Source organism: Chrysemys picta, chromosome 9 (assembly GCF_011386835.1).
Source record: "Chrysemys picta bellii isolate R12L10 chromosome 9, ASM1138683v2, whole genome shotgun sequence".
In the NCBI taxonomy this organism is placed as follows: Eukaryota; Metazoa; Chordata; order Testudines; family Emydidae; genus Chrysemys; species Chrysemys picta.
The window spans coordinates 66,191,732-66,252,679 of NC_088799.1; the positions used below are offsets into that span (position 1 = coordinate 66,191,732).

At 50.5% G+C, this 60,948-nt stretch overlaps 3 protein-coding genes across 13 annotated transcripts; 2 read left to right on the forward strand and 1 right to left on the reverse strand.

The window, feature by feature from the left end:
* Nucleotides 1–6,716: 6,716 nt before the first annotated feature.
* SYTL4 (synaptotagmin like 4) lies at nucleotides 6,717–29,676 on the forward strand. Of its 6 annotated transcripts, none has more exons than XM_005288332.5 (18): nucleotides 6,717–6,921; nucleotides 7,336–7,590; nucleotides 12,785–12,948; nucleotides 13,236–13,451; nucleotides 14,214–14,323; nucleotides 14,610–14,724; nucleotides 17,225–17,338; nucleotides 18,143–18,272; nucleotides 18,390–18,480; nucleotides 18,778–18,881; nucleotides 19,608–19,694; nucleotides 20,383–20,561; nucleotides 20,865–20,967; nucleotides 22,725–22,886; nucleotides 24,075–24,180; nucleotides 25,319–25,418; nucleotides 28,170–28,378; nucleotides 28,465–29,676. In XM_005288332.5, exons 3-18 carry the CDS (start codon nucleotides 12,839–12,841, stop codon nucleotides 28,605–28,607), a joined length of 2,079 nt encoding a protein of 692 aa, XP_005288389.1. In that variant the 5' UTR covers nucleotides 6,717–6,921; nucleotides 7,336–7,590; nucleotides 12,785–12,838; the 3' UTR covers nucleotides 28,608–29,676. The 6 variants fall into 6 exon arrangements, 5 of the variants coding, with proteins under 5 accessions (XP_005288389.1, XP_005288390.1, XP_065412530.1 ...); XM_005288333.4 differs by having other exon boundaries at nucleotides 6,787–6,921; nucleotides 7,336–7,480; XM_065556458.1 differs by having other exon boundaries at nucleotides 6,882–7,060.
* On the reverse strand, nucleotides 29,426–50,389 carry SRPX2 (sushi repeat containing protein X-linked 2). Of its 3 annotated transcripts, none has more exons than XM_065556462.1 (12): nucleotides 50,262–50,389; nucleotides 48,894–48,989; nucleotides 43,879–44,067; nucleotides 40,373–40,456; nucleotides 39,944–40,135; nucleotides 36,885–37,061; nucleotides 36,178–36,304; nucleotides 35,910–36,031; nucleotides 35,264–35,443; nucleotides 32,467–32,600; nucleotides 32,269–32,390; nucleotides 29,426–31,687 (listed from the first exon to the last, which is right to left on the reverse strand). In XM_065556462.1, exons 3-12 carry the CDS (start codon nucleotides 43,946–43,948, stop codon nucleotides 31,507–31,509), a joined length of 1,389 nt encoding a protein of 462 aa, XP_065412534.1. In that variant the 5' UTR covers nucleotides 43,949–44,067; nucleotides 48,894–48,989; nucleotides 50,262–50,389; the 3' UTR covers nucleotides 29,426–31,506. The 3 variants fall into 3 exon arrangements, with proteins under 3 accessions (XP_065412534.1, XP_023959494.2, XP_023959493.2); XM_024103726.3 differs by lacking the exon at nucleotides 50,262–50,389 and adding an exon at nucleotides 49,943–50,082; XM_024103725.3 differs by lacking the exons at nucleotides 48,894–48,989; nucleotides 50,262–50,389 and adding an exon at nucleotides 46,418–46,565.
* A 158-nt stretch (nucleotides 50,390–50,547) lies between these two features.
* TSPAN6 (tetraspanin 6) lies at nucleotides 50,548–60,505 on the forward strand. 4 transcript variants are annotated; one of them, XM_008166498.4, is made up of 8 exons: nucleotides 50,548–50,769; nucleotides 51,909–52,097; nucleotides 52,481–52,555; nucleotides 54,005–54,103; nucleotides 54,822–54,974; nucleotides 55,835–55,918; nucleotides 58,739–58,827; nucleotides 59,666–60,505. In XM_008166498.4, the coding sequence occupies exons 1-7, from the start codon at nucleotides 50,683–50,685 to the stop codon at nucleotides 58,805–58,807; spliced, it is 756 nt and encodes a 251-aa protein (XP_008164720.1). In that variant the 5' UTR covers nucleotides 50,548–50,682; the 3' UTR covers nucleotides 58,808–58,827; nucleotides 59,666–60,505. The 4 variants fall into 4 exon arrangements, with proteins under 4 accessions (XP_008164720.1, XP_065412538.1, XP_065412537.1 ...); XM_065556465.1 differs by lacking the exon at nucleotides 51,909–52,097 and having other exon boundaries at nucleotides 50,586–50,769; XM_042853330.2 differs by lacking the exon at nucleotides 58,739–58,827 and having other exon boundaries at nucleotides 50,587–50,769.
* Nucleotides 60,506–60,948: the final 443 nt, after the last annotated feature.

The window sequence follows — 60,948 nt, forward strand, 5'->3', positions numbered from 1 at the left end:
TGCCCTGCCTCCAGTCCTGCACCCCCTGTCCTGCCCGCACCAGCCCCCCCTGCCCAGACTCCAGCCAACCCCTGCCGTACCCCCCTGCCTGAAGCCTGCCAGTCCCGCACTCCTCAGTCTACAGCCCTGCCAACCCCTGCCACACACCCCTGCGACCCTGCCTGAAGCCAGTGAGCCCGCCCGCCCCACACCCCGCTGTCTCCAGCCAGCCCCACACCCATTGCCCTGCTTGCAGCCAGCCCCTACCTCCAGTCAGCCCCTGCCCTGCCTCCAACCAGCCCCATGTCCACTGGTGCCCTGCAGTTCCCAGGGCAGTAATCCTGCACACCTGCTTCAATGAGGGGGGCAGGGAGCAGCTGGGACCCACACATGTGCACACCAGCTAGGGTGACCAGATGGCAAGTGTGAAAAATCGGGACAGGGGGTGGGGGGTAATAGGATCCTATATAAGAAAAAGACCCAAAAATTGGGACATCTGGTCACCCTAGCATACCCCCAGGGAGTGGCGGGGACCACACACGTGACACGGAGCTCATTAATAACCAATCAACAGCATATATGACGTAATGTACATAATATATAATTTTATTATTTATATAGTTATGGAAAGTAAATAATACATGGAAGAAATGAAAGGCATTTTTTTTTACGTTTTTTTGTTGTTGTTGTTAGTCATCCCAGCCGGGGCCCCGCCAAAAATGTTCGAATTGGGCCCCGCACTTCCTAAAGCCGGCCTTGGCTGCAGGAACTATTTGGAGTTTAGAGCATTAAATTCACATGGGCCAAATAATCCAGCCCAACAGGTCACACCCAGCTTGCCTGTCTGTGAGTTGCTGCCTAGGAGATAGCATAATAGCTGCTGCAGTCTCCTCCTCTGTGTGTACACATGCTGCTGATACTGCAGTGAGCTGGGTTGCCCAGGTGTTACATACACACACACACACCAACCGCTGCCAGCCTCCAAAGCTCACTGTCCTCTTCGAAATGTGTCAATCTCTCTCTCTAAAAATAACTGGAGTAGTTATTCATGCTTTGTGAGTGAGGGGCTGATAGCACTGACTACAACCAGTTACAATATGGAGGACAGATGGGTGTGATGCCTGCTGCACAAAGCATCTGAATTCTGGTCTCAGAGCATCCCTATAACCACAGTCTTGGGCCCCAAATAGCTCTGCTAACACAGCTTGATCCTGAGATGCAGCAGTGCATGTAATGGTAAACTGCTGCCAGCGCAAATTCAGTTCTGGCCTACAGCACTTTGGGCTATTTCTGTCTTGGGAATGCACCTTGTCCCTCTGTTGTTCCTGTCTTAGGTCCTCACAGATCTCCCCCAGGCCTGCTGTGCTGTCCCTGCAACTCCAGCTCATGTCCCATTCACACTACCCTTACTGTACATCTGTGCTGGGGTGACCCTACAGCCCTGAGATCTGGCTGAGGGAGAAAGAGAGAGTGTGGAAAGAAGTCTCTTGTAGTGCTTTTAACTCTCGCTCATTCCAGATACAGCATTGCCTTTATGTGCTTCCCTCTGCCTCTGCTCTCTTTTCCCTGAAGGCCAATAGCAGAGAGGCTGTGAACTCCCAAGAGGGAGGTTTTATGTGCACACCTAGGGCTCTCCTTTAGAACACAGAGATAGAGCAGAGTGTAAATGATGTGACTCATGTGTATTCTATGAGCCACCTCCCCACCGCACAGATGTCACTGAATCTAGAGCAGGGCCTTGGATTCATTTTAGGGAGCTCTGGGGAGCAGCAGTGGGGACCAGTCAGGGTGAAGGAAGGAATTTACCCAGGTGATGCTGGCATGTTTTTTGAGGGCTCAGCCAAGAAGAAGTTCTGCGTGTTCCTGTCGTTTCCCTCTGCAGAGGGAGAGCTTTGCAAACCAGTCAGACCCCACCCAGATTAATTCCTACTGCAGCAGTTTCTGTGTGTGTGCTCTCTGGGCGGAGCTGGCTTCCCCAGCTCTCATGCTGCAGGAGCCTTCATGCAAATAAACCACAAGTAACTTTAGTAACCAGAGTGACCTGAGCCAAACCTTTGGGTCTAAGTGCCCCCACACTTTGTGGGGAAGGAGACTGGACCTGAACAGGATCTGTAGCTGAGTTTCACACTAGGTCCCCATTTCTGTAATGGGCTTAACCAACATTTTGGACCCAAACAACCCCAACTATTGAGGATTCCAAAAGCTAGAAATGAATTGTGCTGCTCAGGCCCTTTTCCAGTGCAAAACAACCTCCAAATCCAGCATGCAGGGCCCTTCTAGAAACCAATCCTGGGAATCCAGGATAAAGCACTTATGGGGCATATTTGAGTAGTTCAGAGAAAGGGGAAGGGGCCCAGTTAGCTCTGCATGTTCAGGAAACGCTGGTGACCGATGCAGATGTGTTCAGACAGGAGGGGATGGAGTCTCCTTGCCCTTTTCATTCCCATGCTTTTAGGGCAGCCTCTGAAGAGCCTTCCCATGAGCATCTGAGCACTGGGAAGCAACAAAACAATTGGAATTTTATTCTCCTCCTAAATAAAGAAAAGCAGTGATTGGTTCTTCTAAGACTGTCTGCTATGGCACTATAGCCTGAATTACTTTAGCCGGTAGCATAGCCTGGAATCACAGCAGGAAGATTAGTGACCACCACCTGTCAAAACTATATCAAGGAGTTGTACTATATCCTTAATATAGCTCACCTGTTATAATCAAAGCCTCAGCTTGTTTTATATCCTGTGCTCAAAATAAGCCTGTGTGGCTAAGGCCCCGTGACATGTCTGCATAAGGACATGCCACTCGGAAGAGTTTGAAATAGAAGAACAGATTCCATGTGTCCTTGGGTTGAAAAGCAACCTGCAAATGCAGATGATCGAAGAGGTGTTTAACCTGGCTACAGTATAGGAGGCAAAAGACATTCTTTAATGCTTTGATGAGGCATTCAGTGGGCTGAGATACATTAAGGACATAATACAACTCCTGGATATGGATCTCAGCATGCTGCCAAAAAATACACTTACCCCAGAATGACCGATGGGCACAGATAAAGTAAAACCTGAAATTGACTGGAGGGTAAAATGAGATCTTATTGAGCAAATACAGATGCCAGCTGACTGGGTTAACAGTATGGTCACTGGAATCAAAACAAACAAGGATTTGTATATTTCCCTCCCTTTGTACTGGTCAGAAGTATAAGGAAGTCTTAATGTGAGCATTGGCTTAATATCATGTTTTGTGTTTCTTCCCTACATCCTAGGGACTGATTCTGTTAGGGTTTGTCTTCTGTTTCTTTCCCCTTTGTGTTGCTTGGTGTTTTTATCTTTATTTATTGGCTGTGGTCATTTTGTTGTTAAATTTTACTAGTAAAAGAAGCAGCAGCAGAATTCATTAGCAATGCAGTGCAGTGGCTGAGAGCCAGTTTCATCTCAGCACATCTCACTTGCACGCATCATGTGAAAATCACAGAATCTGCCAGCCAAGAGCTAACCTGCATACTGATTGCTAATTCATTTGCACATGCAAATATTATCCGGCTCACACAGGGCTGCTCCTCTGAGCTGGACCAAATCCAGGAGTTCTACCCCTTCCCTCCCATAGATTTTAGGGTCAAAGGGACCAGTATGATCATCTAGTCTGACCTCCTGTACAGAGAATTTCATCCAGTAATTCCTCCATCTAGCTAAATAACTTGTGGTGCAAGTAGAGCAGATCTTTTAGACAGAGAATCTACCACATCCTTTGGGTAAACTGTTCCAGTGGCTAATTATCCTCTGTGTTAAAAATATCTGCCTTGTTTCTAGACTGAATGTTTCTAACGTCAATATTCAGCCATTAGATCTTGTTATACCTTTGTCTGCTACATTAAAGAGCCATGTAGTATTGTCTGTCTTCTTCCTCTGTGAGTACTTCTAAGACCATGATCAAGTAACCTCTCAACCTTCTCTTTGATAAACCAAATAAAATGAGCTTCTTAAGTCTCTCATTGAAAGGATGGTTTTCCCAGACCATGAATTGTTCTTGTAGCTCTTTTCTAGACCTTTTCAAATTTTTCAACATCCTTTTCAAAGGGTTGGTGATCAGACCTGAATACAGTATCATCTCCTTACTCCTACTTGATAATCCCCCATTCAAGGATTGCATTAGCCCTCTTACCCATGACATCACTTTGGGAGCTTCAGTTCCCTGCCATGATCGCTAAGTCCTTTAGTGTTCCCCTTTCACACCGCACATTTACAAGCACTAGCCAAGGGGATGCAGAGCAGAATTCAGGTGTATTCGATTGCAGGACTAGAATTGCAGGGGGTGCTGGTTTGTGCATGCACACGCTTGTATATGTAGGTGTCAACACTGGACTATCTGGGCTGCTGCATTTCAGAAGTGCCAGCAGAACTGTGTGTAGGCCCAGGACTGCAACTGCAGTGATGCTGTGAGAGCAGGATTCAAGTGCATTGTCAGAGGCATGCAGCTTGCATGGTCACCCACCTATCCTATGTACTGTAACTGTCTGTAGTGACTGCTATCAGCCCCTGACTTCATGAGCACTGAAAAGTTGCCTATGATTTTTCAAAGAGAGAGAGAGTGCAAAGCTTGAGGACTCGGCGGTGATGTCGCCTGTGATGTGGGGGTGGCACAGAGAGAAACACGGCCAGTGTGGGATTGATTAGTGCAGCCATTGTGCTGACTCTCAGGCAGCAGTCCCCAGATAAAGGAGCAGGCAGCTATCTACAGGGTGTGTGACCTGTTAGGCTGCAGTGGTTGGGCCCATGTAGATTTAATGCTCTGAATACTAGAAATGTCTCCTGGGTTAAACTTCTGCTTGTTTCAGCCACTTACTGTGTCTCGTTTAGGTTGGGCATAAACTTTCATGGGTAAAAAATCCACTTTTTCAGATCCTGTGCCCACGAAAGCTTATGCCCAAATAAATCTGTTAGTCTTTAAGGTGCCACCGGACTCCTTGTTGTTTTTGGAGGTTTCAGAGTAACAGCCGTGTTAGTCTGTATCCGCAAAAAGAAGAACAGGAGTACTTGTGGCACCTTAGAGACTAACAAATACTTGCTTAGGTTGCACACTGGTTCTGCACTTAACCTGAACTTCCTTTACAGAATAAACTGCATGTCCTTTCCTAAAAGGAAAATTCCTACATTTTGAAGATAGACATTCCTAAATCGGAACTAGAAGAGTGTAGTAAATATATTGGGTCAACATACTACCCTTTCACCTCCCAGGGTTAGAATTCACTGTGCAGATCACCAATGCATTGAGTTTGATGGTCTCAGACTAGGATGGTGGAAGCATTTGCTCACTTCACAACATGGAAAAATGTATCACTGCTAGCAGTATTGGCTTGTGTTTGTTATATTGGATTACCCAACTGTGACTCGAGGTGGGAGCACGCCACAGGTCAGGATTAAGATAGATTGAGAGAGCTGTGGGCGGACCCCAGTACTGGATTAACAGTGTGATTGGAGATCAGCAGCGAGGTGCATTGGTAATGTGTCAGAACTGACACCTGGCCTGCCTGATTTATGTTTGGCTCCAGACAAGTCCCGCCTGTCAAACTCCTTCAACATCACAAAGCCCTACAGCTCATCAGATCCAACCTCATGCAAGGCTGTCAGGCAGCTGCATCACAGCAGGGTGGGTCTTCAGGGGAACAGGTGTGAGAGGGAAGTTCTCCGTGCTACCTTAGCAAACATTTACTGAGCAGCCATGTTAGGGCCTGCTCCTGAGAAGTGCTGGGTACCTCCAAATTCTAGCAGATGCAGGTGCTCCACACCTCTCAGGATTGGGCCCTCAGCACAGTCCTTTTCATTACTGCTAGGATGAGGGAACATCGTGATAGGGGCTCAACATTCAAGTCTTTCTCAGTGTGACTGAGTTAGTTTCAGGTTGCGTAGTGTGTTAATATGGCAGCTCTTCATCTCTGGAGACTGGGGTCCAGCTCTGGCTCAGGGCAGACCATGAAGAAAAATTAGTTCCATGGTTCCTTGCGTGTGCTTAGAAACATTTGTCCATATTGCAAAACTCACCACACACAACCCTGGGCAATGCAAGAGTGGGGTCCATGTCGTCCAGTGGCCTCTCACCAACACTGGCCATCACCAGCTTCTTCAGGGCAAAGTGCAAGAAGCCCCAAAGTGCACAATTCTGGAATAGCCTTCCCAGAGGGAAAGTTTCTCACCAACAAAATGAGTTAATTGTTGGCTTATATCTTCAGAAATAAGAGTTTATATCCCCTAACTTATTTAATCCTTTCATCTCATTGGATACTCTCATTTTCCACATCCATATCTAGTCCTTTTTTAAACCCTGCTAAACTCTTTACTATCTTGTAGCAGTGAGTTCCACAGATTATTATACATCATGTAAAAATATATTTCCTTTCATAAATTTTAAATTTACTGCTTTTCAATTTTATTGACTGCTCCCTTGTTCTTACATTGGGGGGTATAGGGCACCTGAAAGGTCTCCTCTCCATGTAAAACCATGCCAAGTTGATGTCTGATGCCAAGTGATGCCACCCCTGGAATTCTCAGGGCATGCTGCATTGTCATGGCTGAGATGCATTGGCAGAGCTGGAGGTGGGATTGGAACAGCAGGTGTTGGTGGCGGGGCGGGGGCAGCTGGAACAGGGTAAGTGCTGGCTCAGGATGGGGGGCCATTACCAGGGCTAGGGGGCTGCAGGGCGGCATGGAGGTGCGGCGGCGGAGCTAGGAACGGGGGCAGGCTTCCCGCCCGTCACCGGAGGCCCCTGGGGGGGGAGGGTTGTGTCCTCCCTGTCCCCCTCCCCGGTGCTAAGGGCCCCGTGCGCTCGCCGGCTCTTCTCCGGCTGGGCACGGTCCCTTTAAGGGCGGGAGCAGGTGAGAGGGGGCGCGGCCCCTTTAAGGAGCCGGCCCCACCCACGCGGGGCGAAAGTTTCAGCCGCCGGGTCGGGAGACGCTGCAGGTATCGCTCCGGGCTCCGCCCAGCCCCCTCTTCCCTGCGGCTGCTGGGAGCGGGCAGTGCCGGCCGGCGGGTGCCGCTTGCGGAGCCGGGACCCCGCTGGGAGCCGGGGCGCAGCGGTGGATCGGGGCGGTGTCCGCAGGCAGGTCCTGGCGGGCGGGCCTGGGGCCGCGGTGCCGTGCAGGGGGCGGCCTGGGCACTCGCTGTCTCCGGTCCCCACACCCGGTCGTGGCAGTGCCAGGCGCTGGGGGTAGTGGGGACACGTGGGTGCCGGCCGGTCTGTGGCCGGAGCGGGATGTCCCCCAGCCCGGGGTGCGGACGGCGTGACCGGGGAATTGCTGGGGCGCTGCTGTTCAGGGGCTGCGGGAAAGAAGCTCCGGCTTTGGCCGTGGCCTGACTCTCTCCTTGCCTTGCCAGGGGCTTTCCAGGGCTGAGCGATCGCTGAGCTTGCGGCGGCGCCTGGACACCGCCGAGTTGTATGTTACTTGGGGTGCTGGCCCCAGGCCAGCTCGCTGGGACGGGCTGCTGGTTGTGATCCTGACTTCCTGGCATTCTTGAAGAGGTTTGTCTTTCGGATAGCAGAGCCTGGCTTATTACAGACGTGTTTCCTACACAGCAGCACAGCTGGGACAGCACAGGCAGAGTTTAGATGCCAGTTCTGGAACGTGTGTGGTAAGCAAGCTTGGGGATTGCTGTGCGGGTAGCAAACCCCTTGGTGCGGTGGTGGGTAGATTGGGGGTGTGCCACATAGTAGTGCATGGCTGGGGTTTGTCGTGGTGGGCATGAGGGGTTTGGTGTCTGGGTCAGGCTGACTGTGGCAGTTCACTGCTTAAGTTGGTCAGGAATTTGCTCCCACTCCCAAATCTTCAGTCTCTCCAGCTCTCAAGGCAGGTCAGTGAGGAGTGGAGAGAAAGGATTGCAGCTTGTGTTTGGTGGGGGGGAGAGTTTGTTTCCAGATCTGCTCGAGCCTTCCAGAACCTTGCACAGCAGTCCCAGGCTTCCTGCCACAGGAAAGGACCATGACTCTAATAACTCAGTTCCCTGCTTCATATGAGTGGTGGGAGGATGCATTCATTTGCACACATCCTGTCATAAAGGAATGGGGCTTATAAGTACGGAGGTAGAGACTGTATTTCTCTTATATGCTTAGACATTGCTTGGCATTCATGTGGAATAATAGCTATGGGACTGTTGTGTTGAAACCTTCTCCACTTGTTAGATCCTGCTAATCTTCATCTGTGAGTCACATTCCTAATTAAAACCTTTATCCAAATACTTTCTCTCCCATTTGCAGAGGTGCTCCTGTGTGTGTAGAGCACTGGAGACAGACCAATTTCAGATGTAAGATGATGCAATGTGGATTAGTCTACATGTACAGATGTCAGAGAGAGAGTGTGGTTGGTGTAACTTGTGTGGCCAGAAGGTGTAAATTAGAGAAGAGGGTGGTAGCTTCAGTTCACATCTGCAGTCACTTTCCATGCTAACTCCTTTCTTCTGACCTTTGGCATGGCAGCTTGAACTTGGGGGCCCAATCCAGAGATGGTGTGGAAGTGGGAATGCGGGGAGAAGGTGGAGGGATGGAACAGCTTCTATGTGAGGAGAGATTAAGACCGGGACTGTTCAGCTTAGAAAAGAGACTATCACATTCCCACTTAGTTGAGATCTATAAAATCATGACTGGGGTGGAGAAAGTGAATAAGGAAATGTTATGTACCCCTTCACATAACCCATGTACCAGGTGTCACCCAATGATATTAATAAGCAGCAGGTTTAAAACAAATGGAAGTACTGTGGAAGTCAACCTGTGGAACTCATTGCCAGGGGATGTTGTGAAGGCCAAAAGCATAACTGGGTTCAAAAAAGAATTAGACAAGTTCGTGAAAAATAGGTCCATCAATGGCTATTAGCCAAGATGGTTGGGGCACAACCCAATACTCTGGGTGGCCCTAAACCTCTGATTGTTAGAAGCTGGGACTGGATGATGGGATGGATCACTTGATTGTTTTATTTTGTTCATTCCCTCTGAAGCATCTGGCATTGGCTGCTGTTGCTGCTGCTACATGGCCATGCTGGGTCAGACCAATGGTCCATTCTTGTGTTCTTAGGGATATGGGTTACATGTTGGGAAATGAGAGTTTAGAGTCCAGCTAGTGTAATACAGAGTGGGTTAGAAGATGTAATCTAAAGAGGTTTGCACTCCCTCTGTATTAACCAGAGTTGGTCCAGAGCTTATGCACTTCTTAAATACAGGTAGGTGATAGCTAGGCGAGGGAGGGTTCTTGCAGGGTGTCCCCTGGCAGCCTTTCCTATGCAGTTCCACGTACAGGAAAGCCTGACAGTCCCAGACCTTGTGAGGAAGTCAGGTACTGCCAAATACCCCTGGGTTGGAGGGAAGCCAGCATGTAGCCCTGGGGCTCTGAAGCTCCAAGAGAATAAAAAGCAGTGGCCCTCCCAGGCTGGACTGGGATTGCACGGCTCTTGGCTCTTTGGAGGTGGAAGAGGGTGGGTACTTGCTGTTCTGAGTCTTGCTCTGACACTGTCCTGGAGGGTGCAGTGTTCCTAGGGAAGCATTGGCTCCCTTGTCCTCAGCCCCTTCCCACTTCACTAAAGAAGCAAAGCCTGGGGAGTTGGAAGTATAGTGATCAGAGAACATATGGCGAGATGAGGCTCCCTTGGGAGGCCAGTTCACTCTGTTAGAAACAAGAGGTTACTCAACCTGTTCAGCTTCATTCTTCCTCTTCATGGTCACTTGGGTACAAGAGGACATTGCACAGGGAGAGGGGAATAGGAGCTGACCTCCTTGCATGTAGCTGCTGGGCTAATATTTCTTGCATCTGCAAACAGCCTCCACTGTCCTGGGTCCTTCCCCTGGTCTGAGTGTGGACACTCCATCTTCAAGTGGTGACCCTTCCCTGCTCTAACCCCTGGGTTGCAGAGGCCCTCGCAATGACTGTCAGGGAGTGTACTGGAATGGCTGCTTTCAGGTGGGATCACAGGAACAAAAGTACCTTCTGGAGTGGCTGCACTAAAAAGAGAGCTTGTTGAACTTCTCAGAAGAAATTTCTCAACATTCATCTGTCTGGATGCATGACTGAACTTAAAAGTTAGTTTGAGAGAAGACCCATCCAGTCCATCTAAGTATTGAGTCCAAAATGGGTACTCCTGAATACAGAACTAAAAGGGAAGATGCTTGTCTCTCTGCAGACCTGCCTTATGATGCTTAAGCATTCATTTGGCTAGCAATTTAGAAAAGCCAATTCTAAACAAACAGAATCTCAGCAACTTCCATTCTTCTCTCAGCCGGATTGGTGTTCCAACTACCTTAGAACCTGCTCACTGTTGATTTTCTTCTTCAGGCCTAGAACTCTAGATACCTATCTAGACAGATCCCATTTGTGAGGAAAAGTGCTACAGTAGAGTTGAAAGGGGAGAGAATAAATGAGAGCATCACCAAAGCCTACTGATGGTGGGATGGTTGAGGATATTGTCTCTTCCAGATGTTCACCCAGTCCTAGTGAGCCCTTCTTTCCCAGAATATTATGCTACAGAAAATGTGGAAATGCCCAATACAGCTGTGATTCTAGAGAGGTCTCAAATCTGCATCCTGCTTCTTAGCTAAAATCCCTGTAGCTGATACAGACTTAGCGGAATGTGTCAGGAGCATGGAGCTCCAGAAATGGGGAGAGCTAGGAATAGCCCACCTTTAGTGATTACTCTTGTTAGTTAGTATGGCAACACCCATTTCTTCATTTTCTCCATGTGTATATATATCTTCCTACTGTGTTTTCCACTGCATGCATCCGACGAAGTGGGTTTTAGCCCACAAAAGCTTATGCTCAAATACATTTGTTAGTCTCTAAGATGCACAAGTACTCCTATTTCTACGGCTAAGAGTCTGAGGAATATATTCTGGGTAGGGCTTGATAATGGTGACTGAGTAGGAAGTGAATTGGCGTATATAAGCATGTTAACTGGGTGCTGGCAGATAGACTGTGTCATTACTTTGCTTGTTCCTGGATCGTCTATCAAAGTGCCAATCACTCTGGTATCCAGACAAGACTTTTAACCAACTTACTGCAAGTTGTGAAGTAAGAAATGCATCTTACTCCTTGACATGGGGCTGAGGGACTGTTTCAGAGTGGCTCTGAAAAAAGTACTGATAATAACTTCAATTAGCCCACTAATATTCCCCACTGCTTTTGTTCTTATTGCTGCTCCTTTTTCCATTCCTTTGGAACCCAGATTCTACCTTCTTGCATGTTTGTAGAACAAGGCCATTTAAGGGAACATGGGCAGTTTAAAATTCATGTTACAAACACAAAATCTCGCTTAAATAGACTGAAAATGGGACTAAGGAACCGGAAAAGTGAGTTGCCTAGTAGAGGTGGCTCTTTAACTAAAGGTCAAACAAAACCTGGAACCTAAGTACCCTAAAGAGGCGGTTTACAAGATGGGGTGATTTGTGCAGAGTTGATCTTTGGTGCAGGTTTTTTCTCTATATAAACAAGTACAGTAAATTCCAATATGCAACTTATTTTTGCTTAGGGTCTTCAGTTTGAAAATAGCACAGGGGTTAATATATTGCTCTGTCTTGATCTGTGCTCTCTTGAGTTAATTCATAGGCAAATCCTAAGGCAGGGTTGGCTTTCTTTTGTATTTAAAAAATAACACAACCAAAAAAAAAACCACCTCAACACATTTGAGCTGGAACTCAATGAGATTCTCAACCTCCTTCTGGGGGTCCTGGCCTCCTGCTGCTAGGCAATCCCTGATTCCCACTGTCCTGAGAAGTCACAGCACATCTGTAGCCATAACAATGGAGTGTGATGTCATCTAGGAGGCAGAAAGGTCACTCGGGCAGCATTAAGGGAGTGTGAACTTCCTGCTGGTGGTAGGGGAAAATGCATCACTGGAGATAGCTGGGGTCCAGACCAGGAAATGAACCTGCAAGGCTCTGGGTGAACAAGGCAGGGGGAGTGCTGCTCTTGATAGCAGCATATGCTGGCTGTTGTGTGCTTCAGAGCCCTGAGGAAACTGTTCCTGAGATGGGGGAGGGACACTTTTTTGAAGGCTCTTGCTTGGCGCTCTTGTGTGGTGTGTCTGACCCCGATGAGCTGAGCTGGGACAGGAAGTGACCTAGATATGGTCCAAGCTCTATAGAAATACTACAAGCAACTGCTCATGGCAGCTTTGAGAGGGGCCTGATCTTTTTTCTCTCCTACCTCTTCTGGGCTCTGAGGGAAGCCTCGTAGGCCAGATCCTACATCCTGTGCTTACAGGGTCCTTGCAGTAGCCTTGCTTCCTTGGGGTTGGAGAGGTCTGCAGCTCAGAAGGCCTTGCTGTGCTTGGACACTTGGGCCTTTGTCAGTAGGGGAGGCCCAGTGCTGTAACTCTGAACTCCAATCCATCCTGTTTTGTTCTTTTCACCACCATCCCTTTCCAGGCTGGGTCTGTCTGCAAGTGCTGGATGCAGGCAGGAAACTCCAAGTGTGTTGGTGGAACAACTCAGCCACTGGATGTTCCCGTGGAGGCTCATTAAGGCCACATGCAGGGGGCTAAGAGCTTCCAAAACACTGAACTCTCTAAACAGGGTGTGTAATTGGTGCTGGGAGGGCAGCAGAGGCAGCATGCTCTTAGGCCAGGCGCAGGGATGAAGCTGATCATGCTTTAGTGACTAATGCAGGGACTCCCCACAGCCTTGCTGTGAGGTGGGACCAACAAAGTGCAGTGAGGCAGAGTAGATACAGGGGCAATTGATGGCCACCTGGAGTTATCAATGAGTTATTGCTTCATGCAAATGCACAGGGGCTTAGAAGAACCCAGGAGTGTTGCACTTGGCTGTACTAACTTGCTAACTTGCCTCCAGCTCTGAGGAATCCAGCTGCTTTCAGGAAAAGGCAGGCGATTCCTGGGATAAGCCATGTCGGAGGCTGTGGACCTGTCTTTCCTGTCAGAGGCAGAGAGGGATGTGATCCTGCAAGTCCTGCAGCGAGATGAAGAGCTCCGCAAGGCTGAGGAGAGAAGGGTCAGGTGAGAGCCTGGATAGGGGAGAGTTTTTTTTCCTTCAAAGTCTTCTGCTGCAGTCTGTGCTTCCTTGATGGCTGGTAGGGTTTTGCCTGTAAATGGCAGGGTGGGGATGGACATGGGTCTTGTAGTTAGCTGCCCTACTGGTATTGTGCTCTGTTCCTCCTGGATGGGGAGGTAAATGGTGGTGGTTGCCCAGGCATCACTGCCCTGCCCTGACTTGCTCTAAGAGGCAGCATTGACTCAGGGCTAAGTGTGGGTTTTAACTGCTCATGGGTTTTGCATCTGAACAGGCGACTAAAGAATGAGCTGCTGGAGATCCGGCGCAAAGGGGCCAAGCGGGGCAGTCAGCGCTACAGCGAGCGGACGTGTGCCCGGTGCCAGCAGAGCTTGGGCCGCGTGAGCCCCAAGGCCAACACCTGCCGCGGCTGCAACCACCTGGTGTGTCGGGACTGCCGCTCCTACAGCATCAACAGCACTTGGCGTTGCAAAGTCTGCACCAAGGAAGCGTGAGTTTCCCTGGGGAGAGTTCAGGCTGAGTGTGTCTCTCTGCACAGACCATGGCTGCCTTCCTCATCCTGCCTGTCACCAGGCTTGCAACCTGGCTGCCATCCTGCTCTTCTCTTCCCCTGCTCCCACACACAGTAAGATCTTGCAAAGACCTCATGGCTTCCTCCAACATCTCTAAAACCCAGCCATCCTTCTCTATTGCTGCTGATTGTTGTCCTGGTTATCTCCTGCCGCAGCTGTTCCACTCTCCACCTACCCTGGGGTCCAGCCTTTCTTCTTCCCTCTCAGTCTGTTCCAAGCACTTCTGCTATGAGTCTTCCCCTCCAATGCCCCTCGTCCCATTCTCTTTGTGCACCAAGCTGGCAGTATGCAAGCTTTTGGTGGTGAAAAAACAGACCCTTCTCTCCTCTTCTGCCCTGCCTTACCTGAGTCCCTTGTCCCTCTCCCACTTGTAGCTCCGCAGTATCTCTCCTGCTGCTGCTCACGCCAGGAGAGCTTCCTGCTGCCTGTGCACCAGGCATCCTGTCTGTTCCTTGCTGACAGTGTATGCAGGCCTTTTTGGGACTGCATGCCCAGGGTTAGCCTGACAGCTCTTTGGGGCTGGGATCTTGTCTTTCTATACATCTGCATCCTAAAATTGCCATGTTCATCTACATTACTCCAACAGTGTTTCCTCCTGCAGGGTGGTAGAGTAAAGGAAGCAGAGAACACTGACCTTACACAGGGTGAGAATGGCCTCTCACTGCCTCTTTCCCCTGCAGAGAGCTGAAGAAGACAACCGGTGACTGGTTCTATGACCAAAGAATCAATCGCTTTGCAAACAGGCTGGGGAGTGACATAGTGAGAATGTCCCTTCGGCGCAAACCTCCAGGTAGGAACAGCCAAGCTCTGGGTGGGGAGGGGCCCTATTCCAGAAAACCACCTCTGGGATGTTGCCTAGTTGGCGGCCTCTGTACGGAGAGGCCATGGACACAGGCCCCATTTCACTCCAGGGGGCTCTCCAGGTTGGATAGAGGCACTTGTTTTCTTGCTCATGGCGATGCCAGTATTAGCACTTCGATGGGGAAATAAGATGCCTGAGGTCTCTGCAAGCTGCCCCTGCTGGGCTGCTCTCCTGCCATCTTGGTTGCCTTGGTATTGTTTTTATTTTCTTCCAGCCAACAAAAGAGAGACTGTGGGGCAAACCCTTCTCCAGCAGGCACAGCCAAACGATCCAAAAGACTCCCCCGTGGCAAAGCAGAAGAGTCCCCAGGAGCGACAGAAGGAGCCCAGGTGAGTCTTAAGTCCATCCTGCAGGTGTCCTCTGTTGAGCCTCCGCATTCACCTTCCCTGCATTCCCACCTTCCCTGCATTCACTTCAGATCTCTCAGGGAAGCAATGACCTTAAATCCATGTGCATGGGGCAGAGCAGTGGGCTTTGAGAAGATGTTGTCTCTTATGGGAAGAGGACTGGTAGTTGTAGAGGGCATAGACCAGCGTTTCTCAAATGCGGCCATGTCAGCCTCTAAACCATGGGTGGAGACGGGGGGGGGGCAAAGCAGCCACTCCTCCGTGCAGCGCCCAGCTGTTGCTCCTGAATAGCTGGTACCAAGGGCAGTGAGATGCGCTGCCTTGGTGTACGTGCTGGTGCCACCAGCAGGGATCAGTGCCCTGCACCGTGCAACTTCCTTGGGGGCTCTGGGCAGCACATCTGGAGACACATGAGGTCAGTGCGCGCGGTGCTGGAGGCGGCTGCAGCTTTTGGTCCCCGGGGCACTCCCTTAGGCAGCTCCCCCATTCCTGCCAGGCTGGGGCATGGAGAGCCTGGAACTCTGCAGGCAGCTGGTGAGTTCCTGACCCATCTGTCACGGAGTCCCCGGGCGATGCTCTGGAACTGCTCCCCACAAAGCCAGTCAGGACTTTGGGGAACCTCCTCTCCCTCGGAGCAGACCGTCTTCAGGGCAAGAAGCTCACATGGCTTCACCTTCCTGGGTCTGACCTTGGAGCATTCAGCATATGCCCCTCCGTGCGCTTCCCACCACCCAGGCAGGGTCCTGGGGAAGCCAGAGGTCCTGCATGCACCCCCACTTTGCAGTCAGACGTGACTCTTAGCCAGCCAGTAAAATGGAGGTTTATTAGATGACAGGAACACGGTCTAAAACAGAGCTTGTAGGTACAGCAGCGAACGGGACCCCTCGTCCGGGTTCATTATGGAGTTCAGAGAGTCAGACACCCCCGTCTGCCCTCCCTTCCCATCCCCAGCTAGCTTCAACTGAAATCCCCCTCCAGACCCTCCTCCTCTGGGCTTTGTCTCTTTCCTGGGCCAGGAGGTCACCTGACCTCTTTGTTCTCCCACACCTTTAGCATCCCTTGCAAGGGGGAAGGGCCTGGCCATTAGTTGCTAGGCGACAGAGGTTCGGCCAGAAACTGAGGCACCCACACAGTATTCAGAGGAAACGTTAAGAACAATCCCACTTCGTCACACCACCTTCCACGGGGCAGGCTCTCACTAAAGGGCTGTGGGAGGCAGGGACAGAAAAACCATGATGTCAGAGTGGCCATCAGCAAAAGTTGGTGGCTGCACTCTGAGGTCACCAAAAAAATTGTTGTGAGAACCCCTGGCACAGACTGAGTCTTGCTGGTGGATGCTACAGCAGATGACTGTGGATCTCTAAGCCTTGGCAAATACATTGGGGAAGATCCTTTCCTCAGTTGCCCTCCCAGCCCTGGGGCAGGGGACCAGGACTGTCTGTCGCTCCCAATTTCCCTTGCACAGTCAGTCAGATACTATGCATGATGGACGTATTAGAAAATCACTTCAAGGTGTGATGTAAGAATGGCCAAGAGCCACGAACTGCAGAAGGGCTAAACCGGTGCTGTTGCTCCTGCCCTGTTCCTTCAGCCAGAAGGCCCCCAGTCTGATACCCTCCCCTTGTTGGTGAGATGCTTTGGTGCTTGTCGGTTGCACCTGATCAGCTGGCTGTGCTTGTGTCCCATGGGCTTTGGGTGATATTCTGCCTCTTGTATTGTTTCATATGGTCAACTATGTCCTCCTGTTGCCTGCGGTGGGAATGATACCACCCCTCGGCCACGGGGCGCTGAGCTGGAATATGTTGTCCCAAAAGAGGAACCATGGAAGATGGGTGTTATCCCAACCCATTATGCTTTCTGGCACCAAAATAACTAACAAGGCAACCCCTCTGATATCTGGCACCGAAGTGGCTCATCTGGGTGATGGCATGAAAATGTAAATTATGGTGGCTGTCCGGTAATGCCACTCTGGCTTATGGAGACCATATACAGCTAAAATAGACCAGACCTTTTTAAAGCTCCCTTGTCTTGTTGATGCTCCTTTCCAGGCCCCTTCCTGATGATGTTAGATGAGGAGGATTTGCCGTTGTGTAACCCAACCCTCCAATGGAGTTTTCCAGAGAGCTTCAATAGGTCTCCAAGCCAATCCAGCTCTCCCATGATCAATGTGGTGGTCTGATGCAGGTCTAAACTGATCAAACCCTTCTTTTATTGACCTACAAATCCACCACGTGGCTCTGCTTATCTTAAACCCATCTTCTGCCCTTATAAATAAAATGGCTGTGTTCAGGGGCTGGTATCTTCCTCTAGGCGCTGTGTGGCAAAAATCAAAGTGCTGCCAGTTGCTCCAAAGGCCCATATTGCCATACAGCATAGTTGCTGACACCCTGGATCTCCCTGTCTCTCAGGAGGGGTTGGGCCTCCTGCACTGCAGTCTGGAACTGCCCTTCCTACCATAGGGACAGATTTGTTTTTTCCCCAGCATGCCTCCTGAAGCCTTGGACCCCCGAGATGGGAAGAGTGATACCGAGTCCATGGAGAACATGAGTCTGGATGGGTACAGACCCAACGCCACTGGCACAGGTGTCAGCTCCAGGTTAGAGACTGATTCCTGTGCCCAGAAACAGTCAATAGGAGTGGTCAGATTCTTGGCTCCTCCCACTTCCTGTGTTACTGTCTTCTCCCTGCCTCCCCCTCTCCCCCTGCCTTAAGTAAACGGTTCAAAGGGCAGGTGGAGAGGGTCCTTTAAAGATTTGGAGTAGGAGGAAAAGGGCACGCTTTAGGGATGCTTCTGAAGGTGAGCTGGGACCCCACTTCCCAGGAATGCTTAGCTGAGACACTAATGGGGAGATGACTCCCTAACCTGCTCTAGATGCTGCTCCCCTCCCCCTCCAACAGGTACAGCTGTCTCCCAAGCCCTGGTCCCTTTTGAGCCCATGGGTGCTCCGGTCCGTGTGCTGAACAGGCTGGTGCCCAGCTGCCTGTAAAGTCCTGATACACCCCAGGAGGCCTGGAGCCATGAGAGGAACTGGGAGCAGTGCTGCTGCTGCCTAAACAGTAGGTAACTCTGAGCTGGCTGTGATGCAGGCAGAGTGGCAAGTGCAGAATGCAGTGCTAGAGAAAGTGTGTGTTTTTTTTAAATCTTACACTGGGTAGGCAGGATTCCCCCACGTCTTCCCCTGCTCATTCCTTTAGCACATGGTGCTGGTAGACGGAGAAACTCTAATCTCCCTCAGAAGGCTGTTTCGATGCTTGTTGAGAAAGTCAAGATATTGGCTGATAGGCAAGCTAACTCTGGTTGCTAGGCAGTCTCCCCCCTCCCCCTGCCCGGCCCCCCCCAGCAAAGAGCTCTCATGCTGGATGGATACAGAGCTAGTCTGACTTTTCCCTCTGTCTGCAGGAGAAACTCCCTGGATAAAACTGTCACTTTCCAAGAGGGGAAGCAAAGGCCTGGTCCCGTGGGCTCCAACGTATCCACTTTGCCCATCCCCACCCGCTCCAGAGACACTACTCCCTCCGGTTCAGAAAGTGTATGTGTCCGCTACAAGTGCTGCAGAGATCGGGTTCTCCTGCCCTGTGGGCTCTGGGATCGGGGGTTATATACAGTCTAGTTCCCCCTCTCTGAACCTCCTGTTTTCCCTTCATAGGAGGCTCGTGTGGGGAGCCATGGTGCAGCTTCCGCAGATGAGAATGAAACCATATTCAAGAAGAATCCCAGGAGAACCCTGAGGCCTGCAGGTGAGTTGCCCTCTGGGGACCCTGGCAGCTGTGCTCTGGGAAACAAAGCGCAGGGCTGAGTCTGGATACCTTGGTTCTGTTCCCACCTCTGCTGCTGACCTGTTGGGTAACCTTGGGCAGGTCACTACACCCCATCTCAGTTCCTCTGCCCTCGAAAGGGGAATAGCGATGCTTCCCTGCTTCTGTAACACACCTTGACCAGTGGATGAGTGAGCACTAGATATGCTTGTAACAGCGTGCTAGCACTGCACTAATGACTGGGATTGGAGGCATCTCACCTTCCTGTCTCCGACACAGACTACACCAAGTCAGTGATTGATCTGCGCCCGGAGGAGCTGGGAAGTGAAAGTGGCTCCATGGGAGACAGAAGCAAGTCAGTCCCAGGTCTCAAAACTGAAGTGGTGAGAGCCTATTGAGCTGCGTTGAATCAATTTGTTTGCTTAAGAGGGAGGCTTCTCTTTCACCCCACCTTTCTCTGAGGCCTGTGGGATTGAAGGGGAGTTGCTCCCCACCCGGCCTCCTTCCATTTCAGTTCAGCTGCAGGCTACCATGCTGTTATCTAAACTCCCAATGAAGCACAGACCCTATTGCACATCTGTGGGTCTCCAGCGATAGCCTCACATCTTGTCTGAATGAACTCTCCGTGGCTGTGAGGGAGGAACTTAGTCAGGTCACTGTTCTCCTCTGTGCTGGCCTGCCTGCTCGGGGCATCTTGCCCCAGTCTGAGGTGAGTACACCTGACAGGACTGGGTGTTGGGCAAGGAGCCTTCGGGTACATCTACACAGCAAATAACCCCCCGCAGCAGCGAATCTCAGAGCCTGGGTTAACTGACTCAGGCTTGCAGTGTGGGGCTACAGATGGCCGTGTAGATATCAGGGATTGGTTCAGAGCCTGGGTGCTCAGACCCCCCCACTTGCCGGATTTCACCAGATCGAGCCCAAAAGTCTACGTGGCTATCTTTAGCCCTGCAGCGGGACCCTGAGTCAATTGACCCAGGCTCTGGGACTCACTGCCATGTAGCTGTACCCGTAGTGGCTGGGGCTGCTTCCCTGGCAGGGTTGCTGCTGGAGGGGTCTAGCTGCCTTGGTTTTCCGGCTGGTACGGATGGCCGTATCCCTTGTTGCAGGATGAGGAAGAGGAAGACATTGACAACCTGGTAGAGATCCATCGCCGGAGGACGGCCAGAAGCAGCATGCGCAGCGGTACCTCTTCGGTGAGTCATAGAATATTAGGGTTGGAAGAGACCTCAGCAGGTCTAGTCCAACCCCCTGCTCAAAGCAGGACCAACACCAACTAAATCATCCCAGTCAGGGCTTTGTCAAGCCTGATCTTAAAAACCACTAAGGATGGAGACCTTCCCTAGGTAACCCATTCCAGTGCTTCATCACCCTCCTAGTGAAATAGTGTTTCCTAATATCCAACCTAAACCTCCCCCACTGCAACTTGAGACCATTACTCCTTCTGTCATCTGCCACCACTGAGGACAGCCTAGCGCCATCCTCTTTGGAACCCCCCTTCAGGTAGTTGAAGACTACTATAAATCCCCCCTCTGGCTCTGCTGCCCCTCTCCTCCCCCCCCCTCCCCCCCGGATTGCAGGAAGAAATGCTTTAGTGAGGATTGGGGTTAGGAAGCTGGGAGGCAGCACTGTCTCGTGGTTAGAGCACAGGTTTAGCAGAGCTAGGTACTGTGTTGAGCTCTGCCTTGGACTTTCAGCTTGAGCTCTCTCTGATAGAGCTTGCAAGAGGGTGTGAAAGGTGCTGAGTACTTACCACGGCTAACTGGTTGGGGGAAGGTGACTCCAGTCCAGTGGTCAGGAGGGCAAACATGGGGGGAGGAATTGGAGATACACTAGTTCTCTGTGCACTAGGGGCGTAAATCTTACCGGGACCATGTCTTTCAGAGCACCCTGGGGAGCATGGTCAGCATTTACAGCGAGGCTGGTGACTTTGGCAACGTCTGTGTCACAGGAGAGATCGCCTTCTCTCTGAGCTACGAGCACAAGACTCAGACCCTGTTCATCCATGTGAAGGAGTGTCGCCAGCTAGCCTATGCCGATGAGGCCAAGAAGCGCTCCAACCCGTGAGTGCTGAGCAAGCTGCCTCTGGCACGGGATATGGGCCTGGGGCTGGGCGAATGGGGGGTCGCCTGCCACAGGTGCTGACCTTACTGCGGGGGGAGGGCGGGGGGGTTGGACCTGTCCTGTGCTATGTGCTGCCATGCTGATTAGGAAAGCTCCTGTGCTAGGAGTCTGAGATGGACAGCTGCCATCCAGGAACAGAGGTGTGGCTGGCAGTGGTGGGCGGGGGGCAAAGAGCAGGAGTATGTGCTAGGTCTGGGGAGATGCCCGTGAAATGGGTGACATTGCCTGCTTGCCTCCTCCAGATACGTGAAGACGTACCTCCTGCCTGATAAATCCCGGCAAGGCAAACGCAAGACAACCATCAAACGCAACAGTGTCAACCCGCTGTACAATGAGCTGCTCAAGGTGAGCTCTGGGGCAGGGGTTATTGGCTGTCTCCAATCTAGCCTAGAGAGTTCCATCACAAACTCAGTTGGGGAGGCAGATGCTTGGCCCAAATCATAAGACCTAGGGCAGGGAGGCTTCACCACCAGATGCACCTCGCTTCATCCTTTTGCTTCACTGATGGAGTGAAAACAGCCCCTTCCTTCTTGGACATCAGCTGGGGCTGCTGGGAGGGAGAGGAACGCTGATTTCCCATGTAGACCAGAATCAGAGCTCTGAAAATCCTGCACAAGGCTCCGAGCACTGGGGCAGGACCAAGATAACTGACAGTCTGTGCAGGGCTGTCTTGCTGATGTCACTGCATTTTTTTTTTGTAACCCTGTTGCCGTGGTGACTTGGCCAGGCATAGCTAAAGCCCTGAACTGTGTGTCAGGATGCCATGACCTCCCTGCAGACACATCACTCTCTTGCTCTGCTTGCTTTGCCTAGCATCCTGCCACCGTCACCGGAGGGTGGGCTGTTTTTCCTGTTCAGAGCACCCTTCCCATCTCTGAAAGGTTGCTTTCTGTGGCCCCTCCCGGATGCAGTGATGTCACCAGAGGGCAGTACAGTCACTTGAGCAGGGAGCCAGCTAAATCCAAGCCATGTGGATCCAGCAGGGGGAATGCTGCCAGATGCATGCTTCACTTACTGGCTTCTGCTGCGGAATTTGTGCTGCAGCCGATATAAGTAAATGCCAGGGCAGCCCCCCTCCCCTGCTATAAATGCAGGGAGCACAAAGGACGGAGGGTGGCAATTAAAGCTTTGGAATCCAGAAAGCTCCAGTGGTTTCTGGAGCCTCCTGTTTCAGTAACCTTCATCCCCAAATCTGAGCAATTCCACTGTGCCCACCCGAGGCCAGGCCTGTGCTCAGAGATGGACTGAGCAGAACTCTCTGCTCCCCAGGCTCCAGACCTCTACCCTAAAGGTGCTTCCCACTCCCCCAGGAGGCCAGGGCTGCCCAGTGTTGAGAGTCCCTTGAATGGGTAAAAAGAACAGGAGTACTTGTGGCACCTTAGAGACTAACAAATTTATTAGAGCATAAGCTTTCGTGGACTACAGCCCACTTCTTCGGATGCATATAAGAATATGCATATATGCATCCGAAGAAGTGGGCTGTAGTCCACGAAAGCTTATGCTCTAATAAATTTGTTAGTCTCTAAGGTGCCACAAGTACTCCTGTTCTTTTTGCGGATACAGACGAACATGGCTGCTACTCTGAAACCTTGAATGGGTGAGTGCAGGCCCAGCTCCTCCGTGGGTCTTGGATTAGTCACTCAGCAAGTGTACACACCTGAAGCTGCCTGGGCAAAGCAGGTCGTGAGATGTCCAGCCCACTTGCATGTGTGCACGTACCTTAGTCCCACATGTTGGAGACTTACTGAAAACTTGAGCCTCAGTATAAAAATCCTCTAAGCTCCTGGGGCTCCTTCCCAGAATCTGTCCTTCCTTTTCTGTGGACCCAGAGTACTTGCCTCCTGTGTGTGGCTAGACTCCTGGAGTGCAGCTGGGCAGCCATTGCCTGGTACCTTCCTCACAGTGGGCGAAACCCTGAGGAGAAAAGGAGTATGTGACAATAGTCAAACACACCAGTTAGGCTCTCAGGAAGAGGTGGGAAGACTTCAGTCTCCCTAGGAGTGCTGAGGGGCATCTCCTCACAGTGAAAGCTAGGTATGGTCCTAGCTGCTCTGGGAAGCCACCACTGGCTCACCTGGCTCTGTGGTCCTGTCTCTTCACAGTACGAGATCAGCAAGTCCCTCCTGCTCACAAGAACCTTGCAGTTCTCGGTCTGGCACCACGATCGCTTTGGCCGAAACACCTTCTTGGGGGAGGTGGAGATCTCAATGGAATCCTGGAACTTTGAGAACCAGATGGAAGAGTGTCTCCCCCTGCATGGCAAGGTATGGCCCCTGTAGCTCTTGCATCTGACCTACCCTAGGAATCCACCACAGCTCCTCCCAATAAGGAAAGTGGCTCTGGAGCAGATGTGAACTTCTCCTGACCAGTGCTCTTCACTAATCTGGCCAGTGCCTTTTATTGTGGGAGATGCTCTCTTTCCTCTAACATAATGACACAGATCCCTCACAGGGTATGTCTGTGTTTGCACTGGGGGTGATTCCCAGCTTGCATAGATGTACATGTGCTAGTTCTGCTCAAGAGAGCACTTGAAAAAAGCAATGTAGCTGGAGTGACACAGATGGCTGTACGAGCTAGCCACATGAGTATGTACTCAGGGAGTCTTAGCACTCTGGTCCATCAGTCTGTATATAGAAGTGAACGTCAGCAGGTAGTCTGCTTCCTAGGGGGGTGATGGACACCTGGTTATTTTATAAATTAAGACACTTGCCGCATATACCTTCAGAGATCTGGACTTACTGAACAAGTCAATCAATATGTCTATAGTCATATAAAGTCCTTCTGACTGAGTCTGGCTCTCTGGGTCTGCTTAGTACACCTGCCTTATGTGACAATAGGGGAGTCCATGAACATTCATAAGATAGTGTGGATTCCTGCCGCTGCAGGGTGCCAACACTCTGGCATAATCTCTCCTGCTGGGACTGTTCTCTCCCATGGACCTCTGAGGACCTGATCCAAATCCTATTGCAGGCCAGCGGGTGCCATTAGTAAGGCACTGTGGAACAGCTGCCATCATGGCAAACTCATGTTTGCACAAGCAGTAGAGGTGGCTGAGCTTCCAGCTGTCTGGGGTTCTGCATGAGTCCAATTCTCCTTGATCTCTAGGAGACCTTTGGGAGAGCTCCACCCTGAGAATGTTTGTTTGAGTGGCAGCACCTTCAGTAAGGCCTTGTCTATACACCAGCTTGCACTGGTTATTGATATAAGAAACCTATCTATAGTTAAACAAAAGTGTCTATGCGGGGTTTGCACAAGTTAGATGTCTTACTTTATGATCAATCTGGTAAAAATCGTATTGAGTCTACACACATCTGCACTGGTTTAATTAAACTGGTTTTTAAAAGAACAAACCCTTTGAACTGGGGCACATTAGTGTATAGACAAGACTGCAGCAGTAATAATTTAAGATTTACTTAAGTGTGGCCCTAAAATCTCTGATACCCATTTTTCAGGCTGGTGCTGACTCTGCTGGCTCCCAGCAGTACAGAGGAGAGCTGGTTGTTTCCATGAAGTACATCCCATCTTCCAAACACCCAGGGGCGGGTAATGGGAAAAAGGGTGAGTGTCTGAGCTGCTGCAGAACCTCCGCTCATAAAGTAATATGTGAAAACAGACCCAGATGCTAATCCACACTGGCATCCAGGATGTAATCCCAGTCTCCAAACATCCAGAGCTCATCCGGAAACAGGAACTGCTTGTTGTGTTTTAAGGAAGAAGCTAATCCATTAATGGACCAAGCAGCTGTAATATTTTAACCTTCAGCTCTGAAATGTGACTCTGATCCATGATGATTTCAGCAGTGCTACTAGCTAGGCTTTCCTTCTATGCAGATTCAGCCTGAATGGTAGTGGCTGCTATTGCAGTAAAGCTTTGATGCAAGCTAGAGCAGGGTTCCTGGGTGGAGAGCTGCATTGGCAATCTGCATCCAGTTTGCTTCTGGAGTAGATCAGCTGCCTTTGTCTTATGTTGTGGGACAGTTCTCCCAAGATCCAGGACCTAGCCTGAATCAGGCCAGGCAATTCAGGGTCAGATAAAACACAGCAGGCTGGGACCTGTACATCTATTACAGATGAGGATGTCCGTGGGCCAGCCTCTCTGAGATTCAGCGAGCCAGCAGTTCTATTTGTATTACCTGGGTGTCTAAAAGCCACAGTTGTGGACCAGGCCTGAATTGTACTAGGTGTTGTACAAACACACAACAAAAACTCTCCCTGCCCCGAGGAGCTGACAATGTAAGTATAAGACAAGGGACAACAGATGGATACAGATAACTGGAGTACAAGGAGTCCACATAACAGCCAGTGGTCCTTGCACACTAGCAGCCTTAATGCTGTCAGGTTTTCTGTAGGTGTCACGGCAAAGGAGAGTTTTAAGGTAGGTTTTGAAGGAGGACAATGAAGTAGCTTTGCAGATGTTTAGAGAGCACCTCCCAAGCATGAGGGCAGCATGGGAGAATGCACTTAGGGGCTTGTCTGCAAATTTAACAAGTGAGCGATGGAAGCTGGCAGCATGGGCCAGCTGCAGGTGAGGATTGATGGCTCAATAGTGAACGAGAGCTTGACCGTGAAGAGTCTTGCAAGCAAAGACAAGCTGCTTATGTTTGATGCCAGTGGAGGGATGCAAAGAAGGGGTCACATCCCATGATTGGAGAGAAGCTGTGGCTGAAAACATGGATGATTCAGACTTTCTCTTCCAGGCAAACGGGAGGAAGGAGGCGAACTCCAGGTCTGGATTAAAGAGGCCAAGAACCTTATAGCTGCCAAATCTGGAGGGACCTCTGACAGCTTTGTCAAGGGGTGAGTGTGTCGGAACCATGCCAGTTACAGGGGAGATGGACAGCACCTACAGAACAGCCCTCCCAGCTACAATGACCATGGATAATGCTTTGCAGTGGAGTGACCCAGGGACCTGGGAATGAATGGGCCTCTCTGTCCCCAACTCTCTCCCAGCTGCCTGGTGTTGGGACTGGGGTTGAGGGTTGTGTGTTTATGCTGATGAGCTTGTGCTCCTGTTGTGGTGAAAGGTCCTAAATGCTGATGGGAGGGGTCTGGAGCAGCTCACCCCTACGTGCTTCAGAAGTGCTGAGCATCCACAACTCAGCTGAAATCTGCGGTTTGTCACCGAGAGAATCGCAGTGTGGTCCATAAACTTCCTTCCGGTGCCTGGCCACGGAGGGGTCCTCTATCAGAGGCGCAGAGAGGCGAGTTCCAGCTCATGGGCATGGTTGGAAGTCACAAGCCAATATAACCACACAGACTTCCCCGGGGGAGGGGGGGGAGCTATTAATTGGGATTCTCCATATGTAGTAAAGAGGAGAGGATGGAAGTTAATAAAGTGCAGGCAGGAGCTGAAGAGAAACAGTTCCATTCAATTACATCATGCAGGTAGACAACTAAAAACTGACATTCTATAAGTGCTTGCATACAAATGCTAGAAGTCTTAGTGCTAAAATGGGTGAACTGGAGCACCTGGTATTTAAATGAAGCTATTGATATAATATCACAGAAATTTGGTGGAATGATGAGTCAACGGGACACTAATACCAGGGTACAAAATGTATAGAAATGACAGAATGTTGTGCTGATGGGGGAGTGGCACAATATGCAAAAGAAAGTGTAGAGTCATATACAGCAGAACCCCGTTTATCTGATCTAATTGGGACCAAGGCCAGATCGGATAATCAAAAATTTCCATAACTTGGAGAATGGGAATGTGCAAGGCTGCAGCACCATCTAGCAGCCACAGAAGAGATCGCCTGCTTTTGGATGTGTGTGTTGGTTGTTCATTTAATACAAAGACAGTTAATGGATGGTTGAATAAATGGGGTTCTGCTGCATAGTAAAAATCTTAAATGAATCACTGTGTATCATAGAATATCTAGGGATAGAAATTCCATGCATGATTAAGAATATAGTAGTAGGAATATACTACCACCCACCTGACCAGAATGTGAAATGCATAGGGAGATTAGAGACTATAAAAATAAATAGCTCAATAATAATGGGGGACTTCAACTATCCCCATATTGATTGGGAACATGTCACCATGGGATGGAATGATAAAGTTTCTAGATACCATTAATGACTGCTTCTTAGAGCAGCTAGTCCTGGAACTCACAAGGGGAGAGGCAATTCTTGCTTTAGTCCTAAGTGGAGCACAGTATCTGGTTCAAGAGGTGAATACAGTGGAACAATATAAATTTACCTGTGGGGTAAATCCCTGTGGGGGAGGAGGGGAAATACCATAAAGCCCATCACAGTAGCGTTTAATTTAGGAAAGGGGAACTACACAGAAATGAAGCTAGCTAAACAGCAATTAAAAGGAAAAGTCACAACAGTGAAATACCTGCAAGCTGCATAGAAACTTTTTAAAACACCAAAATAGTCTCTAATTAAATGTATACCGCTAACTAAAAGGAATCGTAAAAGTACCAAAAAAAAAAAAGCCACCATGACTAAACAGAGTAAAAGCAGCTGACAGAGGCAAGAAGGCATCCTTTAAAAATTGGAAGTCAAATCTTACTGAGGAAAATAAGTGTAAAAGTATAATTAGTCAGGCCACAAAATTTGAAGAGCAACTAGCAAAAGTCTTAAAAATGAATAACGCCCCAATATAAATCCATGGTATGCCCACACTTGAAATACTATATTAGAAATAGAAAAGGTACAGAGATGGGCAACAAAAATGATTGGGGTATGGAACAGCTTCCATATGAGGAAAGAGTAAAAAGACTGGGACTCATCAGCTTGGAAAAGAGATGACTAAGGGACAGGTTATGATAGAGGTCTATAAAATCATGACTGCTGTGGAGAAAGTGAATAAGGAAGTGTTATTTACCCTTTCTCATAACACAAGAACCAGGGGTCACTCAATGAAATTAATAGACAGCAGGTTTAAAACATAAAGTACTTCTTCACCCAACACACAGTTAACTCATGGAACTTGTTGCAAGGAGATGGGAAGGCCAAAAGTATAACTGGATTCAAAAAAAGAATTAGGTATCTTCATAGAAGATAGGTCCGTCAATGGACCTGGGTGTCCATATTCTGGGTGTCACAAGGTCTCTGAACGCCAGATGCTGGGACTGAACGTCAGTGGGTGGATCACTTGATTGCCCTGTTCTGTTCATTCGGTTTGAAGCACATGGCATTGGCTGCTGTTGGAAGACAGGATACTGGGCTACATGGACCATTGGTGTGACCCATTATGGCTGTTATGTTCACACTCCAGCTGACTCCCATGTGTTGGAGCTGCACTGAAATCACACAGCCTCTTCCCCAGTCACTGAACTACTATTGGATGGAAATTACTTGGCCAAATCCAAAGCTGTCCCTTCGGCACTGGGTGTATTTGCTATAGTCTGGGGCCCCAACCCCACTTGGGACCACTTGTTTGGGTCCTCTACAGCTCTAGAGAAGAACTGATCCCTGCCTTGGTGGGCCCACTATCTGAAATCCCCTAGCCTGTTATCAATCTCCTGAGCCATCATGGTCTCTTCTGCTCAGGTGGGAAGGGAGTTGCTAACTATATTAGGGCCTCTCCCACAGCTACCTGCTGCCGCTCCGAAACAGGGCCACCAAGAGGAAGACTCCTGTGATGAAGAAGACCCTGAATCCTCACTACAACCACACCTTTGTCTACAATGGCATCAGCCCAGAGGACCTGCAGCACATCTGTCTGGAGCTGACTGTCTGGGACCGTGAGCCATTGTCCAGCAATGACTTCCTGGGAGGAGTCAGGCTGGGAGTTGGGAATGGTGAGCTGCCCCCTGGTCTCAGTTGTTGGCTTGGGAACGGGGCTGTGCACTGCAGTAACTCACCTCTGTCGCTCCCTTTCTCTCAGGTATGAGTAAGGACCAGGTGGTGGACTGGATGGACTCCACAGGAGAGGAGATGAGCCTGTGGCAGAAGATGCGCCAGTTCCCGGGCTCCTGGGCAGAAGGAACACTACAGCTCCGCTCCACCATGGCCAAGCCAGGAGCATAGCCATAGCCTGGGTGCTGGGCCTGAAACCAGCTATACAAGGCAGCACCAGGCGGAGGCAACAGAGCCAAAACCATGGCACCAGCAAGGGCCACATGTAGGATCTAAGGGAGTGGGAGCAGGCTCTGGCTTTCACCTGTGTAGTAGTAAAGCTAATTGTGTCTTCTGCAGGCTCAGCCTAACAGCCTGTTCTTGGCAGCAGCTTATTTTATGTAAAGGGTTTTTGTCTCCTAACTTGGCTGGAATTGAATTCCATAGGGTCTCCCCCCTTGCAGGGGCTAAGTGCTTTTAAAACTTGTTTTCTTAGTTTCTTCACCTCTCCCATGTAGTTTGTTTGATTGCCCCACTTACAGCTTCCACAGTTGTCTCCCCTTCTCTGTCCTCCTGGGATGGTGCAGATAGAATCAGACTGTACAAACTAGAGGCTGCATGAGCATAAGCAATCAATATTTGGTATGTAGAGCGTGAGAATACCCAGTGCTGTTGAGACACAGGCTGGTGTGGGGAGGGAGAAACGAGCCCCAGCCTGTTACAAGACTGTCCTCTGATCAGGCTATGGTGTTTGTGTCACTGGCAGAGGGGAAAGCAGCTCAGAGCTCTGTGCTGATCTCTGCTGGGGGAGGTGGCTCTGAAACAAACATCCACATGCTATTGATCTGAGCTGGTAGCTGGGTATCAGTCATGCTGGAGCTGCAGGACTCTGGTGGGGCAGTGGTCCATTTCCCCTTATGCTGTGGGTTGTTAGCAGTCCTTACTGTTGCTTCTGCCCCCCCCACCCCCCACGCCAAGCCCTCCCCTCTGCCCAGCACGCCCGCTCCAGCTATTTTACACAGATTTATTCATTTAAAATACAAAATGTTGTGGGGGTCAAAACAGTGCCCAACAAGAGAGCAACAGCCCCTCTTGGAGGAAAGGAAAGGCAAATTCTAGGGCATGAGTTAAAATCCACATCAAGCAACTGTCTGGGAGGGCAGTCTTTGTACTGGCAGATGAACTATAATGCCTGCTTGGTTACTGTGTCAAGGCTCACCACAAAGGGCCATCTGTTTTAATAAAGGTTTTCTTGCTGCTGCCGGTGGTGTCAGGACTAGTCATTCACAGGGGCTGGCGGGGGGGACTTACTGCTGTCTCTGGGAGGGAGTTCCTGGAGCTTGGTATGAAGGGCAGGGAGCAGCATAGAGAGACCAGGAAAAAGCTGCTGCCAATAACTGATGAGAATAGAAACTGGTCTGCCTCAGCCGGCTGCCTTCCACTGCAGATTGTTGTCTGCGGCTATCAGTCTTAGCGCGGCTTTGTGGCAGCATGTCCTCGAGCTGTGTCCCTGAGGGTCTGCTCCAGGGAAGAGGTAGACTTTGAAACTTGCAGTTAGATGTTTGCTGAGCTGCCACTGGCTGAGCGGCACAGCAGGGGCAAGCTCTGTCAACCCTTCACTGCTACCTGCACTCTGCCCCGTGTGCTGTCCTCGTTTCACCTCACTACCCATCCCCATGTTCCTTGGAGAAAGGGAATGATGGGTGGGGGCAAGAGAGACGGGTTACAAACCTGTCCCCTATACTACTGGCCTTTCTTCAGTAGATAAGTGTTGGTGAAGTCCTGTAATGAGGCAGGAGAATGGGCTGTGGCCCTAAGACCATTGGCCAGGCCTTAGGGTGCAGGGAAGTTGGGGGCTCTGGGCTGCTGGGGTGGTTTTGCTCTTAATGAACCAAACACTTCCCCACCTGTTTTTAAAATAGGAAAGAAACTTCCTGGGGGGCCAGATCCTGCTGCCTGAGGAAAGTTACAAGGAGTGGCCTTCACCAGCTTCAGTTCCTATCTGAGCCAGGTGGCCTGCTCCCCATGTGGCTTTCTTTCTACTCTCCAACTCTTACCTCGTGCCTGCTTGGGTCTAAACAAAGCCCAGCCTTTGTGGTTGAATGTCTTTCAAACATCTTCTGTTCCTGCTCTGGGATTGTGAAGCCATCTTCCCTGGAGAATTGTCAGGCTCTTGGTGGTGGTGGGCTACAGCTGGCCTAACCCTCTTCCAGCTCTTGGTAACAAGCCTCATGCAGCAGGGATTCATAGACTGCCCTGGGCAGCCCCACTGTCGGCTGCTGTCATCCCTTGCCAGAGCATCCTAGTTCCACCTCTGGTGGCTTCACAAACATGCTTGATGTGTTTGTCATGATCTGATTTAGGTAGGGATTGGTCCTGCTTTGAGCAGGGGGTTGGACTAGATGACCTCCTGAAGTCCCTTCCAACTCTGATATTTTATGATTCTATCTGTATGATGTGCTGGGGTAGAGTGCTATTGCTGGAGCCACACGTCCTCTGCCAGGGGGCTAGTGTGCATGGGCATGCTGTGCTAGCACTGCATGGCAAACCTGGCCTGGGGTGCAGGCAGGGCATTCTGCATGGCTGAGAACCCTACTGCTGTTAGACATGCTTGTTTCTTACAAGAGAGGGGAATGAAATAACAAGGGAGGTGACCTAAGTTTACCCATTGATGATCTGCTCCTGAGATGCAGCAGCTCCTGCTATTCCAACCTGAGCTCAGACCCTGCTGGGCTTGTGTTCCCTCTTTCCTGACTGTCAGCCTCCCCCTGCTGGTGATAGTGATGGTTTGGGCCTGGGCAGAGGCTGATTTGGGGGAGGGGGAGGGAATGCTCCCAAACTCCTCTTTTCTCCTAACCTCATGGCTGGCCTGGTGCAGTAAAAGGCTGGTGTGACGTTGGCTTGGCCCAGCTAGCTCCCCCCTCCACTGAAAAGTCTGTGACCTTTGACACTGTTTCCTTCCTCACAGCTGACCCAAGATGATGCGGAAAGGGAATTCTCAGTCCTCTGAGGTTATGGGGTTCTGAATGTGAAGGGGTGGGAGCATTGGCACCTGGACTGCAGGGATCTGCCCCCACCTGTGCAGAGTCACTCATTCACACATGTCCCTGCTTTGTGCTCGCTGGGTGACCTCCTGGCTGCTCAGCAAGTAGGTGTCAATGAAGGTGAAGAGCTCCTCAGGGGTGACGGGCTCAATGTAGCGCTCGCGGTCCACGCCCTGCTTGTCGATCAGCACCATGTTAAAAGTGGAGCGCGTGAGGTGCAGAAATTGTCTGGAAGCAATGAGTGGGTAGATGAGAGCCTGCTATGCCCATAGAGACTGACAGCATTTACATACGTACAACCCAGTTCCCCACTGCCAGCACTCCAACCCCTGAGAGTTGGGTTACTGACCGCTGGATTTTGTGGGACCCTCTGGTTTTCCACAGGCCTGTGCAGGATAATTTAGGGCTAAGATACCACCCTGCTGCTCTGTGAGGATAGCTCAGTGTCTGACATAAGCAGGTGAGGGCTGGAATTCACTCTCCCGGCTGCACAGGCAGTAGGATCTGTCATTTGCACTTGACAGGATTCAGGCCACCAGCACTCAGGAGGATGGGTGCCTTTCCTGCAAGCAGGTGTCTCTAATGACTCTGTAGCTGCGCTCCACCACAGTCACTGCTGGGACACTCAGCCCCAAAAGCACAAGCCTCCCCCCCCCCACTCCATGAGCTAAAGCAGTAGCTACAGGATTTCTAAGGAGCAGGCTCTTACGGTTGCTAGGAGCTGCCCCAAGACTGATCCAGTCATCCACCCCTGGCAGTGTATTGCACCCACAGGTTGAGCTATTGTGGCTGTTCACCACCCCTGATACCTGAGCTCCTCGATGATGTCAGCTGAGAGCTGGTGTTCACGGATGCGGCCCACCTCGTGGGGGGGCTGCCCCACCAGCTCGAGGATGGTGACATGCCGCAGATCCAGCCCACAGGTGGCTTGCTGCAGACAGGAGAAGAGCCAGTCAGATGCTGTTTCATGGGATTGGGGCTGTCGGAGGCGCAGGCGAGAGGCTCACCTGCAACATGGCGATCTGCATCTTGTAGTAGCGAGTGGAGGGGTCAGGAGCAGAGACTATCAGGAGACGGCGTTTCTCATAGAACTGATCCAGGAGGCCAGCGGCCGAGTTCACGTCCACGTTGATCTGCATGGCTGAGGTGGGAAGGTGAGTTCATGAGCGCAAACAGGGAGGTGGCTAGTGGGGGCTTCTGACCCCTGCTCTGTCTGCAGGATCCTAGTATAGCCTGCCCGAGAAGTCAGCTGCCTTCCCCCAGCAAGCCGATGTCTTGCCTGGATTGGGGCTCTCTGTTCTCTATCAGCAGGAACCATTTCACCAGCTTCTCCAGGAGAGGGCAGCAAATATGCCAGGGGAGCCACACCCCATTGTCACATAAACCAGGGAGTCTGCGTCTCACCCAGTCGAGAGCAGCCAGGAGCGGATGGCTTGCATCTCATCAGCCTGAGAGAGAGAATGCCCCAGGGCCAGGCCATGCCAGCCAGGCCATGCAGATCAAGGAGGAACCCAGTGCCTCAGCAGACCAGACCTCCATCTCAGCGTTGAATGTGGTTGGGGACTTCACGGTGGCCAGCCTGGCCGGCTACGTTGCATTACTGCTCTAGGAGTGGCCAGCAGGAGATGGGGACTAGCCAGGGGATATAACCTAAGGATGGTGATTGTGACTGTTTTAATGAATGGCTGAAAACAGGACAGCTTTGAGTCTTTTCCCCTTTCCCCGGGCTTATGCTGGGGCAACTCCAATGGCTTCTGTGGTGCTACCCCTGATTTGCCCTGGGATGAGAGGAGTAGTAAATCTTGGGCTTTGTAAACAATGGTATGAGCAAGATGAATGGGGTGGTGCAGGGGAGCCTTTGCCTAGCCCAGTCTAGGGAGAGCAGCAGGTTCAGGGTTCAGTTCCAGTACCATGGCCATGGGTCTCCTGGGTTTTAAATAGTACTTATGAAGAGGAGAGGGGGATTTTCTATAGGCAGCGCAGGTGCTGGGATTCCCATGCAACCTGACCTGGGCCTACGCCACAAGACTCAGATCTGGATCCAACCTGCCCTGGATGCAGGTGGTGTTCAGATCCAGGGGTTGGTTTGGCACATGGCGCTGAGAGGGGTCAGCTGCCAAGTCTGGATCTGGATTCCAACTTTCCCAAAGGGCAAGGGGGTTGAGGTGGGGGTTTGGTTCAGGCCCATGTGTGTATCTGAAACAAGGCCAGTAAGAATAGCATCATCCCCAGCTCTGCCACCAGGCAGGCTCTGACAACCAGTACCAAAGTGAGCCCTGGACAGGGCTGGCTGGTATTAACAAAGAGAGAAAGAAAATGAGTGAACTTAAGGTAAGGGGCTGCTGGACAAATCTAATTCTGACGGAGGAGGTGTGGGGGCTGTTAGAGACAGCTGCACTATACTCCTTCCTTTCCCTTATCCAATTCATCCAACCAGCCCCTAAGGCAGCACATGCTGCACTGAGGGCTTCTGTGCAGTTGTTTTCTAAAGAGGTGATGCACAGAGAGTGTAATGGCCTAGGGGCTGTCCCCTCCACGTTCCCGCCTAGCGCGTTAGAACAACCAGAGAAGAGAGCCATTTGGAAGATCCCCTCTCAGGTTTGTCAGCAAGCGTGGGGCAGGCTGGGACAGGGCTCGGGGAGTTTGCTCAGACTGAGGCAAGCTGCTCAACCTGCCACTGCCAAAATGGGGGAGGCAGGGTCGGTGCAACCTATTAGGCGACCTAGGCAGTTGCCTAGGGCGCTAGCATTTTAGGGGCGGCATTTTCTTCGGCGGTGACTGTCGCGGCCGGACTTTCGGCCACCCCAGTTGTCGTCAGCATTTAGGCGGAGGGAGCTGGGGCAGGCGGGGTGTGGGGAGGGCCGCCTGCAGCAAGTAAGGGGGGGGGGTGGCACACGGGGAACTCCCTGCCCCAGCTCACCTCTACTCCGCCTCCTCCCCTGAGCACACCACCCCGCTCTGCCTCTCTCCCTCCCTGGTGCTGCAAGCCTGGGAGGCGGGAGAAGTGGAGCAGCGATGGTGTGCTCGGGGAGAAGGCAGAGCAGAGGTGAGCTGGGGTGGGGAGCTGCTGCATGGCTTCCCGGGCAGGGGGGGAGCTGCCAGGGGGGAGGCACCTCAGGGCAGAGGTGGGGAGCTGCCACATGTGGGGGGCACCTCAGGGCGGGGGGCTGCTGCAGGGCGCAAGGTGGAAGTTTCGCCTAGGGTGCGAAACATCCTTGCACCAGCCCTGGGGGGAGGCATGGGTGACAGCTGCCATCTTGGCCGAACACATCCAGAGCTACAAGCAGCTACAGCTTGAGCTCAAGCTCTGAGGTAATCACAGACTCATCCCCACTGTGGATCATGCCCAGAATGAGGCTCAGAGTCACATGCTCAGCAGTAGGTGAGACAGGCTGGGCCAGAGACCCAAGAGGACCGTTGTGGGATGCTATCCCTGTTTGCCAATGGCTCCCAAGCCTTGGCACTGCCATTCCTTGTTTCCACCATAAGTGATTTTCCACCATAGAAGAGAGGAGGCTCCACATCTGGATGGAGGGGGATGTCCCTCAGCAGGAGGCTGGCTGGGGGATGCTCAGGCAGTGCGGATGCTGCCAGGAAAGCCCTATGCTCACCGATGAATATCAGGGCCTTGATTTAATGAGCTCCTGGGAACTGGAGACAGAACAGACCCAGTTCAGCACAAGGGGGAGCTGCCTGATTCATAAAGCCCTGTGCAGGTGTCCTGGTGAAGGCAGTTCAGTGGTTTCCAGGCTATAGCCTCAGCCTGCACGCAACCCCGCCAGCAACTCTCCCCGTAACACTTACGCACACAAATGGGCTGGGATCCCGACCAGTGGCGGCTGGACTGGCAGACGCGGGAGGGGCTCCCTTGGCGTTCATAGCCCCCATCACATAAGTACTCGCATGTGGCACCGTAGTTATTGCCTTCAGAGGTGCAGCTGAGGTAGCCGTGCTGCGGCGGCTTCAGAACAGGGCAGCGTCTTACTGCAAAAGGGAGAGTGGATGTCAAGGATAAGGGACGCCTTGATCTAGCACAGGCTGCAGTGCTGGAGGAGTGGGTTAGCCAAGGTGCCAGGAGGCCCTAGAGGGATTTGGGCCAGGAATGACCTGAGTGCCCATAGCTCCAAGAGAGCCAGGGATGCAGGATTGGGGATTTGGCACCATGTGTCCTGGGGTATGGTCAGAGGTCATGAGACAGTTAGGGAGAGTGGGAGAGAGTGCCAGGTGTCCTGGAATGGCTTGGGCTTAGCAGGGTTCGGATGGTGGCAGGAGCACAGGACCTGCAGGTGACACTGATCACATGGGGGACAACGTGCAGGAACCAAAACTTGTTCCCACACATCCTTAGTGTGAGTGCGGCTCCTGAGCCCACGCAGGGGAAGAATCGGCTCCTCCAGCCAAGGTGTGAGGAAGCTGGGGTCCCAGGTGCAGCAGGTGACCCATCCCTTACCTTGGACTCGGACGATGAATTTGCAGCTGGCTCGGTTGTATGCCTGGTCGTAGGCGATATAACGGATAACATGCTCCCCCTCTGGAAACTCAGACCCAGGTTCTGGGCCCCGGAGTGTCACTCTGGACCCAAAAGAGACAGAGTTGCTTCAGTGTGCGGTGCCTTTCCCCCAGCTGGGCCTTTGTTTTGATCCCTACGAAGCGACTTCAGGGCAACAAAGCCACCAGACCCTGTTTGAGCTGGGGGTCCTGCAGCCCTCAGCACTCACCGTTTGATGATGCCATCAGCAGAGTCCTTCACATGGGGTGGGTCCCAGTACACAGTGGCTGTCAGCTTCTCTGGCTCCGCCATCCTCTCTCGTGTCTCCGGGCATCGGATCTTGGGGGGCTCAATATCTGCCCGAGCAAAGCAGAGAGAAACTCCAGGGGAACCACGTGGGGCAGGGCCACAGTACAGGGTAGGTGACGTTCAGCAATAAACCCTGGGAGGAGGCAGTAAAACCCACGGGGGCAAGGAACTAGGAGAAAGCACAGGGACATGCAATAGTTCCCTCCCTAGGGAAGCTAGTCAGGGTGAGCCATGCAGACAGCAATGCCCCCTGGGGCAGAGACCCAGAATAACCCACTGAGATGCCATGCCCAGTGTGAGGGAACTAGGGCAAAGCACAGGGATATGAGTTGTTCCTTTCATGAGCCAAGCAATCACCTTAAACTAAGGGGAATACAATGCCTCTGGGGGAGGTAAGCAGGGCAAACCATGGGAAGTAACTTTGGTACAGCAGTCCCCAGTGGAAGGTATCCAGGATTAGCGGGGGTTTGTAATCCTCTGGGAGTGAGGGGACCAGGGATCAACCATGAGCACAGTAATATCCCCACAGAGCAGGCACTTAGGAGACACTCTGGGCAATCCTAGTCTCTAGGGCATATGTGCAGGATGAGCCAGGCTGGCAGTAAAGATAGCAGGGTGAGAATTTACCTACACAGATTGGCTCGCTGCCGCTCCACCGCCCGTTCTCCATGCACATCCGGCTGCGGTCACCCTCCAGGTGGTACCCGGGGAGGCAGGAGTAATCACAGTGAGAGTCCAGCAGCGCCCCGGCTGAACACTGGTAGGAGCCGCTCATCACTGCCGGCAGCACATGGCACCGGATCTCTGCAACAGAACAAGCAGATCTGCTCAGCAGACACAGGCGTGCAGAAATCCCTCTGGGGGCAGCACATGCTTCGGTACTGCAGCACTGGGGTTGGGGAGGGTTTGGAATAACACAGAACCAGACAGGATGGCCTTGAGCTCAGCTGCTGTGGGTCATGGGGTGGCTTGGCTTATAGGGCTCCTGAGTCTTTTTTCCATTCCAGCCCTCATGCAGCTTTGCTAATGTGGGGCAATAAACCCCAGGGAAAGCTGAAGGAGGGGGAGCGGGACATGGAAATGAAGGGCCTTCTGTCCAGGCACTCAGACATTAGTGATGGTTGTAGGACTTAAGTAGGGTGATCCTGAAAGAGTCTGTAATGGCATGTCTAGCCCCACACTGGCAAAGAAAGAGTTAATTGAAGCCAGAGAGCAATTAGTGCTCCAGATGCACCTGGCCCAGCTGAGAGGCATTGGGTGATAAAGAAAGAAAGGAACCTAGGCAGGAGAACATGGAAAGAATGGGTCTTGGGGTGCTGTCTGCAGAGGGAAGCCTAGCTGAGGGTTAGGAAAGATTGTGGGAAGGCACAGGAGAGGAGCAAGCTCCTGGAGTGATCCTGGACAAAAGGACCCAGGAACCCTTCCATCCCCCAGCTAGCAAGGGGGTATAGGAATCTCCTGATTCTGGTATGTACCTTCTGGTTCACCAAAGAATGCCAGGTCAGGTCTTAAATGATAATCAGGGTCATGATGGTCATTAAGTTCGTTGTGAAATGTCTTATATAGGCTGAAAATACATTCTCCAAGTCTGTATCAAGGCAGAGTTGGCAAAGAGCCTTTCTGTTAGACATGTAAATTAAACACAGTCAGCCAACACAGTGGAAGCCCCATTTACATACAAAGTCAAGGGGTGTGTGTGTATATGTGTGTGAGAGAGAAATCAACTGGGAGGCAGTACATGGGAGAACAAGCCACAGGGATTATCCTGGTTCTGGCACAGACAATGAACTTTGGGGATATAAGGAGAAGACAAGGAAGACACCCCTTGATCCTGCACCTAGGAATGACGGGCGGCATGACGCTATTTGTGAAAACTGGATCCAAACCCAAGTTGGCTGAAAGGCTGAGAAGAACATTCAGGGTGCGATGATAAACTTCTTTAGACAGAAGATTAGTGTAAGTTAAGTTTAGTCTCTAGAAATTGATTTCAGATTTTGTTTTATATGTAACCCTTTTGTTTCCACTATTCTCACTATCAAAAGGATAGCAGTTCTCTTGGCTCTCGAAACTGTGATGGTAAACTTATCATGGTTTGCACTGTCAATATATCTCAGTGCTGTGGTATTGCTCAAGTAGCTGATCCTGAGCTGAATCATTCAAGCTGGTGTGTGCGCTGTTCCCCTGGGGCAGAAGACCTGGTAGTAAGGGCCGGCATAGCCTGGAGGAGAGTGCTTGGAAGGCTGACAGGCTGGTGGTAACAGGGAGCTGCCACCTAGTTAAGCACAAACACATTTTCCTCCCAATGCAGGTAGGAGGAGTAACAAGGTGACTCCCAGTCCTGGGCACCCTGAGAACCATCACAGACCTGAGGAGGTAGGACCTGGGGTCAGGTTTCTGGTGGAAAGAGACATGGACACAGAGAGCCTAGGGAAGGCAGGTAGGAGCTGGGGCTCCAGGGAGAAAGAACTCTCCAGAGCCCGGGAATGGGTTGGGGACAGGGCCCAGAACCAAGCCACGGTAGGAAGTTCCAGCGGGGCAACAAGAATGCTGAGGAAGCAGAGCTTAGCTGCCAGTTACAGGATCCCTCTGCTGGAACCCAGAGTAGAGGAAGGATCTAGGTTCCCCTAACTGCCACCAAGGAAGGTGGGGTGAAAGCCCCTGAGGTAAGGGGTGGAAAGACTATTGAACCCAGAGTCGGGGCGGAAGGCCTGCTGTAAGGTCACTGGACTATTGTTTGGTGGGATTCTCTGTTACCCAGAACGGGACCTGGGGCAGGCTAAGCCACGAAAAGAAGCCGAGCACCGCAGAAGTGCCAAAGGAGAGCCTGCTAGGCTGTACCCAGCCAGGAGGGGGTGCACTGGCCAGTAAGTCAATTTTCTACAGAGCCCAAAATGCTTTACAAGCTGCGCACTGCAGTGGTTCTCAGTGTGTGGTCCAGGGTGCTGCTCAGAGCCTTTCTGGGTGCCTGACAGAGGGGCTGCTGCCCCAGCAGGTGCCACCTGTCAGTCTCCAATGTGGTATCGTCACCCAAGCATTCAGAAATGAGTCTGGCTTAGAAATCATGAGAACTTTTAAAAGAATAATAACTGTTGGGGGCTTTGTCTACTGGTTCCTGAGCCCTAAGGGTGTGCCTGTGTCACATTCTGCGGCTTTTCTCCCCAGCCAGGAGGACTGGGACCCTACTTTTTAATGAAAGCTGAGACTCTCTCCTAATCACACGAGTCCCGGAGCTGCGGCTTTAAGACAAATATCAAATATCAGGAGACTTGTGATAAAATCATGAGTCAGAGACATTGTCACTGCGACTTCCTGTTAGGAGCCTGTTAGGAGCTCAGGCCAGGACTCCTTTAGGGCTTCCAGGGTTTGGTTTTGACCAATGCAATTTTAAAAAGCCCTTCCTTACTCTGCCCCCTGCACAGATGCTTCATGTCTCTCTTCAGCAGGCTCTTCCTTTGATGTAAAAAGAAAGGCGATTGCAACTGATGCAACACCAGAGCCCGGGGGTGGCAGCAAATAAGCAAGAGACTAGAGCAGGCAGTAAGCGGAGATCAGGTCCTAATGGACATGAAGTGCTGCACCCAACACAGACACCAAACAGTCCCTCCCCATTGCCTCTGTCGTGTAACCCAGCACTAGTCACCATAAGGACAGCATGCTCACACACCCCTTTCCCATACAGGACTTACGTCTGCAGTAGGCAGTGCCAGACCAGCGCCGGCTCGGCAAGCACTGCACTGACCTCCGTCCTATTAGCCGGAAACCTCGATCGCATGAGAGTTCGCAGCGCGTCCCCAGGCTGCTGCGGTAATTCCCTCCCCTGGGGGAGTAGCAGGTCGCCTCTCCGTGGTGGACGTTTAATGAATAGCACCACTGGGGAACTAAGGAGAGAGAGAGAAAGGAGAGGAGATGTCAGTGCTAAATGTTCAGACGGGCTAGTCTAGCTGGGCAAACTCTGTGCTTCATTTCCAGGGTCTTGGGGCAGCATGTGGCCCGAATAAGGGGCAGCCCAGCATCCGTCCCGGTCAGAGGTGCACTTCTATGGGCATCTGGGAGCCATGGGGAAGGCTTGGGATGACTTCCCCTGGCCTGGTGAAAGCTCACTGTGCAACTGTTACCTCGATAGTCCAAGGCAGGAGCTTGGGGAGCCTCTTCCACATACACTTCATTGTTGTACCTCTCAGTAGTGTCATAGCCAGAACCTAGTGGGAGAAGAGAATGGTGAGGTGGGGTTTCAATCTGAGTGTCATGCTTCTGCATCCCACCCCTGATTCTCCCTCAGAATAGCGTATGAGGTGCTGGGGGTCTGCAGAGAAATGGTGACAGGAGCTGCGCTGACGTTGGGCTCTGGGGAATTATCCCTCTCCGGAACTCCTGGAAAAAGACTTGCTCCCTGGGCAACATCTGCTTCCTACAGCAATGCCTCCCAGTGTGGGGCCTCCCTCAGGGGGAACCATCTATGGACTCTGACTTCCTCCTCAGCATTCACAGCCCTTATTAAGATACTGTCTCCATCCCCCTGGCAACCTGGAATGCCTGTCTCCTCTCAGGCTCCTTGGTACCCAGGAATGGTGTGCTGAGGCAGACACTAGACTGAGAGGAGCAGGAGGGGAAGGCCTGCCTTGCCACAGCCAGGGGGGTAAAACACTGCCATTCAGAGCTGGTAGCACTTCACACCCACTCCGCACTGGTGTGAACGACTGCCTGAGGTGCAGGGCCAGGGGGAATTAGGTCTGAGGGGTGTGCAGCAGTGGGTGCTATCTGACGACAGTGGTCACATATTATACCCACTGTGCATGGGTAAAGGGCTGCACCAGCAGCAGGCCTAGAGTCCTGCATGGATTGGCTGCTGGAGCAGTTTGGGGGTTGTGCTCCTTTCTCGCTGACACTTGATTCTCTCACTCTGTCCCTGTCTCAGCTCCTCCACAGACAGGGCCCCAGCCAAGCGCTGAAGAGGGAGCACATCCATGCAGAAACCTCAGCCCTCAGCTGGCAGTGACGTGGTTTGTGTGGCTGGCACTGTCTAGCAGACTAAACAGCCTGGTGTGCCTGGCTCATTAATGACAGGAAGTGGGTGTCGGAGCGGAGCACAGCTGGACAGGGGACAACTCAGTCCTTTCATGAACAAAATTCCAGGAAATCGTGTCCCATCACTCCCCCTCACACTCCCGCCACGGAGTTATGGGGCGAGTGGTGGGAAGAACAGGATTGGGTCCCCACTCCTGTGCGACTCAGCAAAGGGAATGCTCACTATGCCAGGGCCGGGACACATGCAGACGTCCAGAGCTGAATGAACATGGAGACCGAACTTCCCTCTTAGCCATGGCCAGCAGTGGATGCATTTGAGCCCCAATGAATGAAATGGGCTGACGAGTGGCATTCTCGAGCTGTGAGCTCACCTTTCAGCTGGATTTCCTTTCATTCCAGACTCTTTCTTTCCCTCTCCACTCCAGTGACTGCATGTGAGCGTGCTCAATTTTGCTCCTATTTTTTTTTTTTTAATGCCTGTGCCCCGTGCATTGTTTCTGAATTAGCCTTGAAACCAAATGTCTGTGCTAAGCAGGATCCCAGATGTTTCTCTACAAGCTCAGCATGCAGGCTCCTGTGAGGAAGAAGTGGGGAAAGAAACCCCAGCTCAGAGTGACCAGGGAGAGCGCATTACCCTGGCCTCCAGAATCGGAGCACTACAGGCTCTAGGGGAGCGGGGTAAGTCTCACTGAGATCTGCTCATACCATCCCCTGACTCACACTCAGTCCAGAGACTTGCCTTCTCTTTTTCTCTCCCTCCCCTGCTGAAGTGCTGATGGGTGGGGGATGAAAGGAGAGGGGTTGTCACCTGAGCACACTCCATCCACCAGCACCTCTGAAGAGCCTCCATGTTGGGGGAAGCTTTATGAACCATAATAATACAACTTCCCCTACCCGTTCCTGATCCCCAATTAAATTGCCCTGTTCCTCTGACCCACTCGTTTCTACAGAGCCTTTCACCCCAGAGCCCTTCACACACTTCATACATGCAGTGCCACTGAAACGCAGCCACCTCTGGGCAACCAACCAACATGCAGGGAGCCTCCGGAGGGGAAGACCGTGGCTAGAACATCGAGGCAAACCCCCTACTCTGCTGCAAAGTGCTGTGAGATCTTTGATATCCACTCTAAGCAGCCAGCACCTCAGTTTTTAAGGCTCACACGCAGCAAAGCGTGTGGAACTCAATGCATCTACCTCATAGGAAAAATGGGCTGACTCAGCCCTGCTGGGATTTGAATGAACGGTTGCAGGGAGTCTCACTATTATAAACCTGATGCTGAGGCCACAGAGCCTTCCCCTCCAGGAGAGAGTGATGCATACATGGAAAAGTGCTTTTTCATCCCCAGTCTGTATTTATTGAGTGATTTCATGGCTCAGTATGAATCAGGCAGAGAGCAGAGCCTTGAGACAACAAAGCAGGGAGGATCTATCTGTGCAAGGATGAGCTGGGGGTGGGAACTGAGACCAATCTAATGCATTTGGGGGTCAAAGCTCTCCAGGGGGGTTGCAGAGGCCTTTACAGTGTTGGGGGGGAGGATCTGGGCCTCCTGAGAGCCCCTCCCATGCTAACCTGGCAATGGTTTGTAGCTGGGACGCTGAGGCAGAGAGTTTGGTTTCTATAGCAAACAAGCTGAGGGGTTGTAAGTGGGCAGGTTAGCCAAGGATGGGAAGAGGCTCGGGTTTTGATCTGTGCAGCTGTTCCAGACAAACAATCGCCTGCCAAAGACTCCCGAAGGAGCTGAGGGCATGTGGAAAAATTTAGTTCCTGCCACTGTGGCTGGGATGGGGGAAGTTTGTTGTTTACTCCTCTTTGGATGTGTTCCTAACTCCAGCACTGGGTCGGTCTCTTCCCTCCCTCACCCCCAGCAGAGAGACGCCAGGGCCCTCTGAGCAGTCATGTCAACCTCCCGGGGGTAGGTTTGTCTTTTGTTATCCCTAGTCCCCTAACCCAAACCTGCTCCCTGGCACTCAGCAAACCGCTGCCCTCAGGGCACTTTAAGTGATGCTTTAGTTGACTCCCCCGACACCTCCACAAGGAGAGAGAGAGAGAGCACCTTGCTGAGGTTCCTCTGGCCTCCATCAGTAGGCCTTGAATCTGTTCCAAACTGGGTCACCTTTCCCGGAGTGCCTGGAGGAAAAAGGGTCCTGGGATTGGCTGCAAGGCTGAACTCAATCCTTTATTCCAGCAAAGTCAGAGCTCCCCACCATGCTCCCTTTCCCCTCCTTCTTCACCAAACTCCCCTAGTGTTCCCAGCTATGAACTGTACCTGCTTCCCTCTGCTCTACTCATTTACTCTCAGACACCACAACAGGGCCACCCAGAGTGGGGGGGCAAGTGGGGCAATTTGCCCCGGGCCCCACAGGGCCTCCCACGAGAATATAGTATTCTATAGTATTGCAACTTTTTTTTATGGAAGGGGCCCCCAAAATTGCTTTGCCCCAGGCCCCCTGAATCCTCTGGGTGGCCCTGCACCACAAAGAAGAAAAGCAGCTTCTCCTGTGCCCCGAGAGAGTCCTACTCGCCCCTGTCGATTCCTCACTCCCCTGTAGCGCCAGCTGCTGTTGACTAACTCTCCTGTGCTGGGTGGACACTGACCTTCATACCATGTTGATGACACCAGCCTGGTGAGGAAAAGCAGCAGAAGCGGTGCTTCTCCCTGTGCCATTCTAGCATGTAGGGTGGGCCCGGGCCACGGGAGCTAGCACCTTGCCTGGTAGTGCACTCTGATGTTAGCAGGCAGGCTACAGCCCGGAGAGCCCAGCAGGCAGCAGTGTAGACTGGTACCTAGAATAAAGGGAAGTGGGTTTAAAATAGAACAACCCCTGGCCATTGGTGTGTTATTGACCCACACATGCTTGTATTCTCCCCTAGCTTTGCTCTCCAGTCCATGCTGGTCAGATCCAGATTTTTCCCTAGTAGTGTCCACCCCAAGCATTCAAAAATCACGACTCAGATCCCTTGCAAGCATGAGTCGCTTTAAAATCATGAGATTTTGAAAAATAACAAATTCTGGGCTTTTTTTATGTGCCTCCTGGGGTTTTTGAGCCCCCAGGGAATCATGTTTTCAAGCTTTTCTTTGCAACCAAGAGGGCTAGAAACTTCCTTTTTAAAAAAAATTAAAGGGGAGGTTCTCACTGGATCCCCGAGCTTTCAGAAATCCCCCCAAAATCATGAGACTCCTGATAAAATCATGAGAGTTGGCAACACTGTTTTCCACTGAGTCAAGGGCTTTTTAATGTGGAGGAAATTCATGCTGAAATTAGAAAGGAGTAAAACTCATTACTAACTCCAAAGTGGGTAGTTTGAGACCAGGCCCCAGGTTCTGATAAGTGACTCTAATCTGGGCCCATTTCTAGCTGAAATTCACCAAAATCTAGAGCACATGCAGATGTTATTTATTAGAATCAAAGGGCCCAATTCACCATTGCCCTACATCTTGTGTGATCATTTGCACCATTGCAGTGAGTAGAAAGACTACTGGAGCAGACAGGGCCGGCTCCAGCATTTCTGCCACCCCAAGCAAAAAAAAAAAAAAAAAGCCGCGATCGGCGGCGGCAATTGGGGGCGGGGAGGGGGAAAAAAGCCACGATCGGTGGCGGCAGTTCAGCGGCAGGTCCTTTGCTCCTAGAGGGAGTGAGGGACCTGCCATCCCCGAATTGCCTCAGGTGCCGCCCCTCTCCCTTGGCCGCCCCAAGCACCTGCTTGTTAAGCTGGGGCCTGGAGCCGGCCCTGGGAGCAGAGCGTGAGTGTTTAACATCTGCTTAGTGCTAGTGCAAAGGACGGCACAAGGCAAAGGGAGATTGGGCCCCATATGAACAGATAGAAAAGTGGAGGTTATGGGAGAGAGGATAAACCTTCAAGGGAAGAGGCCAGCTAAATGTACTGATTAGTAAGACGTCTGTCCAGAGCAAGAAGAAGGGGGTTTTCTGGAGAAGGGCCTTGCTCCAGACTCTCCAGCATGGGGAGAGTTTCTTTGTGACTGACTCTTCAGGTTTGTTTGCTGTCTGAGTTAGAGTTTCACTCTCCTTCTGTAGGATTCAGTCAGTGCAGAGCCTGGAGGCAGATCCACTGAGTGAGGGCAGGTGTTAGGGCCAAGGCAGGGGAGCTAACGTTATTTACAGACAGCTTGACTGGAACAGGCGTGGAAAAAAAAATGTGTTCGCTATTTACTGTGGCTTCAGGTCAGTGCTACTGCAACAGAATGAGTGCAATGGAAATGCATGAGGGAGGGGGAACTGGGGTACAGGACAGAGAGAGGGGAAGGAGGGCAGACAATGAAAGAGACTGAGATCGGGGGAGAGACACACAGACAGACCGATTGGTTACCAGGAGATCTTTACTCAGGAACTGCAGGTTGGCTGGATGAGGAACCTCTAACAAACACAGAGAAGTAGCCAGGCAGACTGAGCAGATTGACAGGCAGCATTTGAGTAGAAAAACAAAATAAGATAGAAATTCCTGCTCCTTCTTGGTGATGCTGATCTGTATATTTAAAGACACTCCCCACCCCCATATTTCTATTCTTCCAAATCCTCCCTTTAGCTCAGGGGTTCTCAAGCTGGGGGTTGGGACCCCTCAGGGGATCATGAGGTTATTACATGGGGGGTCGCGAGCTGTCAACCTCCACCCCAAATCCCGCTTTGCCTCCAGCATTTATAGTGGTGTTAAATATATAAAAAAGTATTTTTAATTTATAAGGGGGAGTCACACTCAAAGGCTTGCTGTGTGAAAGGGGTCACCAGTACAAAAGTTTGAGAGGCACTGCTCTAGCTCATATCGCTCTAGTGTTTTACACCATGCTCATCACCTTAGTACCTGAGCCCCTCTGGGGCCTTCTCTAAACAGAGGAGCCTGTCCGGTCACTGGCAACAGTTGAGTACCCCTAAGCATTTACCTGCTATATTAGTGAGAGTCTTGCAACCAACTGCTGGGATCCTTCCCCTGCCTCTGCTGGAGGAAGGTGCCTGGAGGGAGGCTTGTCACACAGCATGCAGCAGGAACATCTGTCTATCCTCAGCTCCAGGGGAAGCCTGCTAGGCAGTATAGCTTAGTTCAAAAGCTTTCTGTATCCATGCTCCCCAAGTCCCTTTCCCATGTGGATAGAAGTCAAATGGCTGGTTAAAGCAGATCTTACCTGCTTCACTGCTGCTCCCTCTCCTTGCCTTCTCTCTCCTCTCAGCCTGTTCAGGAAACTTGTGCTTTAACTTTCCCAAAGTGCGTGGTTTGTTCCTGCATCGTCTGAGACTCAGCTAACGCTGCCCAGATGTTCTGCGTCTGCATCTGCCAGACGTTTCCTTAAAGCTGTACTGTCCCCCAGAGAGGAGGAGGAGAAAAGAGAGAAGGCTAGGGAGGAGGCCCCCAACCGTGGCTGAAGGGCTGTCGCCCTATGCAAAGATCTAAGCAGCTAATCTATCCACTGAAGACCAAATATGGCCTGCAGCCCATAGTTAGAGCAATAGCTACTGTAGCTAAGCCTGAGACTAGGATGTGGAATACTGAGGGCTGCAGATTTCATGACTCATGAGCAGGCTCTGCAATCCAAGGTACAGCAGAGCAACATTTCGTAGGCTCCACTGAGGGAAAGCCACATGGGAGCGACTTTACCATTTTTCTTCTGGTTGCACCCTTCTCAAATCCATGCCCAAAGCCAAGGATCAGGGTGAAGCATGCAGTGTCTGACATTGGGTTGGGTGTAAATTGGTGCCAGTTTACACCCGCAGAAAAGCCGGCCCTAGGACTTTTTTCATTGGAGCAATTTAAAGATTTTGCATCTTTGAAACACTTCCCACACGCCCTTCCAAGGTAGGTAACTTCGATTATCTTTATCCCCATTGTACAGATGGACAAAGCGCAGAGAGTTGCCCAAAGCCACAGAGGACATGAGCATCAGTGGAATTCAGAAGCTCCCAGCTGTCCTGTGCTCAGATCACTAGACTGGGCTGAATGCATCTGAGCCATCTGATTCTTATAAATCCAGGGCATTGGGCAGATGCTCTGATAGGACACTACAAATGTCTGCTGGCCACAACCATTAATATGATGGCTCCTGAACTACTCTCACAGGGGCATGACACTGCTGCAAATGAAAAGAGAGAAGAGGAGACTAGAGGGCTGCTGGCAGAGGTCCAGAAATGAATATAGTCATCTGCAGCATAAGTAGTTTCTATATTATTATTTCACGGCCACGATGAGCAGTAAGATGTTCTTCTCCTCTCCAAATCCTAATCAATGGAACTCCTCCAACTACAGGGTGACCAGATAACAAGTATGAAAAATCAGGACAGGGGGTAATTTGCACCTATATAAGAAAAAGCCCCAAATATTGGGGCTGGCCCTATAAAAGTGGGACATCTGGTCACCGTATCCAGGTAGAAGTCTGCCTACTAGCTCAGAGTGCCTCCAGCTGGCTCTGGAGGTAACAGTTTCTAGCTGTGAGTAGTTTGCAATCTTCACAGAGTAGGTTGATTGAATTTGGAGGGTGACAGAGTCAAAGTGGAAGTGCCACAGAAGTGCCTCTGGCTGCATTTCAAACAATGTCCCAGTTAGATGTTGTGGTGCTGCAAGTGGTATGCAATCTGGCAATCGGGCCCTATGCCCATCCTATGTGGTGAAAGGCTGCAGGAAATGTATGGGTACTTTATTGAAAGTACTCATTAATGTCCCTCTCAGAGAAAGTAAGTTGCCAGCAACATTCAAACAAGCTATAGTTTAGATATGCTCTAGAAAACAACTGTGAGCACATTAGTATCCTAAACAGCCGTCACCCAGTCTCTAACCTCCCTTGCTGGGAAAATTCACTGAGAAGGTTGCACTCGGCCAACTGAAACAATATTTGAAATCCCCAGGATCCTTAGAGCCCATCCAATTCAGTTTAGAAGTGGGCCACAGACCAGAAATGGTGCTCAGATTCCACCATGATGAGTGTGGTATAAACAAACACCTAGACAAAGGAGGGAGAATTGCTGTTGTTAATGATCTCCTCAGGGCAGTGGTCAAAAGCCAGGTCTTTTATGACATGGCCTGATTTTTTTCAGTGCTCTTCCATCATAGGGTATTGCTAACATGGCTGAATGATCTGGCAGGGTGGAAAGAATCCCTGCAGAGTGGTTCCACTCAATGCGTTCCAAAGGATCCCAGAGGGGAAGTGATGGGTGACTGCTTCTCCTCTTTGAAGGCTCCCAACTGTGGGGACCCAAAGTTACAAACCTGTCACCTCTCCTTTCCAACATCTACATGAAGCTAGTGGTTGGGACTGTGAGAAAGTGCTGGTGTCAGTGTCATCCTATGCTGGTGATAATTCTCACTTCTAGGTCTCCTTTTCATGATGTAGACTTGAAGATCATTGATAGACTCATCCAATGCCTGACAGAAACTAGGATGTGCAGAAAAACCAGCTGGCTGCAGTTTAAACCAGACAAGATACAACTGATGCTGATAGGCAAGCATTTAGAGGACCTAGCAAAGCCTATAGCTACTCTAACACCTGGGATGGTCTGTGGTCCGGGGCTGTTGCTCTTAGCTTCTTCATGATTGCACTGGTCCCCAGAACAGCAGTCTCACTGAGAGACAGCAAAGAGACTGCGCCCCGTCCTCTCAAATGCAAATCTCACCTCAATCATCCATGCCACTGGGACCTCTCAGCCAGGGCCGGTTTTAGGAAGTGCGGGTCCCAATTCGAACATTTTCGGTGGGGCCCCGGTAGGGTGCTAACAAACAAACAAAAAATGTAAAAAAAAAAAGCCTTTCATTTCTTCCATGCATTATTTACTTTCCATAACTATATAAATAATACAATTATATATTGTGTACATTGCGTCATATATGCTGTTGATCGGTTATTAATGAGCTCGGTTTCACATGTATGGGTCCCCGCCACTCCCTGGGGGTATGTGCACATGTGTGGGTCCCAGCTGCTCCCTGCCCCCCTCATTGAAGCAGCAGTGCAGGGTTACTGCCCTGGGAACTGCAGGGCACCAGTGGACATAGGGCTGGCTGCAAGCAGGGCAGGGGATGCAGGGCTCGTGCGGGCAGGGGTGTGTGTGGGGCTGGCTGGCTTCAGGCAGGGCTGCAGGGGGGTGCGGCAGTGGTTGGCTGGAGACAGGGCAGAGGATGCGGCAGGGGATGGCTGTTGTCAGGGGGTGCGGCAGGGGCTGGCTGTGGGCACGGGGTGCAGGGCTGGTTGCAGGCAGGGCAGGGGGGCGGAGCTGGTGCAGGCAGGGCAGGGAGTGCAGGGCTGGAGGCAGGGCAGGGGGTGCAGCAGGGGCTGGCTGCGGGCAGGACAGAGGTACAGGGCTGGCTGGAAACAGGCTGTGGGCAGGGGATGCAGCAGAGGCCACTGGAGCCCCAGGCCCTTTAAATTGCCCCCTGGGGAAGCCGGGCCACACCAGTGCACGGGGCCCAATTCAGGGGAATTGGTTGAATTGGCCTAAAGCCGGCCCTGCTCTCAGCTGATCTATAGCAACAGGCTTAAACATGAAAGCCCCATAGAAACTTCAGCTAGTCCATAGGGGAGCTGCCCCCCCTCCCATCTGAATACGGTAGGCTGATGTGTATGCATTTTAGCTGTGCTCTGTGTGTGCTGCACTCGCTGCCATTCGCTTACCAGATGAAATACAGAGAGCTCTACATGAACTAGTTTAAGTTAATGATGGCCTCTCACCTCCAACTCCCCATGAGACGCTGGAATTCCCTGTCCCACAGGTGGTGCTTGGGGAAGCTGGAGGCTGCGTCACCGTGTTCTCACTAGCAGGGCATAGTATTGTGCCCCAAGAACCTGTAGGTGCCAACTGCTTCGTCGGCAGCCTCTCTGCGTCCCCCTCTCGTCTCTGTTCCCCGACTGGAAATTGTTATGATTGATTAAGGGATGGTCTGCTCTAAAACAGCTAGTCAAGCTGAGTTACTTTCTGCACCCATGGGAGGGTAGGGAAGGGAGTTCACCACAGGCTAAAGTTGAAATAAACCAAGCTGAACTCACTTACACCCCGGCTGACTTTAGCCCATAGTTAGGACTGCATCCAGCGATCCTCTGCCATAATAAATACCCCTCTTTTCAACCGCCTCTAACTTGGGTATGAAGCTCTGGCAAGAGCGCAGCTTGCAGGGCGGGTTTGCAAACCTCTGGGATGTTTCTGAAATCGGGAGTTGTGTGATCCGACTGTCCCCAAAGGGAGAGGAGGGGAGGGGGGACCCAGCAGAGCGATATGGGGGTTTGCCTAGTGTCGGGTGCGAGGGGCGGGCTCGCGGCGAGCCGGCCGGGGGAGGGGACGTGCGAGGGGGCTCAGCCCTCGGTAGTTCTCGGCCGTTTCCGGCTCGGGCCGCCCCAGTGCTTTCCGGCCAGGCGCGGCCGGGGCCGCTCGGGGGCGGTGCTGGCGGCGGAGATCGGAGCGTGGTCCGGCCGCCATGGCGTCCCCGTCCCGCAGACTGCAGACGAAGCCGGTGATCACCTGCCTCAAGAGCGTCCTGCTCACCTACAGTTTCGTGTTCTGGGTGAGGGGCCGGGCGGCGGCCCCTGGCGGGCAATGGGGACCTGGGGAAGGGGTCCCGGGGCTGTTGGGGGGCACCGGGGCCTGGGGAGTAGGGGGCCCCTGGTGGGTAATGGGGTCCCGGGGCTGTTGGGGGGCACTGGGGCGGTGGGACAGGGGCCTGGGGAGTAGGTGGACCCTTGGCGGGTAATGGGGTCCCGGAGGATAGTGGGGGTCCCGGGGGAGGTGGGGCGGGGTCCCGAGGATAGTGGGGGTGTAGGTGAGAGGATCTGGGGGGGCTGGGCTGGCTGGACCCCTCCAAGGGTGGGTGTGGGGGCAGGGCCCAGGCTCCAGAGGGGTTCTCCTGTCCAGTCTGTAGGGACCCTCTGGCCAGGTGCCCCCATGGGCTCTAAGGTCGTGCGCCTCCCGGCGGTCTGTGCCCATCACGGGCTCCCCCCAGCCCGTGTCATGGCCCTGTACCTGTGTGGCTCGTTATGTGCCCGTCCATTGGCATGGCAGCCCCCAGGGAACAGCAGTGCCTGGAGGAGTGCACCCTGTAACCTTGTCCCTTTCCTTTCACTGCTCCTCAGGCTCCTCCAGCAGGTGAGTGTGTCCAATCTATTAGCGCTGGGCCTGTCTGCCCTACCATTGACTTCTTTGTGTCTCCCCTCTGTGTGTGTGTGTGCTCGTGTGTGTGCATGAAGGGGTCTGGAATGTGGCACCCATGGGCATGTTTGTAACACAGCAAATTATTTCCACATGGGGAAATTTAATTCCTAAAAGGTAGATTCATCTGAGTTCCTGTTTATACAATGCCCGAGGGACTGAAGTTCGGAGATAAAAATGCTCTGATTATACAAGTGCTTCCTGGATTTCCAGCTCTGCCCTTCTGATAAATGATTTCACATAAACAATTTTAATGCCCACTTTCAAGGACTTCTGCCAGTCTTTCCTGGAATCCTGCTGCCCTCCCATCCCCAGTTTATCTGTCCTTAGCCTCCCATTTCTCTCCTGTGGGATCCCTGTCTTCTTGCACACTTCCAGAGTATCTTGTGGTGTCTCTTAGGCTTTCAGTGTGTGGGTTTAAGTGACTATGGCTAAGTAAAGTGCTTTGAAGTGACAAGTGGAGTCAGGATGATTGAGTCTCAATTCTGATTTCTCCAGATCTCTGGCATTATCCTCCTGGCAGTTGGCATCTGGGGCAAGGTGGGCCTAGAGGTGTATTTCTCCCTGTTAAATGAGAAGGCCACCAATGTCCCCTACGTACTCATTGGCACAGGCACTGTTGTCATCCTTCTGGGCACTTTTGGCTGTTTCGCCACCTGCCGTGGAAGCACATGGATGTTAAAACTGGTAAGTGATCGTTGACTACCAGAAGACTCACAAATCCAATACCTGCTTCTACAACCCAGGACTTCACCAGCTGTCTGCATGTGCTCCTTCTTTGTGCTGTGCTCTCTCTTTGTGTGTGTGTGTGTGTGTGTCTGCCTGCCTGCCTGCCTGCCTGCCTCAAGAAACTCTCTCTCTATTCTCTCTTTGTACAGTGCTAAGTACTGAATCATACATTCACTGACTTTTTCATATAGCCACAAATGCCAGCTCCTCAGCTCTGCCAAAGAGGTTGAGTCCGGGATGTGTCCTAATAGATTCTCTCCCTGCATCCTTCTTTTCTGTGTACCTGTGTTAGCCCTGGAATGTATTTTGCTAGCACTGACTCTCTTCTTTTCTGTCCACAGTATGCCATGTTCTTGTCCCTCATCTTCTTGATTGTGCTGGTGGCTGCTGTTGTAGGATTTGTGTTCAGACATGAGGTGAGTCCAGGTGTGACCTATCTCTCTGGTACTTTAACCCCTTCCCTCCTCTTCCTGAGGCCAGGACTTGGATACAGCCCCTACACAGGACAGAGTTCTCACTTACTTGTTATTTCTTCTTACTTTGTGTAATCCCCTGGTTGTTGCATACTGAGGTCTAAATTCTGCTCCTTTTTATTCAGGTATAAATCTGGAGTAATCCTTTTGACTTCAGTGGAGTAGTCTGGATTTACAGTGTTGTTGCTGAGAACAGAATTTGGCTCATTTTCTGATTCCGAATGTTCAATATGCGCAAAAAAGCTGAATAAGAAAAGTCTTTGTCATATAAAGATGTAAAAAGTGCTAAAAAAAGAAAGTCACATCAGAAAAGTTTAATTAGTTAAATAGGCAAGTTAAATGAGAGAAATTTAGGGCCAACATTGGGGGACCCACAGGTAGGGGTTCTGAACTGGGAGTGGGAACTAAATCTGAACTGTTTTATTTGAATACAACCTTTAAATAACTAGCTTTACTCCTTTTGCCAGCATGGTTCATACCATAACCAACACAGCTGGCCTCTTTCTAATTTTTGTATACACGTGACCTGATTGGGATGGACTTTCTTTGATTCACAAGAATTAATTTGTAGTTGCACTGCTGATGATTAATCAAAATATTAGCAAAGATAAAATTAAAGTTAAACTTGAACTCAGTACTTGTGAAATACAACTGTAACTCTATCTACCAAGTTAACCAGTATTTAAAATCAACAGGGATTTAGAGAGACTATATGTAGAGTGCCTAGAAATAATCGCAATGGGTGCATTACACTATCCAAAAGAAATTTTAGTCACTAATCCCTTAAAGTTCCTTAATTTGGGTAGAAAAGTATTTCAGTGATTAGAAATAACCTGCCTATAATGAGGTGGAGGAGATAGTCAAAGGCATAAATGGCTATTAGACATCTACCTCCTATTTGTGCCTTTGAACATCTCCCCCAAGGAGTGTAAAGTGGAAACCAAAACCATTCCCTAGTTCCTACTAAGCTTGACAGACGTGCACATTTTTATATAAAACAGACTTTTTAATTTGTGAGTTGATCCTTCATCTGAAATGTGCCAGTCAGATTGATTCTGCAAGTGTCTTTGGCCATAAATGAGGCTCACACAAACCGTGATTTTATTTGTGATGTCACAGTGATTAGGTCTGCCTGTAAATGCAAGAATTAAGTTCTAGTGCTTGGTGCAGTTGGGGCAGTGCTCCTTGCCCTAATCCCCAGTTCATCTTTATAGCCAATCTCACATCTGGATAGTAACAGGAATGACTTTCTAACATGGTTTAAGTCATTCCTGGTTCTCTGTTTCTGATGGAGCTGTGTTTTTAAGACAAAGGAGTTCTTGTGACAGGGAACTCTTTGGGACCTGTAGCCTTCTGAGGCTTCGTTTATGAAAATCTTTCTCTTCTCTGCAGATTAAGAACAACTTTGAGAGCAACTATAGTCTTGCTCTGAAGAACTACAATGCAACAATGGATCCCCACAGCGAGGCAGTGGATACCATCCAGAGAACTGTGAGTGCTCATATTTGGTTCCTTCTAAAGAAACTGGTGGAGAAGCCTGTATCCTCCAGATGCATGGCCCAGGACACCCTGATACTTGGGTTGTGCAGCAGCTGAGGCTGGGGCCCCCATGCACAGGCAAAGTATAATGCAAGGAAGGCCCTATTTTACCAGGAGGCATTAAACATTAGTTGCCTTCTCTACTACTGCCAGAGCTGTTCCTCAGAAGGAGAGTGTGCTTCAGCCTCCCCTTGCCTCATTCCCCATGTAATTGGCTCAGAATACTGGGGAGCAGTATTGCCTTAATGTTCCCAGTTCTCAAGCATACGAGGGACAGCCGTTATGATGGACAGCATAGAGGGTGGCTGTGTTCACACTGTGTGTCCCTTGCAGGGTATGTGCTGCACAGATCTTATCTGAGTGCCTAGAGTGTGCTTGTCCCTGTACAAAACTGGCAGATTGTCCTTGTCCTGCATATATCTATATCCCTGAGACTGTCTCAGAGTATTTTCATTTGAAGAAAAATAGCTGCTATGCGCTGTTCAGAGGAGGTGATAGGTAAAGGGCAGGAAGTGGTGGAAGCTGTCTACACAGGGCTGTTGGGTTACAATGAGGAGGGGTTTGAGGGGGAAACATTTGGGGTGCCTGCAGTGATTGGTGTAGCCTTGGGGATGTGGTGCTTTGGGGTTCATGCACTACTCCTTACTGTTATAAAACTTGATTTCCCCAGTTACACTGCTGTGGAGTCCAGAACTACTCAGACTGGGTGAACACTACCTATTTTGCACAGAAGGGAATCCCTCTGAGCTGCTGCAAGTTCCAAAACTGCACAGACCGTGATCTGAAGGAGCTGGATAAAGCCAAGGTTATGGTGTATGGTAATGTAAGTGAATCTCAGAGACTGTCCCTCTCTGTGTCCTGGAAGCAGGTGTCGGGAGGGGAGAGCTGGGATACTTTGATCTTCTTTCCCTGGTAGAGAATCAAGTCCTGTAGGTGGGAGGGAACTTTGTTCCAGAAAGAGGGTTATTGTGTTACAGGAAACTTGTATGCAGTAATGGGGGTGAAGGCCGTGTTGCTGCTGATAGCTTCTCTACGTATCTTTCCCCTATCTCCAGTGCTTTTTCTCAGGTTCTCTGGAAGTCCCAGCTATTCCCTGTTGGTGGGAAAGAATCTGTGTCTGCATTAGCTTGCCTGCACTGTACCACTTGTCCTGTGTGTGAGAAGGGGTTTGTGTAAGATATTGTTGTATAATGCATTATGTTCCTGTAGCACTTAGTCCTCACGGCTCCCCTGTGAAGAAAGTATACAGGGGAATGAATAGAGATGCAGAGGCAGGTAGTGTTACCTAGTGGCTAAGCTGGGACTAGAAAGTCTGAGTTCAGCTCCTGGCTCGGACACTGATGTGCTTGTGACCTTCAGTGAATCATGCTGCCTTTCCGTGCCTGTACATCCCCATTTGTAAAACAAGGCTAAGGCTCACCTTGGTAAAGTGCCCGGGATGAAAGGTGCAAAGTACAAAGCTTTGAATGACTCGCCCACTGTCAAACAGCAAGTCAAATGGCTGAATTCAGCACAGATCCCAGGAAGTCCTGACTCCCAGGCCCTTACTTGTATTCCTTTCTGAGCTTGTTCACACCTTCAGCTGCCTGTGCGGTGTCTGTGGGTTGGAAGGATGTGCACCTGGTGTCTGGCGGCCAGGAATTGTCCATGCTATACTTTCATGCTAATTCTTTTTTTCTGCAGGGTTGTTTCAGTCTGGTAACAACAGTTATGGAGTCCAAAATGAGCGTTGTGGCTGGTATCTCCTTTGGCATCGCTTGCTTCCAGGTAAAATCTCCCTTGCTGTTCTTCTGTGGTCCTTGAGGAGCTCTGAGTCTAGTCTTCGTGTTATTAATTATGTTTAATGTCTTTTAATGTTTTCTTACGTATGTAAAGGCACAGCATATTTCAAAGAGGAGGAAATGGTTGACCGTTCTTCAGATTCTCTTGCCATTTTACCTAAGTGCCACCCAGTCACCCATCTCCAAAGCTGGGGATGAAAATTTCTTCCAGCAAGCCTGTGTATGGCTTGAGAACACCTCACTCTGGAAACAGCCAACTTTTAAGAGATGCCAATGCAACCAAACCTCTCCTGTTCTAACTCAGTGTTAGCTGTCTGAATTACTACTTCCAGCGCACAGACTGTCACCCCTGCTTCCGCTCCCTTTCAGGATGATAGTTTAACTAAATGAAAGTGCTTGTAGGTGACCTAAACCATCCTGAAATGCCTCTCTCAAATTCAGACCCAGTTAATACAATGACACCATCTTCTGTTCGCCACACTGCAGAACAGCGAGCACAATATTAGAGACTCCCTCTTCTCCCCCTGCTATTTCTTCCTGAGCCTCTGATTCTTCAATCTAAGGTTTTATCCTGGTGGTGAAGAAGCATCATGTCTCAAGCAGCAACGGAACTATTGTCTCCTAATCTGACCAACCTTGTCTCAGTAGGAAGCAAGAGGCCTCTGGCCTGAGCTGCTTGTGTGCATGGGGAATGTTTTGAAGTGGGCTTTCAGAAGAGCTCCCTACATTAGGTGCATGTTGAGTGCTGAGCAGTTATGAAAATCTGATCACAAGTGTCCCAGTGGGAGTTGCTTGGTGCCAATCACTCTTGCAAATCTGGCCTTTATTTAGTTGAGCTGCTTGGAAAACTTGACCCCAACTTTGGTTCCTGAGCACTTGAAAGCCTGGCTAGTGGGCTAAGGTTGGCAGGTTTTGCCTTCATATAGGATCGCTCTGGCTGATGGAGCTTCCGGCCACATTTGGTCTCAGTCTCTGTCATCTGAGAAGGTGATCAGAATGCTGTCCCTTAATGTGTTTCTTTCATGGCTTTATCACATAGGCATGTGCTCTCACCATCTCTGTAGGGTCATCTTCCACTCTTGTGTGTGTCAGAGGTCTTAGGGAGAATTTAAAAGATAGCTGGTGCAGACCTTCCTTATCCACGGGCTCTCCCAGAATGCTGATAACTGCGACAGCACATCTGTGTGTATGAGTATGTAACAGGGCAGATATCTGAACAAGTTTCTGAGTTGCATAGTATGTCAAGTAAGATCATCTACTGTACTGCCTGGGTCTTGCTGAATGCCTCAGTTGTGGTCTGAGCCCTTGAGTCTTTCTGCTGCAGCTGCTAGGTTTGCTGAAATCCGCTGTGTTCTGTGATGTTTGGCTGTGATTGTTTCTAGGAACTGGAACACTTTGCAGTCGGCAAGGAAGACAAAGACACAGATGAACTACACCTCATAATTTGACTTTTGTTTTGAGGCGATTTCCATTCTTTCTGTAATTCTCAAACACAGAGTCACAGATCTCTGTATTAATTCCAAATGGCAGAACTCCTTATTTTCTTCAAAGCGTGTTTGCTTTTGAGTAAAGAGTATGAAGAAACAGCAGCTTGGGATTAATGCAAAGGAGTACGCAGACCCAGAAACCAGAGAAGAGACTGACAGAGGGGGATTGTGTATTGATTGCTTGGTTTATTTTAGCTTTAATTTACTCTTCATTGAAGGAAATTGCCTGAAAGCAGTCTGTGAGGCATATAGGCACATCCTGTCCGAGTCAAGGTTTAACATGTAATAGCACGAGCACAGAGAGAAGAATCTCGGCCAGCCTGTTTTATTCTGATATTAGTTTGCCACTGTGCTGTTCCCTCTAACAGACAGACACAATAAGGATGGGGAGAGGTTGGAGCACAGACCTTTATCTTGCAGCTGGTACATTTGCAAACTGTCTTCATTGCATTTTGTTGTCAGTTTCCTAGGGCTGGAGCCAGTCGGTCTCTTTCAGCTGCTATCCATTTCCTCCCTCCTTCCTGGGATGTGCATATATCACTCTGCTCATTACAGCTTCCAAATAGGGCAGCTGGAATTTGACTGATGAGTAAGTGGGTGGGCCCATGTGCTTTCGTCAGCTCTAGGCGTGTAACTGCATTGTAGTGGTTGCAGTTATTGAGAAACGTGTCGTTGTGTGGGGCTTAGAATCATATAAACATTTCATGATTTATTCTCAAGTGAACTTTGTTGTGTCACAAAAGTGAAAGGCCCAGTTCTGCAACTTTGCCTCCCGTGAGTACAGTTACATGCATGAGTGTTTTTAGGATCAGGTCCTAAATGTCTTTGGTACAGAAAACAGCTGCCTGGAGCCCACACGACAGTAATAACTGATGTGTGTCCTTCAGCATTTTCACATCAGAAACACACCAACCTTGATTCCATCATTGTCCTTGCAGTGGGGAGAGGCAGTTGATATTTTCTACTGGTTGTGTAATGGGCTGTGACGCTCCTGAGAGCCATATAATCTCTGTGAAATTACCATGAAACAGTAGATGGTTCATAAAGCAAATTCTAGCAAGAAGCAACATTAACTCTCTCTCACAGGGAGCTCCTTCTCACTGATGGCTGCCAGGATCTCTGACTCTCAGCTTTATCCATCCTAAAGTGAAGGAGCCCAGATTTTGGTTTTGCAAAACCGCATCATCCAGATTTTGCTTTTATAAAACCAAAGCAAAGTGTCCAGTGCTTCAGACCTCAGTTGCATTGTTTCCAAATCATTGCAGTTTGGATGTCCCATTTTGGGTGACCTATACTTAGTTTATTTTTTCACATTTCAGTTGGTTGGGATCTTTCTCGCCTGCTGCCTTTCCCGGTACATCACAAACAATCAGTACGAGATGGTGTAATAAGCCAGTCTTTGACCCAGGTATGTCTGTCCTGCAGTGCTGTGTGTGTGTGTGTGTGTGTGTGTGTGTGTGTGTGTGTACATATACTTGTGCACTGAATCGTGTGCCTGTCTGCAAATCTAGGGATGAGGGAGATCTTTTGTAGGCTTGCGCTTTCATAAGACTGTGTGCATACGTGCACAGAAAGGTCTGGGCAAGGAAGCATGTACACCCATGTGCAGGTCCACCCACTCAGGGATGTGCAGGGCTCTGCTCAAATCTGTTTCTTCTATAAGCAGCTAGCAGAGAGAAGAACCCACATTTTGTAGTAAGCAGTTCTTTAACTCTTAAAGTTTAAAGTGAAATAGAAAACTTCATGGATCTACCTATGTGCAAGGACAGAGCAGACAGGTGCTGTGGAATCTCCTACACATGTGTGCTCATGCACCTTAGTTAGTTACCTAGACCTCCTTCCCATCACCATAGACCTAGACGCATTATCTAGAGCACCCTTTCCATCACTCCCTCTATGGTACTAGTTATGCTTCTTCCCAGCTCTTTTAGTGCACTACAATTCTAGCTTGCAGTGCTCCCTGCTATTCTAGTACTGCCTCTCCTCCTCTTCTTCACCAACTACTCTGCTTCTGCACCTCAGTGTAACCCGCAGCTCCCTCCCTGATCCCATACTGGGCCTTTCAGAGCAGGTGTGAAGATGTTGAATGGTGGTGCATTTTGCAGTGAGGACCAGTATCTGCTGTGGAATAGCATGCGACCCACAAACTTGCTTCCACTGTGTGACTTAAGCTCTGTGAGATTCCTGATCTCTAGAGCTGGGAAACATGTTTCTTCATTAACCATTCTTTGCTTTCTGAATTTTAGGAAATTTCCTCTGATCTCCCTCCTCTGGAGAGCACTTCATGACCTTCAGTTTTCACCTGGTCCCTGCCTGCTGAAATCATGTTTGAACTGACTGATCCTCTTCAGAATCAGCTCACGGAATTGAGTGTACCAGCTGTTCTGTTGCAGTAAGGGAATTGTCAAAACACTATTCTTTTGTAACACTGAATGGGGTAATTAGTATACCTGAGGTAGTTATAATAACTACATTCCTCCAAGCCCCCACAACCCCACCTCTTCAGTTTGATTGCACAATGAAGTAGCACAATATGACACTACTCTCATGTCATTCTTACACTTTTTGGTAGTTATTTAACTGGAATTCACCATTAGTTTTGGAGGTGTATTGTATGCATTAGGAACGAAGCACTCATTGCTTTCTCTTCTGCTGTCGGCCATTTAAATTATATTATGCACTTCAGCCTCTGTCACTGATTCATTGAAACACACCTACTGTTGCAACTGACTGGTCATATCATGCTATTCAGACACATTGCCATGTCTATCTGAGGCTCTGTGTTCAATAGCATCTGTTTCCAGGCTCTCTCTTCCCAGTCAAGGGTTTTATATCACTTTTTTTAATAATTGTATTTTTTAAAGGGCCTCGTTCTTCTCTCCTGATCAGGTTGTAGTGATTTTTCGTAAGTTGTAGCATGAGGTTCGGTGTAGCTGTCTGTGCCGGTAGCGTTGTAGGTATGCCTCCACCGAGTTGGGCATGATTTCATCATCAGTATTATGTTCTGCTTTAATTTGTTGTTTTTGTATTAAATAGAAATCCTCTTGTCTTGAAACACAATAAATATTAAATATTTTACTCTAAAATATCAACTCGTTTGGATTTTGTCTCCAGGAAATTCCACGATGATTTCAGTGCAGGAATCTACCAGAGGCATAGATTTGTTTGCCACTTATCATACATCCATTCTGGCCTGGCACATAACCCTTGTAGCATAGCAGCACATATTCTCTCTAATCCATCACTCTGTTGGCTCAATTTCAATTAGAGAAGTTATTTGTATTCTCTTTCTAAAAACTGTTGTGCAACATTGCTGATGGAGAACAGCCAACTCCTGGCATGGAATGCTGCAGGCAAAGTTCTGCTGAGTGAATCTTAGGCAGGACAAAGGTCAGTCCTTATGTAAGCAAATACATCCTCTGCTATCTTTGTTGCTGAATTTTGCCCGTTCTGTAAAGTGCTTTGGGATCCTTTAGAGGAGAGGGTACTCTGGAACTGTATGAAGGGGGATTTGCTCTTCCTGGCTTTC

What these genes read in the sequence shown, in the direction of transcription:
- SYTL4 (XM_005288332.5), top strand. Translation starts at nt 12,839, where the DNA reads ATGTCGGAGGCTGTGGACCTGTCTTTCCTGTCAGAGGCAGAGAGGGAT. An exon ending in AAAGTCTGCACCAAGGAAGC is followed by an intron (nt 13,452 to 14,213) that starts GTGAGTTTCCCT and finishes TTTCCCCTGCAG; the next exon opens with AGAGCTGAAGAAGACAACCG. An exon ending in GTCTCCCCCTGCATGGCAAG is followed by an intron (nt 22,887 to 24,074) that starts GTATGGCCCCTG and finishes CCCATTTTTCAG; the next exon opens with GCTGGTGCTGACTCTGCTGG.
- SRPX2 (XM_065556462.1), bottom strand. Translation starts at nt 43,948, where the DNA reads ATGGCACAGGGAGAAGCACCGCTTCTGCTGCTTTTCCTCACCAGGCTG. An exon ending in TGGCACTGCCTACTGCAGAC is followed by an intron (nt 37,062 to 39,943) that starts GTAAGTCCTGTA and finishes GTTCTGTTGCAG; the next exon opens with AGATCCGGTGCCATGTGCTG. An exon ending in GACATCATCGAGGAGCTCAG is followed by an intron (nt 31,688 to 32,268) that starts GTATCAGGGGTG and finishes CATTGCTTCCAG; the next exon opens with ACAATTTCTGCACCTCACGC.
- TSPAN6 (XM_008166498.4), top strand. Translation starts at nt 50,683, where the DNA reads ATGGCGTCCCCGTCCCGCAGACTGCAGACGAAGCCGGTGATCACCTGC. An exon ending in TGGATACCATCCAGAGAACT is followed by an intron (nt 54,104 to 54,821) that starts GTGAGTGCTCAT and finishes TGATTTCCCCAG; the next exon opens with TTACACTGCTGTGGAGTCCA. An exon ending in TTGGCATCGCTTGCTTCCAG is followed by an intron (nt 55,919 to 58,738) that starts GTAAAATCTCCC and finishes TTCACATTTCAG; the next exon opens with TTGGTTGGGATCTTTCTCGC.